This window comes from Pongo pygmaeus, chromosome 18 (assembly GCF_028885625.2).
Source record: "Pongo pygmaeus isolate AG05252 chromosome 18, NHGRI_mPonPyg2-v2.0_pri, whole genome shotgun sequence".
Lineage (NCBI taxonomy): Eukaryota > Metazoa > Chordata > Mammalia > Primates > Hominidae > Pongo > Pongo pygmaeus.
In genome coordinates, this window is record NC_072391.2 from 56,226,623 (window position 1) to 56,298,711 (window position 72,089).

General features: G+C 37.7%; 1 pseudogene; it reads left to right on the forward strand.

The window, feature by feature from the left end:
• Window positions 1–35,280: 35,280 nt before the first annotated feature.
• Window positions 35,281–35,534, forward strand: LOC129015269 (small ribosomal subunit protein eS27-like; annotated as a pseudogene).
• Window positions 35,535–72,089: the final 36,555 nt, after the last annotated feature.

Consider the following 72,089-nt stretch of genomic DNA (forward strand, 5'->3'; position numbering starts at 1 on the left):
AAAAAAAAAAAAGTCAAATCTAGGTTTGTTGCTGGTGTGAATGTTTTAACCAGTAGGCTGAACTCTGGACTGCCTCTGTATCTATGATATGTATTTTTTGAAGGTGCATTTCTAAGATACGGCCTTCATAATGCAGAGTCACTTGAAAAATGTAACATGGAAATAGCACTGAAGTAAGACAACCATAGTTCGATTTCTGGTTTTGTCAGAAGAATGAGGTACACTTTGGAGAGTCACTAGTCATTTTACTTCCTGAGACTCCTTTTTAAACTCTGTAATGGAGAAATTAAGCTAGATTCAAACAATTTATTTACATTACAGTCATGCAGGTAATTTATGGATTATATGGTAGTTATGGACTGGGATTTTGGCTGTATACTTCTTTCTCTTGCTGAAAGGCATCTTTTATTCACCTTACTCTTTCATCCCGCCCTTCTTTGCAAGGCAAACAATTTTATCTCTAATCTCATCCCACTTTTTCATTCTTCTCTGCTACCACATTTCCTGTTTATGAGTCCATTCTAATTGTTTGTATGCAAGAGGCACAGCGTGGCACAGCATGGAATCATTGCAGTTTGAAAATATTTTTTTGAAAATTGACCCACCACATGTGCAATTTCTTGGGTCAACTGCCAAATCTTGCTATACCTTTGGTATGCTGTCAGTTTAACAGAGTTGTAACTTAAGTAAAATGACAGTCTTAGCCCTGTGAAGCTGAACTTAGAATATGTTTTATCCAAATAAATGATCTGAATTAAATAATTTGAGCTGCTGTTTAACTTAATTGTAGGTAGCAGGTTTAGAGGAAACCTGGCTGGTCCGGATTAAACACAAATTCTACTACTGGGCTCTTGGCTGACGCTAATAAACCCTTAGACAACATCATTACTCACTTCATGCTATTACACTGCAACAAATAGAGATCTGTTTATAACAAAGGCCACCTGGTTTTTCTGCTTTGAAAGCAGTGTGAAAAGTTAATCGTAGCTCCAAATTCTAACTTGGGTGTCCCTTCTTATTTGGATGCCATCATTGATTTCACCTTTTGCTTAGATTTTGTGAAAATCTGTAGCCTCTGTAATGGTGACGGCTGAATAGATCAGGCCAAGCTCTGATAGCCAATGAACTTTTCATTAGTGAGCAGATGAATACACAAAACCTTTAGAAAAACTCATAACCCTCCCTACAATTTAATGCACACCTATAATGTTCCAAGAACTGTGCTAAATGCATGGGATATATTTCTCATTTAACTCTCAGAACAACTCTCAATTGACAAATGGAAAGTTGAAGCACAAAGCTGGTTTTCCAGTGCCATTTTCCCCAAGGTATTATAGTAACAGCAAAGCTGGAATTTAACTTCATGCCTGTATAATTTCAAAGCTCATGCTCTTTGCCTCTGTGTCATGAATGCGTGACAGTCCTATGGGTTCAATTTTAATGAAAATAAAACAAAACAAAACCAAACCAAACCATGAGGTGTCCTTTAGCAAGAGATTCTCTTTGATGAAGAACTCAAGAGTTAAATATTACAAAAACATTACAAACTGCAAAAATACTGCAGTGTGATTGCTCTTCCTCATCTAGGTTTTTCCTTCTATACATGAGTTTTCAATTATATTTAAATTTTAATAAATTCACTTATTTTCTTGTGAGCCTCTTGTACTTCTATCACCTATTCTATATTTATTAATGCTCCAAAATTCTTAGAAGTTGTCATCACAATTTAATGTAAATGCTTGAGATAAAAATGCTGTTATATGCTGGTCTCCATAAATATGTTTCCTCATATTTTCCATCTTGCCATTGTTTCTTTAAGGCCTAGCGTGAAGCTCTGCAGAAGGTAACACTTGCTCATTGCTCACTGTGCTGTTCTGACCCACTTGCTTTATTCTAGTCCTTCAATGCTTTCTGACTTTTTCTCAAAGTCTCTTGATCTTGTTATTAGTTCTCATATTTCTTGTTTATTCTCACCCTTGGACTTGACACTGTCTCCTTGGATATTGACTTTCTTCCCTCTAAACCATAATTCATATTCACTCTCAACGACATTTTCTCATACTGTCTTGGAAAAATAATCTTGGTAGCACATTAGTGGATAACATTCCTAACCAAGCTTTTGTTTTGGCCCCTCAAAGAAAAGACAGTCAACATTCATTCTGAATTTCTCTTAAAGCTTTAAAAGGGTATCTTCTTGTTATAATAGCCTGTATTTTAAAAACCATTAAACTTGGAAGTCAATTGGAATGTCACATGAAAGAGCTTTCTACCAATATCTTGACTTCCCTTCTTAATGTATCTTTTTAATGATTATTATTTATATACCTGACTATTCCAGTGGGTTACTGCTTTCTGAAGCAGCCAATCCATTTTGTATTCCACTCTTTTGGAATGCGTTTTCTTATATTAAAATTATATTTCACTGGTCTAAATTCTAAGCCATGCAACCACACAGAACAAGTCAATTTCCTCTTACACAAGACAACATTTTAACATTTGTCAATAACTTTCACTATTTTAAATATTTTCGTTTATTTTTATCATTCCTCATAGGAGCTGGTTTGGAAACCTTTATGTCTTTGTCTCTTGTCTTGTGGGGTGGAAGGACTCTACTCTTTAAATATTTATTTTAAATGAACTACCTTGAATTTCAACGTGATCTGCTCGGAATAGAGTGAACCTATGTGATAGTTAATTTTTCTCTCCCTGCCTGTACCTATGACCTCATGGGAAGTTTCCCACAATCAGTTGACAAAGGAAGAGAAAACGGGGGCCTGGTTTACACATGGCCTAGTTTACGCTTATCTGCATGATTGCAGGCACCACACAACAGTGGACAGCTGCTGCATTACAGCTCCTCTCTGAAATAACGCTGAAGCACAGTGGTGAAGGAAAGTCTTCTCAGTGGGCAGAACTTTGAGAAGTGCAATGGTTTCTCATGTTGCTTAGAAGAGGAAGTGGCCAGATGTGTGATTATATACTGATTCATGGACTGTGGCCAATGTTTTTGCTGGACAATCAGGGACCTGGAAGGAACATGAGTGGAAAATTGGTGACCAAGAGATTTGGGTAAGAGATACATTGATAGACCTCTCTGAATGGGCAAACAATGTGAAGATATTTGTGTATCATGTGAATGCTTACCAAAGAGTGACTGCAGCAGAGGAGGATTTTAATAAAGTGGATAAGATGATCTGTTCTGTGGTTGCTGGTCGGCCTCTTTCTTTAGCCATCCATTTCATCACTCAGTGGGCTCATGAACAAGGTGACCATGGTGGCAGGGATGGTGGCTTTGTGTGGGCCCAGCAACATGGACTCACCAAGGCCAACCTGGCTCCAGCCACTGGTGATACCCTATCTGCCAGCAGCAGAGACCAACACTGAGACCACCAATATGGCCCCATTCCCTGGGGTGACCAGCCAGCTGCCTGGTGGCAGGTTGACTACACTGGATCCATTTCATTATGAAAAGGGCAATGTTTTGTCTTTACTGGAATAGGTAATTAGGATATGGATTTGTCTTCCATGCTTGCAATGCTTTTGCCAAAATGACCATCTGTGGCTTAGAATGTCTTATCTGTCATCATGGTATTCCACCCGGCATTGTTTAAGATCAAGGAACTCACTTCACAGCAAAAGTTCAGCGATGGGCCCATGGCTGTGGAGTTCACTAGTCTTACCATATTTTCTACCATCCAGAAGCAACTGGCTTGATAGAATGGTGGAATGGTCTTTTGAAGACTCGTGTTAGCCAAGTGACCATGTCTTGGCTGGCATTGTAATTGGCCAGGGGTGAGGTCCTCCAGGAGACTGTGTATGCTCTGAATCAGTGTCTAGTATATGATGCTGTTACTCTTATAGACAGGGTTCATCATCTAGAAATTAAAGGATGGAAATGGAGTGACACCACTCACTAGTACCCCTAGTGACCCACTAGCACAATTTTTGCTTCCTGTTTCTGTGACTTTATGCTCTGCTGGCCTAGCCGATTTAGTTCCAGAGGGAGAAATTCTTCCTCCAATAAATACAACAATGATTCAATTGAACTAGAAGTTAAGACTGTGAACCAGCCACTTTGGGCTCTTCATGCCTCCGAGTCAACAGACAAAGGAGGAGTTAAGGGATTGGCTGGGCTGATTGATCCTAGTTGCCAAGGAGGAAATAGGGCTACTAGTCTACAATGGAGGTAAAAAAGAGTATGGTTTGAAATACAAGAGAGCCTTTAGGGCATCTTTTATTAGTATCATGCTATGTGATTAAGGTAAATGGAACACTACAACAACCCAATCCAGGCAAGACAACAAATGGCCCAGACCCTTCAGGAATGAAGATTTGGGCTACCCCAGCAGATAAAGAACCAAAACTACCTGAAGTGCTTGCTGAAGGCAAGGAAAATACATGATGGGTAGTGGAAGAAGGTAGATATAAAGATCAGCTATGATCATGTGACTAGTTGCAGAAAGAAGGACTATAATTGTCATGAATTTTCCTCCTTATTTTGATATGAACATCTGGTGTGTGTGTATTTGTTCTTTTTCTTCTCACTCTTATTCTCTTATCATGTAACATAAGACATATTGACTTTATATCATAGTGTTATAGTATTGTTAATTTGACACCATGGTATTTAAGTTACAGGATGGAAAGAAGAGTAATTATCACTTAAGGACTTTACCTTTTCTTTTGGGAAATGAGTTAGTACATTCTGGTAAGCAGGATAGTTGTATCATGTTAGGTGGAATTATGACCTTATTATTGTCTTTATCTGGAGATTAATTGTGGCTTAAGGGAATTTGTGTGAATGCCGAGTTGATGAGGTGAACTTGAGAAAGCTGATTTTATATTTCAACTTGAATGAATCATGGAATGCCCAGATATCTGGTTAAGCATTCTTTCTGGCTATGTTCATGAGGATATATCTGGATGAGATGAGTGTTTGAACCAGTGGACTCAGTAAAGTAGATTACCCTCCCCAGTGTGAGTTGTCACCATCTAACCTGTTGAGGGCCTGAATAGACAAAAAGGTGGAGGAAGAAGGAGCTTGCCTCTTTTTTTTGCCTCACTGCTTGAGCTGGAACATCTCATCTCATCTTTTCCTCCTCTTAGAACTGGATCTTTGCTCATTTTTTTGTTTTTATTTTTTCTTTTTCACATAATTTTTCTTTTTTCTTTCACTATGTTTCATTAGTTGGTTGTATCACAATTAGTCTAATATCTCCGGTATTTTGGCGGGCACATACTTTTCTGAGATTCTTCCTATGAAACCGGAAGGCATCTACAAATGGTAACACTGTGAACTGTTTCCTTTCATTTTCTTTTTAAAGTTTCTGCTTTTATTTTAGATTTAGGAGGTGCAGGTGCAGGTTTATTACAAGGGTATATTGCATGATGCTGAGGTTTGGACTTCTATTGATCCTGTTGTCCAAATAGTGAATACAGTACCCCAGAGGTAGTTTCTCAACTCTTACACCCTTCCTTCCCTTCCTCCTTTGGAATCCCCACTCAGAGTGGGATTTATACCATTGGCTCACCTGGTTCTCAGGCCTTCAGATTCAGATTGAATTTCACCACTGGACTTTTCTGGGTCTCCAGCTTGCAGATGGCAGATCTGGGACTTTTCTGTCTCCATAATTACATGAGCCAATTCCTCATAATACATTTTCTTATATATATTTATATATGATATTTATTATATTATTTATATATGACAGGATATATGTGTGTGTGTATGTGTGTGTGTGTATATAGATTCAGGTTTTCTATTGGTTCTGTTTCTCTGAGAACCCTGACTAATAAAAATCTGTTATCATCTTTGTTATAGACACTAAGTATTTTGTTAATTTGGGCCTCTTTGGTCATAAGGTACAAAGCAATCTAACAAAAATATATTGCCCCTCAGAAAAGAATTTATATTAGGAGTTTACTGAGGTGTGCACCAGTTTAGCTGGCCTCAGGAAGACCTGGAGCCCAGGACACAAACAGCCGGATGTTTTGAACCTAGCTCTTTTAAATTTTGGCTAGAATAATAGAGTAAATGATAGGGCAGAGTACTGTGTATCTGGCTGACGTTTTCTTCTCAATACCTCTCTATGCTATCCCCAGCCCTTCATCTCCTGCTAACACACTTTTTTGTTCCAACATTTAGATTTCAATTGGGTTACAGCAATAACCTTGAAAGGCAGGCAGTGACCATAGCAGTTCACAGTGTTACCATTTGTAAATGCATTCTGGTTTCATAGGAGGTAAGAATCTCAGTAAATTACATGCCCCCCAAAATACCAGAGAGGTTAGACTAATTATGGTACAACCAAATAATGAAACATAATGGGCCCTTCAAAATCATGGATGGAGAATTCAAAATGACATAGGAAAACATTGATGATATAATTTCAGCAAAAATTGAAGGGCAAGAAACTGCATAACCTGTATGATTCCAATTACATTAAAAATGAAGACATCCACCTGAAAAATGAATATAAGCTTAATCATGATTATATGTAGACTGTAGATTATAGATAATTCATAGTTCCCTCTGAATATCTTTCCAAGATTTCTGTGGGGGAACATCTATTAATTTTTATACAAATAAAATCTAAAAGCAAAAAGTATAAATATGAATCTATTAAATAAGTGTAAATTTTGATTATGAGGACTACAAAACTTAACATATGTGAAACTCTTAAAAGAGTGACTAGCCCACAGTAGGTGCTCAGTAAATTCCCTTTTCTTTTAAAATTTTTTCTGTTCTGTACTGAGCCTTTATATGAAAGAATCCATCTAGGATACTGCATACAAAGGCCAAATTGATATGGAATAAAATTTAAGCCAATAAAATAAGAATGAAATGTGTCATAGAGAGGAAAAAACATTTTATGGGTTGGAGTAGCCTCTGAGGTGACTATTAAACTCCAGGTTTTCTTTGATTCCATAATCTACTCCAGTATGGTTCCATTAAATGTAGCATAATAAAGGGAATAAAACTTACAATTTACATCTAAATTCACAATAGTGTATGTGTTTACATGTTCTCCAGGCTAATTGCCATTTCTGAACATCATTTAATGTGGCAGTATTCTTTAAAGCAGACTTATAACTTCACATGTAAACTTTTCCCATGAGGTTAAGGCCAAAGTATTAGAGTCTCCCCTGGTCTTAACTTATAGATGTCTAGATTTGAGAGTAAGTAAATGTTCTTCAATGTAAAATACAATTGAAGCCGTGTAGTGGAAATAGTTCCTCTTCAGTTTTCTTTTTTTCTGAAGTTGGAAACTCTGTAGTTCGTTGTTCTGTCAGGAGTTTCTTTCTTTTCTTTTTGCTTTTAATTATCCTTGGCTTTTGTTTAACAGGTCTCATGTATGTATTGGATCTATGCCCCCTCTCCTCCACACACCACTTTGCTTTCTTAGCTGTGAATTTGATGCAGTTAAAGTCTGCCTCAATGTACCAATTACCAGCATTTAAGATAAAACCAAGCCACAGATTATACAAATGAAAGGAGAAAAAAAATAACAGCACTTTGTATAAACAAGGGCAGAGAGACAATTTGTTCTAGTCAAGGATAAATAAAGTTAAACTCTACCCAAATTACCACGTGTCAAGCTAATCAAGGAAATGTTGTTCCTTCAATGCTATTGTGCAAAAATAATTGAAATGACATTTTATAAAATCTGGCAGAGGTGAATGTTTTTTAAAGCAGGGCTGCAAACTTTCAGATATTTCAGCTCACCCTAAGAGCTATTTGTATTGTGTGCTCGACTGAAATAATTGGAGAGCATAGCTTCAAGATGTGTTTTTTCTGCTTGAGAGAATCAGGGCCATCTCTTGGGGTTCGAAAGTAAACCCAGGTATGTTAAAGGGACCTCCCAAATCCCTGAGGGTATCCTCATGAGAATCACTCAGTTACATGTTTTTGTTTTTTGGTTGTTTGTTTCTATCCCTTCATATTATCCGCCAATGTGCTCTTTGTGAAACCCATTTACCTGTTGTGTTTTCTTGCATATTGTACATGAAATCTTGGTAATAAATCAACTTTCTTAAAAGAGTTTGTTCAAGTCTTATTCAGAAATTAATTTTGACTTTTATTGGGGCAGTTATCAAGTAGAAAGACAGAACAAAGGTGAATAACATATTCATTCTTTTTGTTCCTCATTCTATTTTTTGAGGTCAATATTGCTTAACGTTATAAAATGAAAGTTCTACAAATCACAATCGCATAACTGTCAGGCACCTTATTAAATTTCATTCAATCCCATACCAATTCTTAAGGGACCATCTCTATCTTCCAATTTACACAAAAATTGAATAAAAACTGATCAAAAATTTATGGGAATGAAAAGTCATCCTAAATTTGATCTACTATTGCTGGAGAGAAAACTAGGCCAAGAAGTTTAGCCTATTAGGCAGAAGGGAGCCATGAACGGCTTGTGAACAGAGGAGTGACATGATTAAATCTGGCAGTGACACACAAAATTGATTCTTTGATCATTGCTTACACTTTTTTTTCTTTATTATAAGGTCATAAAATGTATTGTAACAAGCCAAAGCATTCAGACTTGGGAAGTTAAATCCCGCTGTGGACATTGTTCTCAAAATATTCACGGAGTCTTTTATATTTTCTAGGCATCCTCGGAGTTGAGTAACTAGTTCTGGCTGCTGGTCTCCAGGTGACATGTGTCATGTTTGAGCTAAGGTAGGAAAGAGCTAATGTGTCTCCTCCATCACTTTCTCCCACTCACTGGTAGCATTGGAGGCCAATGGTTAAGTTACAGGGTCAGGAGATTGAAGCTGCTGGTAGCAACCACAAGAAGTAGAGTTTTCCCGGAACAATGTCCAACAAGAAAGATACAGCCATTCTGGAGATCAATTTGGCAGTTAGTAGTGAAATTAAGAATGACATGATTATGGATTAGTAATCCCCACTTCTGGTTATTTGCCTTGTTAAAAAATATCATACAGGTCTATTAAAAAGAAGTGTCCAGGATCATCAGATTTCCCCTTCTTCCCCTGCTGACATGCTTTTTGTGCTGAACTTTAGATTTCAATTGCGGTACAGTGTATTTATGGTAATGAACAATTTGAGGTGATCTATGTGTTCATTTCTGGAAAAATAAGTAATATATCACAATCAATAAGCTAGATACATATAGAAAAATGGATAGATTTTAAATATATCATATAGCATGGATTTTATTATTTGTATAAATTTAGGGGGGACAAGAGAAGTTTTGTTACATGGATATATTGCATAGTGGTGAAGTCTGGACTTGAGTGTAACCATCATCTGAATAATGTATATCGTACCCACTAAGTACTTTCTCATCCAACACCCCCACGCTTCTGAGTCTCCAGTGTGTATCATTCCACACTGTATGCCCATAAATGCATAGTTTTGAATTATCAATTAAGAAACAGCCAAGAACTGTAGAATAGCATCATTTATGTAAACTGAAAACACAAACACACACATGTACAATAACATGATATGTTTTACAAGGTTACATATATGACCAAGATGAAGAGGAAGAAAGGGAAAGGAAATGGACACTAAAAATTAAGCAAAAAATATAAATAAAAAGTAAAACAAGAGAAGGGCTTGTCATAGAACAATTGAGAAATATGTTTAACTCAGCTTTGTAAATCTGAGGTGACAACAAAATTAGAAGGAAGAAATAATTACCTGTCCACTTCAAATTCCATCTTGTGATATATCCACGTTAATACAATGGTGAGCTTCCTCCTATGCTGTGTTCACAACAACACCTTAGATTCACCTTTGCATAAGCCTATATTATCTCAATTGTTGGGATATATCTCATTATCAACATGACCTTGGTCAGAGATTCATGAAACATCAGCTGAAAACTTTCTTAGCACCTAGTCTCAATAACCTCATTTTACCTAATGCTGACTCAAATAACTGAAATTACTTTTTCAAACCAAAAGAAAAATTCAAGGATCAGGGTCAGCATTGAAGGTCAGATCTCCCATATCCCTAATCAGCACTATTTCCATTATGCACTGTTACACATAAGAATATGGGGAGTGTCTGAAAAGATAAAAATAAACATGATCAATCTAAATACTAGACTAATTCATGTTATACCAATTATGCCTGCCACTTGAAAAATATATTTTAAGATGATTTTTCAAGTACTCAGGCAATATTTACAGAGAAAACTGTGATGGTATTAGAGGCTAAGCTGTTGATTACAAACAGGTGAGTTTTCGGCTTTATGTAATTTGCTTAGAGGCAGCAAAATGAGTTGAAGTGGAAACAGTCCACTCTCTGGCCCTATTCATCCTTATGGAATTTGATCCCTACATTCAAGTAAAAGAGAGCTCTTTAGCTCTTATTCAGCCTTGTCATTATATTGGTTCAAACATAGGAAGTGTAAATAATTAAGAAACTTTAAAAGTGTCCAATTATAAGTGCATTCAAAAACTTTTCTCTCCCTAAAAGTTATATCTACTGGAATTTTAATCAGAGAAGACAGACATTTTAATTCTTTTTTTTAAGACTTTTTTTCCCCATAGTATTCAGTCTCTGGAATATCTCCAAGAAAAATTGCGTACTATGTAGAGATGAGATAGATTAAAAGAGTGGGGAGCATTAACTCCTGAAACTGCTACTCCCCTAAGTCTTTCATTGAAGGTGACTTTGATGATGGCCAGCATATGTGTAAGATAAACCATAATGTGTATTGCCTTGGTAAGCCAAATTGAAAATGTATATGCTCTTTAAGGATTTTATATAGGTGTAATCTCCATATTCCCATATAAATTTGCAAATATAGATTATTTTGAGTAACACTAAAGTCTTTATAAACTCATGTCAAAGAATAAAAGAGAAATAATAACAGATAATGAAATCATATGAAAACAGATGATTTCGACCTCATAATACTGTTGTCTGTATTCTGTATTTCAGTCTAACCTTTGATCTTGACTTCTGTGGTCATATAAGTACCATACATTTTAACTTTTTTATCTGAAATAAATCTTTTTGCTAGGAAGTCCAGAAGTAGAATACAATCACTTAATATCTTGCTTGATCAAATAATGTTATTTAAATGACAGTTTTTAATGTTGGTACCAGAGTGCGACGTTGATATTTTTTGTGGGATTGTAAATTGATATAATTCTTATGATCAATTATGTATGTGAGTTAAAAGGTAATTTTTAAAAATCAATTTTATGTCTACCAGCTGTGTGACCTTGAACATATATTGGTCTTTGTGAGTTGACTCAATTATACAATACCACTACCCCGAGAGCTAACATATATTGTGCAATTACTGGGTTAAAATTATACTGAGAGGCTTACACATCACACTAGAACTGTGCAAGGTAGATGTGATTAGCTGCTTTGAGTTTCAGTTTATCTGTAATGTAGGGAAAATTAAGTTATCCACAGTCTCATGAGTAGCCAATGGCAAAACCATGAATTGAAGCCAAGTCTTGTTGTGCTATACTTTTGGGCACTTTTCACCGCATACTATACTGCCTAAGGTTTGTCCTTTTCCTCAGCCTTCCATGGCAAGGACATCCCAACCTTGTGTGCTCGTCCTGTGGGCTGACATTGGTGCATCTTCTTCCTTCCCATATGTGTTTGAGCTTCCTTCTAATGTTACCGAAATGCCAGGGTTTCAGTCTAGATCTTGTTGCTTGCCTCACAGAAAGCCAATTACTGAGACAATGAGTATTGCCAGGAAAGGAGACTTTATTTGGGTGCTGCAGCTGAGGAGAACAGGAGATCAGTCTCACAGCTACCTCCCTGATCAACTACAGTTGTGGGGTTACATAGAGGGTAAGGAATGTAACTAAGTGTGGAAAAACAGGAAGTAGAGAGGGGTAAGGAAGATGAGTTGGCCAACAGGAAGCAGGTGGTCAGTTAGGCAATCATGACAGGCAAGATGTCTGCTGTCTCATTGTCCAGATGCAATGATCTGGTGAGTTTCAGTTCCTTGATACTCTCTGGAAGGCCTCATGGTTGGTTTCCTGGGAAAAAGGTCAAGTAAGATAAATGCAAGTTTCAAGCTTTAAGACTAGAAGGGTCAACTCCTATGTTTATCAAGAAAACAGTAAACATCAGTTCTGTGGGACAATTGGGTTGGTTTCACTAATATACTAATTTAGGTCAAGGACAACTAGATTTTCATCTATTTTTTTCTCTTTCCTTTTGAGTTTTTGGGAGAAACAACAACAAGAACAACAAACCCAACATAGCCTTTTCAAAACACAAATCTGATTATGTTACTATCCCATGGTAAAAGTCATTAAGTGGTTTGTGATTGCTCTCAAATAGTCTAAAATAGTTAGCAAGGTTTTCAAACTTTGCTTGATCAGACTCCCTGCCATCTGCCTGGGCCCTCCTGCCCCACATGGTACTCTGAGCTCTGATGCTCCACACGTCTTCCGCTACAAGTCTTTTACAAGCACTCTCTCTTTCCTTGGAGAGGTTTCTCTTACTCTTCACCTATTCACTTTCTTAAGCAATTTCTCTTATATAGCCAGTCAGTTTGCATGGTTAAATGTTTGAAATTAAAAGCACTGCATTACTTCCTTGCACTGATCTCAGTTCATAACGTTTTCTGTGCATTTGTTGACTATCACACAAAAAATCCACACCACCATTGTATTAATCAGGGTTTTCCAGAGAAACAGAAACAATGGGAACTATATGTATCTTTAAAAAACAATTTTATGTCTACCAGTTGTGTGACCTTGAACATATATCACATATAATATATAGAGAGGGTTTTTTATTTATTTATAACATTTCAGCTTCTATTTTAAATGCATAGGATGGTTACATAAGTATATTGGACCCAGGCAGTGAGCACAGTATCCAGTAGGTAGTTTTTCAGCCTATGCTCCCTCCTTCCCTCCCACCTCTGGTAGTTCCCATGTTTATTGTCCCCATGTTTATGTCCATGTGTGCTCAATGTTTAGCTCCCACTTAGAAGTGAAAACATGTGGTATTTGGTTTTCTGTTTCTATTTTAGTTTGCTTAGGATAGTGGCCTTCAGCTCCATCCATGTTGTTGCAAAGCATATGATCCTGTTTTTTTTTAAGGCTGCATAGTATTCTATGGTGTACATGGACCACATTTTCTTTATCTAGTCTACCATCGATGGACATCTAGGTTGATTCCATGTCTTTGCTATTGTGAATAGTGCTGCAATGAACATACACATGCGTGTGTCTTTTTGGTAGAACAATTTATTTTCCTTTGGGTATATACCTAGTGTTGGGATTGTTGGGTGAAATAATGGCTTTAAGTTCTTTGATAAATCTCCAAACTGCTTTTCACAGTAGCTGGAATAATTTACACTCCCACCAATAGTGTATAAGCATTCCCTTTTCTCTGCAACCTTGCCAGTATCTGTTGTTTATTGGCTTTTGTATAGTAGCCATTCTGACTGGTATGAGATAGTATCTCATTGTGCTTTTGATTTGCATTTCTATGAGGGCCTTTACTAGGGAAATTGGCTCAGGTGATTATGGAGGCTAAGAAGTTTCATGTGGTCTACCACAGAGAGACCCAGGGAATCATGGTCCAGTCTGAGTCCAAAGTCCTGAGAACCAGGGGCCACTGGTGCAAGTCCCAGAGTCCAAAGTTTGGAGAAACTGTAGTCCTTATGTCCAAGGGCAGGAGAAGGTGAGCATCCCAGCTCTAGAAGAGAGGTCAAATTTACCTTTCTTCTGCATTTTGTTTCATTGGGGCACTCAGTCGATTGGATAGTGCACACCCACTTGGATGATGGCAGGTCTTCCTTACTCAGTCCACTGATTTAAATGTCAGTGTCTTCCAGAAACCCCTCACAGACATACCTAGAAATAATGCTTTACTAGCTATCTGGGTATCTCTTAATTCAGTGAAATTGACACCTAACATTAACTATGACAACCATTTTTGAGAGATGGAGAAGACGTCTGCTTCTGGTCAAGATAGAATGGCAAGGAGCAGATTTACCTACCTTTTCATCTGCAATAACCAAAAAACTGGCAAATATATGAAAAATGGCTTTGAAGATATTGAACATCAGGCAATAAAAGAGAGTGATTCCTGAGAGGTGGTAAACAAATGAGATGAGCCCCATCTCATAGAACAACCAAAGCCGCAAGAGATCACAAAACAAAGTACCGGAGAAGAGAAAGCTGCACAAAGAAAGCACTCCAGAGCTGGGTGCAGTGGCTCACGCCTGTAATCCCAGCACTTTTGGAGGCAGAGGTGGGCAGATCACTTGAGGCCAGGAGTTTGAGACCAACCTGGTCAACATGGGAAAACCCTTGTCTCTACTAAAAATACAAATATTAGCCGTATGTGGTGGCACATACCTGTGGTCCCAGCTACTTGGGAGGCTAAAGCGTGAGAATTGCTTGAACCCAGGAGATGGAGGTTGCAGTGAGCCGAGATTGTGCCAGGGCACTCCAGCCTGGGCAACAGAGTGAAACTCTGTCTCAAAAAAGATAGCACTCCAGAGATCTGCAGAGGGTTCTGCTCAAGTATTCAGCTGAGTACCGATTAGTGCATGCATGTGAGAAAACTATGTGATATTAGAGAAAGAACTACCTGAAAAGAAGAGAGGTAATAGCACTTGCTGATCACACAGGGTCAGGAATAGTGTCTGTTTCTACTACCAGACTAGAAAAGCATATGATGCATGAAGTATTTAGTAGAGTGCACAAAAGATTCTTGCATCAGTGGTGGATAATAATTATCCCTGGACTGAGCAATTGCTTCAGTGTCATCTAATGATTATCAATGGCAAGATCCCAAAAGATCAAACTCCTTTGCAAATAACTTAACTGCATTCAAGAACAAAGCTCAAGAATACTTGTAGGGAACACAAAAATATCCAGCACCCGAGGTAAACTCTCAATGTCTGGTATTTGACAAATACTTATGAGGCTAGCAAAGAATCACAAAAATACTATTTATAATGAGGAGAGAATCAATCAATAAAAAGCAACTCAAAACTGATATTATATATATCAGAATTATCAGACAAGAACATTAAAACAATTATTATAATTGTATTATATATGTCCTCAAGTTAATTAGACATACAGAAGACATGAAACAGACCCAGTTGAACATCTGGGGAGAAAACTGTGATGACTGAGATGAAAAATACACTGGAAGGGATTAACAGCATATTAGACATTGTAGAAGAAAAGATTAGTAAACATGAAGACATAACAGTAGAAACTAAAAAAATAAAAAATGAAACAGATAAAACAGAATGAAAAATGAACAGGACATCAGTGATCTATAGGAAAACTTCAAGTAGCCTAATATGTGAATACGTGTATGACTAGAGTCCCTGAAGGGAGAAGAGGAGGTTGTTAGAACAAATAATGGACAATTTTTTCCCCAAATTTGTTGAAAATTATAAGCTTACACTAAAGGGACTTCAAACAAGCATAAGAACTATTAAGAATACTACGGCTGGGCATGGTGGCTCACACCTGTAATCCCAGCACTTTGGGAGGCCGAGGCGGGTGGATCACGAGGTCAGGAGATCGAGACCATCCTGGCTAACACGGTGAAACCCCGTCTCTACTAAAAAAATTAGCTGGGCTAGGTGGCAGGCGCCTGTAGTCCCAGCTACTCGGGAGGCTGAGGCAGGAGAATGGCATGAACCCGGGAGGCGGAGCTTGCAGTGAGCCGAGATCATGCCACTGCACTCCAGCCTGGGTGACAGAGCGAGACTCTGTCTCAAAAAAAAAAAAAAAAAAAAAAAAAGAATACTACACCATTATATGTTTTATTCAAATTACTCAACACCAGTAATAAAGAGAAAATCTTTATTACCAGAGGAATGATGAGGGTGGAAAGCACGTTTCTTTTTTTTTTTTTTAATTTTTATTTTAAGTTCTGGGGTACATGTGCAGGATGTACAGGTTTGTTACACAGGTAAACATGTGCCAGGGTGGTTTGCTGCACCTGTCAACCCATCACCTAGGTATTGAGCCCAGCATTCATTAGCTATTTTTCCTAATGCAAGCACATTTCTTATCTGAAACAATGAAAGTGAGGAAATGGTGAAGCAACATCTTTAAAATACTGAAAGAAAAGAAGTCAACCTAGAATTTTATATTCAGTAAGAATATTTAAAATGAAGGCACCTAGCCTTTTTTGAGACATCCAAAAATGGAAAGAATTGATCACTAACAGACTTTCACTACAGAAATGTTAAAGGAATTCCTTCAGGCTAAAGAAAAATGATACCGGATGGGAATATGGCCCTAGACAAAAGAAGGAAGAGTACTGAAAATTATGACTACATAAATAAATATAGAATTTAAAACTTGATTTTTAAATATCTTTAAAAGATCATTGACCATTCAAACAAAAACAGCCACATAGTGTGGGTTTATAACATATGTAAAAGATATGACAACATTAGCACAAGAGGGAAGCAGATAACTCAGAGTATGATATCATAAAAATATTATACTGTATAGGAGGTGCTATAGGATCACTTGAGGGTAGACTGTAATAAATTAAAAATGAATACTATAAACCTTTTTTTAAAAAATTTATCTATTTTATTTTAGATTTGGGAGGACATATGTAGGTTGGTTATATTGATACATTGCATAATGGTGAAGTTTGGGCTCCTAGCGAATCCATCACCCAAATAGTAAGCTTTGTACCTAATAGGTACATTTTTAAACTCTCACTCCCTTCCCATCCTACCCCTTTGTTGAGACCCCAGTGTCTATTATTTCCATTTTTATGTTCATGTACCCATTGTTTAACTTCCACTTGTAAGTGAGAACATGTGGTAATTGGTTTTCTGTTTTTGAGTTATTTCACTAAGGATAATGCCCTCCAGTTCCATCCATGTTGCTGCAGACAACATGATTTCATTCTTTCTTAGTATAGTATTCCATGGTATATACATACCACATTTTCTTTCTTTTTTTTAAAAATTTTATTATTATTATACTTTAAGTTTGAGGGTACATGTGCACAATGTGCAGGTTTGTTACATATGTATACATGTGCCATGTTGGTGTGCTGCACCCATTAACTCATCATTTAGCATTAGGTATATCTCCTAATGCTATCCCTCCCCCCACCCCCCACCCCACAACAGTCCCTGGTGTGTGATGTTCCCCTTCCTGTGTCCATGTGTTCTCATTGTTCAATTCCCACCTATGAGTGAGAACATGCAGTGTTTGGTTTTTTGTCCTTACGATAGTTTGCTGAGATTGATGGTTTCCAGCTTCATCCATGTCCCTACAAAGGACACGAACTCATCATTTTTTATGGCTGCATAGTATTCCATGGTGTATATGTGCCACATTTTCTTAATCCAGTCTATCATTGTTGGACATTTAGGTTGGTTCCAAGTTTTTGCTATTGTGACTAGTGCCGCAATAAACATACGTGTGCATGTGTCTTTATAGCAGCATGATTTATAGTTCTTTGGGTATATACCCAGTAATGGGATGGCTGGGTCAAATGGTATTTCTAGTTCTAGATCCCTGAGGAATCGCCACACCGACTTCCACAATGGCTGAACTAGTTTACAGTCCCACCAACAGTGTAAAAGTGTTCCTATTTCTCCACATCCTCTCCAGCACCTGTTGTTTCCTGACTTTTTAATGATCACCATTCTAACTGGTGTGAGATGGTATCTCATTGTGGTTTTGATTTGCATTTCTCTGATGACCGGTGATGGTGAGCATTTTTTCATGTGTTTTTTGGCTGCATAAATGTCTTCTTTTGAGAAGTGTCTGTTATATCCTTCGCCCACTTTTTGATGGGGTTGTTTGTTTTTTTCTTGTAAATTTGTTTGAGTTCATTGTAGATTCTGGATATTAGCCCTTTGTCAGATGAGTAGGTTGCGAAATTTTTCTCCCATTCTGTAGGTTGCCTGTTCACTCTGATGGTAGTTTCTTTGGCTGTGCAGAAGCTCTTTAGTTTAATTAGATCCCATTTGTCAATTTTGACTTTTGTTGCCATTGCTTTTGGTGTTTTAGACATGAAGTCCTTGCCCATGCCTATGTCCTGAATGGTATTGCCTAGATTTTCTTCTAGGGTTTTTATGGTTTTAGGTCTAACATTTAAGTCTTTAATCCATCTTGAATTAATTTTTGTATAAGGTGTAAGGAAGGGATCCAGTTTCAGCTGTCTACATATGGCTAGCCAGTTTTCCCAGCACCATTTATTAAATAGGGAATCCTTTCCCCATTTCTTGTTTTTGTCAGGTTTGTCAAAGATCAGATAGTTGCAGATATGTGGCATTGTTTTTGAGGGCTCTGTTCTGTTCCATTGGTCTCTATCTCTGTTTTGGTACCAGTACCATGCTGTTTTGGTTACTGTAGCCTTGTAGTATAGTTTGAAGTCAGGTAGCGTGATGCCTCCAGCTTTGTTCTTTTGGCTTAGGATTGACTTGGTGATGCAGGCTCTTTTTTGGTTCCATATGAATTTTAAAGTAGTTTTTTCCAATTCTGTGAAGAAAGTCATTGGTAGCTTGATGGGGATGGCATTGAATCTATAAATGAAAGCAACCACTAAAACTACTAAAATAAAAAGGCAAAGAATTATGGGCAGTAAACCAACAAAGGAGATAAAACGGACTTATAAAAATACTCAATTTATCCAAAAGAAGGTAGAAGAAAAGGAAAAAAAGAAACATGAAAGATAAAAGTAATGGAAAACAGGGTGGAGCCAAGATGGCCGAATAGGAACAGCTCCAGTCTACAGCTCCCAGTGTGAGCAACGCAGAAGACGGGTGATTTCTGCATTTCCAACTGAGGTACTGGGTTCATCTCACAGGGGAGTGCCGGACAGTGGGTGCAGGACAATGGGTACAGCGCATGGTGCGTGAGCCGAAGCAGGGCGAGGCATCGCCTCACCCGGGAAGCGCAAGGGGTCAGGGAATTCCATTTCCTAGTCAAAGAAAGGGGTGACAGACGGCACCTGGAAAATCGGGTCACTCCCACCCTAATACTGCGCTTTTCCAGTGGGCTTCACAAACGGTACACCAGATTATATCCCGCACCTGGATCAGAGGGTCCTACACCCATGGAGCCTTGCTCATTGCTAGCACAGCAGTCTGAGATCAAACTGCAAGGTGGCAGCGAGGCTTGGGGAGGGGCGCATGCCATTGCTCAGGCTTGAGTAGGTAATCAAAGCTGCTGGGAAGCTCGAACTGGGTGGAGCCCACCACAACTCAAGGAGGCCTGCCTGCCTCTGTAGGCTCCACCTCTGGGGGCAGGGCACAGGACAAACAAAAGACAGCAGTAACCTCTGCAGTCTTAAATGTCCCTGTCTGACAGCTTTGAAGAGAGTACTGGTTCTCCCAGCACGCAGCTTGAGATCTGAGAACAGGCAGACTGCCTCCTCAAGTGGGTCCCTGACCCCCGAGTAGCCTAACTGGGAGGCACTCCCCAGTAGGGGTGGACTGACACCTCACACGGTCCGGTACTCCTCTAAGACAAAACTTCCAGGTGAAGGATCAGGCAGCAGCATTTGCAGTTAACCAATATCTGCTGTTCGACAGCCACCACTGCTGATACCCAGGCAAACAGGGTCTAGAGTGGACCTCCAGTAAACTCCAACAGATCTGCAGCTGAGGGTCCTGACTATTAGAAGGAAAACTAACAGAAAGGACATCCACAGCAAAAACCCATCTGTACGTCACCATCATCAAAGACCAAAGATAGATAAAACCACAAAGATGGGGAAAAAACAAAGCAGAAAAACCGGAAACTCTAAAAATCAGAGTGCCTCACCTCCTCCAAAGGAATGCAGCTCCTCACCAGCAATGGAACAAAGCTGGACAGAGAATGACTTTGACGAATTGAGAGAGGAAGGCTTCAGAAGATCAAACTACTCGGAGCTAAAGGAGGAAGTTCAAACCAATGGCAAAGAAGTTAAAAACTTTGAAAAAAAATTAGATGAATGGATAACTAGAATAATTGATGCAGAGAAGTCCTTAAAGGACCTGATGGAGCTGAAAACCATGGCACGAGAACTACATGACAAATGCACAAGCCTCAGTAACCAATGCAATCAACTGGAAAAAAGGGTATCAGCGATGGAAGATGAAATGAATGAAATGAAGCGAGAAGGGAAGTTTAGAGAAAAAAGAATAAAAAGAAACGAACAAAGCCTCCAAGAAATATGGGACTATGTGAAAAGACCAAATCTACGTCTGATTGGTGTACCTGAAAGTGATGGGGAGAATGGAACCAAGTTGGAAAACACTCTGCAGGATATTATCCAGGAGAACTTCCCCAATCTAGCAAGGCAGGCCAACATTCAGATTCAGGAAATACAGAAAACGCCACAAAGATACTCCTCGAGAAGAGCAACTCCAAGACACATAATTGTCAGATTCACCAAAGTTGAAATGAAGGAAAAAATGCTAACGACAGCCAGAGAGAAAGGTCGGGTTACCCAAAAGGGAAGCCCATCAGACTAACAGCTGATCTCTCGGCAGAAACTCTACAAGCCAGAAGAGAGTGGGGGCCAATGTTCAACATTCTTAAAGAAAAGCATTTTCAACCCAGAATTTCATATCCAGCCAAACTAAGCTTCATAAGTGAAGGAGAAATAAAATCCTTTACAGACAAGCAAATGCTGAGAGATTTTGTCACCACCAGGCCTGCCCTAGAAGAGCTCCTGAAGGAAGCGCTAAACGTGGAAAGGAACAACCGGTACCAGCCACTGCAAAAACATGCCAAATTGTAAAGACCATCAAGGCTAGGAAGAAACTGCATCAACTAACGAGCAAAATAACCAGCTAACATCATAATGACAGGATGAAATTCACACATAACAATACTAACCTTAAATGTAAATGGGCTAAATACTCCAATTAAAAGGCACAGACTGGCAAATTGGATAAAGAGTCAAGACCCATCAGTGTGCTGTATTCAGGAAACCCATCTCACGTGCAGAGACACATATAGGCTCAAAATAAAGGGATGGAGGAAGATCTACCAAGCAAATGGAAAACAAAAAAAGGCAGGGGTTGCAATCCTAGTCTCTCATAAAACAGACTTTAAACCAACAAAGATCAAAAGAGACAAAGAAGGCCATTACATAATGGTAAAGGGATCAATTCAACAAGAAGAGCTAACTATCCTAAATAGATATGCACCCAATACAGGAGCACCCAGATTCATAAAGCAAGTCCTTAGAGACCTACAAAGAGACTTAGACTCCCACACAATAATAATGGGAGACTTTAACACCCCACTGTCAACATTAGACAGATCCACGAGACAGAAAGTTAACAAGGATATCCAGGAATTGAACTCAGCTCTGCACCAAGCGGACCTAATAGACACCTACAGAGCTCTCCACCCCAAATCAACAGAATATACATTCTTTTCAGCAACACATCACACCTATTCCAAAATTGACCACATAGTTGGAAGTAAAGCACTCCTCAGCAAATGTAAAAGAACAGAAATTATAACAAACTGTCTCTCACACCACAGTGCAATCAAACTAGAACTCAGGATTAAGAAACTCCCTCAAAACCACTCAACTACATGGAAACTGAACAACCTGCTCCTGAATGACTACTGGGTACATAATGAAATGAAGGCAGAAATAAAGATGTTCTTTGAAACCAATGAGAACAAAGGCACAACATACCAGAATCTCTGGGGCACATTCAAAACAGTGTGTAGAGGGAAATTTATAGCACTAAATGCCCACAAGAGAAAGCAGGAAAGATCTAAAATTGACACCCTAACATCACAATTAAAAGAACTAGAGAAGCAAGAGCAAACACATTCAAAAGCTAGCAGAAGGTAAGAAATAACTAAGATCAGAGCAGAACTGAAGGAAATAGAGACACAAAAATCCCTTCAAAAAATCAAGGAATCCAGGAGCTGTTTTTTTGGAAAGATCAACAAAATTGATAGACCGCTAGCAAGACTAATAAAGAAGAAAAGAGAGAAGAATAAAATAGATGCAATAAAAAATGACAAAGGGGATATCGCCACCAATCCCACAGAAATACAAACCACCATCAGAGAATACTATAAACACCTCTATGAAAATGAACTAGAAAATATAGTAGAAATGGATAAATTCCTCGACACATACACTCTCCCAAGACTAACCCAGGAAGAAGTTGAATCTCTAAATAGACCAGTAACACGCTCTGAAATTGAGGTAATAATTAATAGCTTACTAACCAAAAAAAGTCCAGGACCAGATGGATTCACAGCCGAATTCTACCAGAGGTACGAGGAGGAGCTGGTACCACTCCTTCTGAAACTATTCCAATCAATAGAAAAAGAGGGAATCCTCCTTAACTCATTTTATGAGGCCAGCATCATCTTGATACCAAAGCCTGGCAGAGACACGACAAAAGAAGAGACTTTTAGACCTATATCCTTGATGAACATTGATGCAAAAATCCTCAATAAAATACTGGCAAACCAAATCCAGCAACACATCAAAAAGCTTATCCACCATGATCAAGTGGGCTTCATCCCTGGGATGCAAGGCTGGTTCAACATATGCAAATCAATAAACGTAATCCAGCATATTACGAACCAAAGACAAAAACCACATGATTATCTCAATAGATGCAGAAAAGGCCTTTGACAAAATTCAACAACCGTTCATGCTAAAAACTCTCAATAAATTTGGTATTGATGGGACGTATCTCAAAATAGCAAGAGCTATCTATGACAAACCCACAGCCAATATCATACTGAATGGGCAAAAACTGGAAGCATTCCCTTTGAAAACTGGCACAAGAGAGGGATACCCTCTCCCACCACTCCTATTCAACATAGTGTTGGAAGTTCTGGCCAGGGCAATTAGGCAGGAGAAGGGAATAAAGGGTATTCAATTAGGAAAAGAGGAAGTTAAATTGTCCCTGTTTGCAGATGACATGATTGTATATCTAGAAAACCCCATCATTTCAGCCCAAAATCTCCTTAAACTGATAAGCAACTCCAGCAAAGTATCAGGATACAAAATCAGTCCGCAAAAATCACAAGCATTCTTATACACCAGTAACAGACAAACAGAGAGCCAAATCATGAGTGAACTCCCATTCACAATTGCTTCAAAGAGAATAAAATACCTAGGAATCCAACTTACAAGGGATGTGAAGGACCTCTTCAAGGAGAACTACAAACCACTGCTCAATGAAATAAAAGAGGATACAAACAAAAGGAGGAACATTCTATGCTCATGGGTAGGAAGAATCAATATCGTGAAAATGGCCATACTGCCCAAGGTAATTTATAGATTCAATGCCATCCCCATCAAGCTACCAATGACTTTCTTCACAGAATTGGAAAAAACTACTTTAAAGTTCATATGGAACCAAAAAAGAGCCCACATCACCAAGTCAATCCTAAGCCAAAAGAACAAAGCTGGAGGCATCACGCTTCCTGACTTCAAGCTATACTACAAGGCTACAGTAACCAAAACAGCATGGTACTGGTACCAAAACAGAGATATAGATCAATGGAATAGAACAGAACCCTCAGAAATAATGCCGCATATCTATAACTATCTGATCTTTGACAAACCTGAGAAAAACAAGCAATGGGGAAAGGATTCCCTATTTAATAAATGATGCTGGGAAATCTGGCTAGCCATATGTAGAAAGCTAAAACTGGATCTATTCCTTACACCTTATACAAAAATTAATTCAAGATGGATTAAAGACTTAAATGTTAGACCTAAAACCATAAAAACCCTCGAAGAAAACCTAGGCAATACCATTCAGGACATAGGCATGGGCAAGGACTTCATGTCTAAAACACCAAAAGCAATGGCAACAAAAGCCAAAATTGACAAATGGGATCTAATTAAACTAAAGAGCTTCTCCACAGCAAAAGAAACTACCATCAGAGTGAACAGGCAACCTACAGAATGGGAGAAAATTTTAGCAACCTACTCATCTGACAAAGGGCTAATATCCAAAATCTACAATGAACTCAAACAAATTTACAACAAAAAAACAAACAACCCCATCAAAAAGTGGGTGAAGGATATGAACAGACACTTCTCAAAAGAAGACATTTATGCAGCCAACAGACACATGAAAAAATGCTCATCATCACTGGGCATCAGATAAATGCAAATCAAAACCACAATGAGATACCATCTCACACCAGTTAGAATGGCAATCATTAAAAAGTCAGGAAACAACAGGTGCTGGAGAGGATGTGGAGAAATAGGAATACTTTTACCCTGTTGGTGGGATTGTAAACTAGTTCAACCATTGTGGAAGTCGGTGTGGCGATTCTTCAGAGATCTAGAACTAGAAATACCATTTGACCCAGCCATCCCATTACTGGGTATATACCCAAAGGATTATAAATCATGCTGCTATAAAGACACATGCACACATATGTTTATTGCGGCACTATTCACAATAGCAAAGACTTGGAACCAACCCACATGTCCAACAGTGATAGACTGGATTAAGAAAATGTGGCACATATACACCATGGAATACTATGCAGCCATAAAAAAGGATGAGTTCATGTCCTTTGTAGGGACATGGATGAAGCTGGAAACCATCATTCTCAGCATACTACCATAAGGACAAAAAACCAAACACTGCATGTTCTCACTCATAGGTGGGAATTGAACAATGAGAACACATGTACACAGGAAGGGGAACATCACACACCGGGGCCTGTCATGGGGTGAGGGGAGGGGGGAGGGATAGCATTAGGAGATATACGTAATGCTAAATGACGAGTTAATGGGTGCAGTACACCAACATGGCACATGTATACATATGTAACAAACCTGCACATTGTGCACATGTACCCTAAAACTTAAAGTATAAAAAAAGAATACTAATGGAAAACAAATAGTAATACTGAAAGCTTAACATATAAATAATTACATTAAATGTAAATACTTTAAATATCTCAAGTGAAAATGGAGGATTCAAAAAACTTTTATTTTAGGTTCAGGGGTACATGTGCTGGTTTGTTACGTAGATAAAGTTGTGTCACAGGAGTTTGTTGTACAGATTATTTAATTACCCAGGTATTAAGTTCACTAACAAACAGTCATTTTTTCTGCTCCTCTGTCTCTTCCCACCCTCCGCCCTCAAGTAGACCCCACTGTCTGTTGTTTCCTTCTTTGTGTTCATAAGTTCTCAATATTTAGCTCTCACTTATAAGTGAGAACATGCAGTATTTGGTTTTCTGTTCCTGCATTAGTTTGCTAAGGATAATGGCCTCCATCTCCATTCCATGTACCTGCAAAGGACATGATCTTGTTCTTTTTTACAGACAAGCAGGGATTCTTTGATTAAACAGCAGGACAGTGTGTATGCTGCCTACGAGAAATGCACTTTAGGCTGGGTGCGGTGGCTCATGCCTGTAATCCTAGCACTTATGGGAGGCCGAGGTGGGTGGATCCCCTGAGGTCACGAGTTCAAGACCAGCCTGGCCAACATGGTGAAACCCCATCTCTACTAAAAATACAAAAAATATTAGCCAGGCATGGTGGCATGTGCCTCCCAGCTACTTGGGAGGCTGAGGCAGGAGAATCACTGGAATCTGGGAGACGGAGTTTACAGTAAGCTGAGATTGGACCACTGCAGCCTGGGCACAGAGTGAGATTCTGTCTCCAAAAAAAAAAAAAAACAAACAAAAATAAAAAACAGAAAAAGAAATGCATTTTAAATATAAAGAAGTGAATAGGTTAAAAGTAAAAGAATGAAAAAATATATCTTGCTTATACTAACCATAAAAATCAGGAGTGATTATATATAATCAGACAAAGCAGCTTTCAGAGAAAAGATTCTTACTAGGGAAAAAGATCGTTTCATAATGATAAATGGATCTGTTTATCAAGAAGACAACAATTCTAAGTCTTCATGCACCCTATAATAGATCTTCAACATGCATAGCAGAAGAAATGGATAGAACTGCAAGTATAGACAGACAAATACACAATTTTAGTCATAGATGCTAATACCTCTCTAATAGTTGATAGGATAATAGAAATTTGGTAAAGAAGACTATAAAATATTAAGATTAAAATTTTACACAAATGTATTTATAGATTCAATGTGTTCTCAATAGAAGTTCCAGCAGACTTTGTGTGTATGTGTGTGTGTGTGTGTGTGTGTGTGTATGTGTATAAATAGACAAATTGATTCTAAAATTCATGTGGAAATGTAAAGGACCTGGAATAGCCCAGACTTCTTTGAAAAAAAAATAAAGTTGGAGGATTTGCATGACCTAATTTAAGACAATATAATGCTGTATCATCAAGATAACATGGAGATTGTGGTTATGGTTTCCTGGGTGTATACTTATGTCAAAACTAATCACATTGTGTACTTTAAATGTGTGCAGTCTATTGTATATCAATTATACCTCAATCAAACTGTTAAAAATGATTATTGCTAAGAAATAATGAATTTCAAGTAATATCAATAATTCAAGGAAAAAAAAACACGAGAAAATGACAGAGCTACACGTCTACTCTTAGCACAAGCAAGGTTAAAAACAACAAGCTAATAAAGTCAAACACTAAGTAGGCTGAAAAAAAATAAATTGATATGTGGATTGAAGACAGTTATTTTTTTGAAGACACAGTTATTAATATATCACATTCTGCTTGTTTTGCCTTGATATATTGATTAAAGCTTGTATGAAATGACCACCTGTTGCAAGATATTTAAAAATTATACATCCAAAACACCAAGTGAATCCTATGCAATTGATAAATGAGTGTCAAGACTTATTTTGCAAGATAATCAGGCTCTCCTCCAGCCCACACCCCATTTAAAGATTTTTTGCTTTGAGGGATAGCTTGTTTAGCTATGTTGGCCACTAAAACCTAGTCTTGAAGTGAGCTGGACTAAGAATTAGACTTAGATTAAAATCACAGTGATATTATCTTTAGTGATAGTAACAAGGATACTTGTTTTATCAATTCATAAAATGTTTTAAAAATATGGCTTATTTCATCCTTATTTTTGAAAATCTCTTAATGTGTTTATGATGTATATTATGTGCGTAGAGTTGTATATACATGAAATTTATGAACGAGTATGCATATTCTAAGGAAGAATCCAAAGTAAAAACAAGTCTCTTGGGAACATTCATGAAGCATGCAAACTGTCCAAGTGAATGCTGCTGAATTCAGAGAATTTATGAGTGTGTTTCTTGCAATTCACCCTGCAGGGCTAGTTCAAGTTTGAGCTTAATAATATAGGAACTTAATAGCCCTGAAAAATATAGCATTTGGACATGTTCTATTTTGTGTTTTATAGAAATGTTGTTGAGATGCTTGACCTACAATACAACTATTTATACTAAACCCAAAAAGACTTCAAAGTGAGAAAAATACTGGAAATTTTATCTAGTCCTACTGAATGGTGATGGTCATGCAGAATGTGGAGTTAAGATCGTGCCTGTATCTTTCCAATTAATATGATTTATTAAGAGAAGCAAAAGCTTGAAAAGAGTCAAAGAACAATAGCCACACACCCAGAGCTTACTAAAACCTCCCTAAATCAGTTAAATAGCAAATTTATTGCACTTCTTGTTGTGATTGAGGAAATATTTTGATTCATTATTAAAAATCAAAATACACAACTGTATGATAATTATGTTTTCAAGTGTGTGTGCTAAATATTTTGATATCTGCCTTTCTAGTTTTAGTTTTAAACAAACAGCAGTTGCCTTTGACATATGGAATTATATATTATTATGATTATGCTTTTAAAATCTGTATACTTTATGAAAATTTTATGTGATCATGTGTTTTCTTAAATATCAGAAAAATGTTCACAGATAAACATATAAGGGAAACTACATATCATTTCATATTTTCACTTTTTATAAAATCATTTGAATATATTTTATTCAATATGATTTTAATTTTATAACTTTTCTGAGTTTTTTAATATAAAAATTCAGAAATTAGAAAGTCTTTTGCTAACTTTATATACTTGATCTTTGATTTCAAATACAGAAACCAATATCATACGACATTGATAGCGAGATGTATAAAATACTCTTTGCATCTCTACAGGTAAGTTGTTTCAATTGCCATATTTTCCTCATTATAAAACATTATCATATGTAATATAGAAGGAATAACTTGTACTCTCTTTTCTGTCCTTTACTCTCTTTTAAAAATTGTTATATTAGTATGACCAGACATTTCTCAAAAGAAGACAAACAAGCAGCCAACAAATATATGAAAAAATGATTAATATCACTAATTGTCAGAGAGATGAAAATCAAACCCTCAGTGAGATTCTGTCTCACACCACTCAGAATGACTATTACTAAAACCTCAGAAAATAACATGTGTTGGCGAGGTTGTGGATAAAAGAGAAAACATACATTGTTGGTGGGAATATAAATTAGTTTTGCCCCTGTGGAAAATAACTTGGAGATTTCTCAAAAAACTAAAGATAGAATTACCATTCAACCCAGCAGTCCCCTTCCTGGGTATATACCCAAAGAAAAACAAATCATTCTACCAAAAAGATACCTCCACTCATATGTTTATTGCAGCACTATTCACATTAGCAAAGACATGGAATCAGCCCAGGTGTCCATCAACAGTGAACTGGTAAACTGGATAAAGAAAATGTGGTACATATACACCATGAAATACTACACAGCCATAAAAAGAAAGAAATCATGTCCTTTGCAGTAACATGGATGGAGCTGAAGGCCATTATCATAAGCAAATTAAAGCAGAGGCAGAAAACCAAATACCACATGTTGTTAGTTATAAATGGGAGCTAAACGTTGGGTACACATGGACACAAAGGTGAGAACAGTGAACACTGTAGATTCCAAAAGGCAGGAGGGAAGAGGAAGCCAAGGGTTGCAAAAACTACCTATAGGGTACTATGTTCACTATTTGGGCGATGGCATTATGAGAAGCCCAAACCTCAGCATCATGCACTATATCCATGCAATAAATCTGCACATGTACATATCCCCTGAATCTAAAATTTAAAAATAGACAAATAAAGTTGTCATATTAGGGATGCATGTTTTTTTTTTGATAATAGCCTTATTGAGGAGAGATGACATATGACAAACTACACATTCCTAAGGTATACAAGTTTGGGTATATGATGCACCCATGAAATCATGACCACAATCAAGATAGGGTGCATATCTAGTACCCCCAAAAGTCTTCTCATGCTTTTTTGTCATCCCTCCCTTTCAGGCTGCACAAGCCTCCTCCTCACCTCCACTGTGTCCTTAGGCAACCACGGATCTACTTTCTATCACTATAGGTTAATTTACATTTTCTATAATTTGGCATACCTGGAATTACACAGTAAGTACTAGTTTTTGTCTGATTTCTTTCACCCAGCATAATGATTTTGAAATCCTTCCATGGTTGTAGTATATACTAATAATTCTCTTCTTTTTATTGCTCAGTAGTATTCCATTACAGGATATACCACAATTTGTTCATTCATTTACTTGTTGATGGAGTTTTAGACTGTTTACAGTGTTTGGCTATTACAAATATATTTCTTATAAATATTTATGTACAATACTTTGTGGTATGTACATCTTTAACTTTTTTTTCTTTGAGATAGAGTCTTGCTCTGTCACCCAGGCTGGAGTGCAATGGCCCAATCTCGGCTCACTGCAGCCTGCGCCTCCCGGGTTCAAGTGGTTCTCCTGCCTCAGCCTCCTGAGTAGCTGGGATTACAGGCGTGTGCCACCACGCGAGGCTGATTTTTGTGTTTTTAGTAGAGACAGGGTTTCACCATTTTGGTCAGGGTGGTCTTGAACTCCTGACATCGTGATCCACCAGCCTCGGCCTCGCAAAGTGCTGGGGTTACAGGCATGAGCCACCATGCCCGGCCACATCTTCAACTTTTACAGAAACTTCCAAACAGTTTCCAGAGCAGTTCTACCATTTTCCATTCTCATTAGCAGGGTACAGGAGTTGTAGTTCTGCCATATTCTTGCCAATACTTCATATGCTTACTTACTTTTTTTTTTTTTAGCTACTTTAATGGGTGCATAGTGGTATATGGTTGTGGTTTAATTTGCATTTTCCTAATGACTAATATTGAATATTGTTTCATATGCTTTCTTTCCACTCATATTTTTTTTAAGTATCTATTTAAATCTTTTATCCTCCATCTTTTTAAAAACTGAGTTGTTTCATTTCTTATTGCTGTATTTTGAGGGTTCTTTATGTATTCTGAAAACAAGTCGTTTTTCAAATATATGCTTTGCAAACGTTTTCTACACGTCTGTTGCTTGTCTTTTCATTGTCTTAAGGATGTCTTTCAAGGAGAAGTTTTAAATTTTGATGAGGTCCAATTTATCAATTTGTTCTTTTGTAAATCATGATTTTGGTGACATATCTAAGAAGTAATTGCCTAACCGAAGTCACAAAGGCTTTCTGCTATGGTTTTCTTCTGAAAGTTTTTTTAGTTTTTACATTTAGGTCTGTGACCCATTTTGAGTTAACATATGTGGTGTGAGCTGTGGATCAAAGTTCTGTTTTTCATCATTGCAGCACCATTTGTTTAAAACATTTTCCTTGCTCCCCTGAATTGTCTTTGTGTCTTTATTGAAAATCAAGTGTCCATATATGTTTGGGCCTCTTTCTAGACTCTCTATATTCTATTACAGTGATCTTCTTGTTTATCTTTATGGCAATATCTTACGTTCTTGATTACCGAAGCTTTTAATGAATCTTTAAATCAGGTAGTATTCATCCTTCAATTTTGGTCTTCTTTTTCAAAGTTCATTTGGATATTCCAGGTACTCTGCCTTTCCATATGAGTTGTTAGAATCAGTTTGATAATTTCTACAAAAAAAGCCTGCTTGGATTTTGATCGTGATTTGATTGAATTTATAGATCAGTTTGGGAAAAATGGACAGTTTTACAATATTACATTTTCTGATTCATAAGCATGGTACATCTTTTCATTTATTTAGGATTTTCTCAGTTTCTGTTAACACTATTTTTTAGTTTTATGTGTTTATGTCTTGCATATATTTTATCCTATTTATTCCTAGTAATTTCATACTTTTGGTGCTATTGTAAATGACGTATTAAAAAATTTCAACTTCTAATTTTTCTTTTTCTGGAAAGTTGAAATATAATTTATTTTTGTGTGTTAATTTTGTATTCTGCAACTTTTCTAAATTCATGTATTAGTTCTAGTTGCTTTATTGTACATTCCATTGTGTTTTGTGTTTTTTACAGACAATCATGTCATCTGTGAATACTGACATCTTTACTCCTTTTTTTTCCAAACTGAATGCCCTTTAGTTATTTTTCTTACCTTATTGCCCTTGTCAGAATCTCCAGTATAATGTTGAATGTAACTGGTCAGAATGGACATCCTTGCTTTGTTTCTGTTCTCAGGGAAAACATTCTGTCTTTTATCAATACTTTTGATGTTAGGTGTTTGTTTTATGTAGCTGCCTTTTATTGAGTTGAGGAAGTTTTCTTCTACTTGTAGTTTGCTGAGTTTTTATCAGGAATAATGTTGGATTTTGTCAAAGGTACTTTCTGTATCTACTGAGATGATAATATAGTTTGTTTTCAATGTTAGAACAAACTACATGAAGGTGAATTACATTAATGTTTGAGTGCTGAACCAACTGTGCATTCCTGAGATACACTCAAGTTGATCATGATGTATTATCATGATTGTAAAATGTTGAAATCATTTTGCTAAAAATTTTCTTAGAATTTTTATATCCATGATCATAAGAGTTATTCATCTGTAGTTTTCTTTTCTTACAACGTCTTTGATTTTTTGTACCAGAATAATTCTTGTGTCATGAATGGGTTGGAAACTATTTCTTCAGGTTTCACATTTCTCCAAGAGTTTGTTAGAATACTATTTATTTGTTAAATGTTTGGCAGACTTCAACAGTGAAGTCATCTTGGCTTGGAATTTTGTTTTTGGAAAAGCTTTTAACTCTTAAAAACAATTTATTTAATTGATATAGGTCTATATAGGTTGTCGATTTCTTCTTGAGTGAGCTTTGGTAGTTTGTGTCTTTCAAAGAATTTGTCCATTTCATCTAAGTTATTACATTTATTAGCAAAAAGTTGTTTATAATATTCCCTTATCTGTAGAATCTGTAGTGATTTAACTTCTCTCACTCCTGAGACTGGTAATATTGATAATTTGTTCTCTCTCTCTCTCTCTCGCTCTCTCTCTCTCTCTCATGCATACATGCGTGTGTGTGTGAGTGTGTGTGTGTGTGTGTGTGTGTGTGTGTAAAATGTCTGGCTAGAGGTTTATCAATATTTTTGGAAAATAAAAAGAACCAGATTTTGGTCTCATTGTTTTTCTCTTATTTTTCTGTTTCTATTTCATTTACTTCCACTTTCATCTTCATTATTTCTTCTTCTACTTTTGAGTTTAATTTGCTGTTCTAATTTCTCAAAATAGATGCTAAGATAATTCATTTGAGGCTTCCTTCTTCTACTCCTCCTGCTCTTTATTTTTGAAATAGGTCTTCAGTGCTATAAATTTTGTCCCAATTACTGCTTTAGAAGCATTCCTCAAAGTTTGATATGTTGTGTTTTTATTTTCATTGAATTAAAACAATTTATAATTTTTATATTAGTTTCTTCTTTGACATGGGTTATTTATGAGGATGTTATTTTATTTCTACATATTTTTAGATTTTTCCAGAGATATTTCTATTGTTTATTTTATTTTAATTTCATTGTGTTCAGAGAACATACTTTATGTGACCTGGATTCTTTCACATTTATTGAGACTTACGTTATGACCAGAGTAGAATCTGTCTTTGTAAATGTTTCATATGCACTTGAAAAAAACGTGTATTTTGCTGTTGTTGGGAGGAGTGTCCTAAAAATGTCAATTAGGTCAAGTCATTTGTTTATAATTTTCAAGTCTTCCATCCTTAATGATATTCTGTCTACTTTTTCTGTCAATTATGGCTGGCTATATTTGTAGTTGTCTACTTCTGCTTGCAGTCCTATTTCTTTTCTTTTGCTTCATATATTCTTAACCTCTGTTATCAGGTACATAAATGTTTAGGATTTTAAAAATCTTTTGCTTGGCACATAATGGACAAAGCTTTTGCATGTATCTTAGCAAGATACATGGAAAGATACGTGCAAAAAGTAACAAAATGTAACACAGCGTAATCTACTTGGATATGTCTTCATTTCACATGCTCCATAATGCACTTCTTTTTGTTTTACAAGGTAATATGGAGATGTGATCATTCCTCTTCCTACAAGTGTTAGCCTGACTAATGTTAAACTTACGTTCTGTTTCTGGTATTATGTGTCTGTGACTTTCTAGGTGTCCAACATTTAAATTCAGTGCTCAATCATCAAAATCAAAGATATTTTATATAATCAATTTCAAGGGTATTTTATATGGCAATTAAACTCTATACATGTAGTTTGAACAGTATACAGACTCCACTGAAGAGATGACAATGTCGGTAATGATGACCAAGTTTGTGCATGTGTAGGCAATGTCAATTATGCATTGATTACTATCTAAATGATACTAAGCATAAGACATATACCTTGATGTTTAAATGTGAAAAAATTTATTTTAAGTCTATGAAATATGCTTCATGCCAGATAGGAGTATTGTATTCTATATAGTGATGGGTGAATCAGCCAAGTTACTGTCCCCATAGAGCTTACATTCTAGTGTGTATAGGCCAATATGAAATAAGCACAAAACAAATGAGACAATTCTTACCCATGGTAAATACTAAGAAGGAAAGAAAGAGCAATGCAGTAGGAGGTTAAAGGGGTAAGGTGAAGGTGCTATTAACTGGGCTGTCAATGAAGGCCTTTCTGAGGATGTCATGAATGAGATGAATGACACTGAGACCTCAATAGGAAGAGGAAGCCATTGGGGATGACATTGGGGAAGAGCATTTGAAGCAGAGGGAGCAATAAGTAGAAGGGCTCTTGTTCAGGCATGAGCTTGGTGCTGGAGAAACATAAAGAAAATCAGCATGGCTGGAGTTTAGTGAGTAAGAATGGTAGCAGGTGAAGGTGGAAAAACGGGTTGTGAGGCTGTTTTTGCTTTAGTTTCTCTAAAGTTGAACCAGAAGATTAAGTATTCTTTTAGAGAAACACATTAGACACATTACTGCACATGGATGTGTTTCATTTCAACCCTGTGTGGGGACTAAAAGCAGAAGGAAATAAGCCGAGCCTCCCAGGGTGCTTAGCATCTGTACTACATGCAATTTAGCACTTGGATATATGTTTCCATGTGTTACTTGCAAATTGTATAATCTGCTTTAGCCTTGTCACTCTGAGGGGAAAGGGCCATGTTATATTGGTTCAATTAGTATGATATGGCTTCTCAAGGGATAGTTATGGCTTGGGGGAGGCAGGGGGTAGAAGAGGGTGGCTGCAAAATCAGCATGTTTCCTGGCAATTATATTAACCGGTTAGCACTTAAAAGGAGCATAATTGGAACATCTTTCTGGAGGGCAATCTTGAAATACATATCAACCAATCTAAGTTTTTTTTAATGCTTTTATTTTGAAAAGTATGTGAAAGAAATGATCAGGGCAAAGATGCTTCAACAGGGATGTTCATTGAACTGCTTTTTTTGTAATAGCAAAAAAATTGTCAACAAGTTAATGTTGGAAAACAGAGTTACTATAAAATATTATTTAGTATTAAATTTGTGATGTAGATTTATGCTTTTTGACATAAATGATGTCTAAAATATTTTAAATGTCAAATATGGGCAGAAGCAGAGTATAATTCCACCTTTGAGAAACAATAAGTTTGTTTATGTGAGAAAAGAAAAAGAAAAAATATCTGGCCATCTACAAATATCAAAACTGCAGTTGTTTCTTTGTAGTGGGGTTATACATAGGCTTCTTTTTATCTTTACAGATGTTTATATTGTCTGAGCATTTTACAATGAATATACATTTTATATATAAGATGATTAGAAAAAAAGCCTATTTCTATGTTGAAAAAATAACAACAAGGCAAGCTGTTTGTTGAGCAGGAGTTGAGTTAAAGAGTAAAACAATTTATGAGGTAATGCCAAGAACACACTTGGGGCACATTCAGAAGAAAGTGGTTCAGGCATTACACCTGACACATAATAGAAAACAAATGGTGAGTGGTTTTTATGGGTGGAACTGTGTCCCCCACAAAATCCATATGTTGAAGTCCCAACCCATAGTATCTCAGAATGTAACCATAGTTGGAAATATTGGATGCTGAGTGCAGATCGCGTGCAGCTCGCTAGTGGTGTAGGCTGAGAGGTCTAGAAGGGCTCGACTGGATACAGGATGACTTTGGCTAGAGATATACTACCTCCGTCCTTGGAAGAGGAAAAGAAAAAAATAAAAAGAAATGGCTGGTGCAAAGTCCACATTCTTACTACAGGCATGTAAAATGTCCAGGTTGCTACAAGATTACCACGGTTTTCAGCCATGCTCAGAGAGTGGTTCTTTGTGTAGGTTGTTTAACAGTGTTGTGCCAGCCTACAGGAGGAAAGGCCTGCCTCGCAGAAGGGTATTCATTTAGAAGAAAGCAACACTAATGATCCACACAGCTTCCTGAATTAGTGTTATCTTATAGAAAGCCTTATCATAAGTTCCATAATTTGAATTAATCTACCAAGATAATGTAATTACATTTGGTTTTGTAAGGTATACAACAGTGATCTCCTGTTTTGATGTCAGGCTTTCAATAAAGTTTTGGTTATGGGCAAAAAGAAAAAAAGAAATATCATCTTTACAGAGGCAATTAAGTTAAAATGAGGCAGGTAGGGTGGGTCCTGCTTCTAGTATGGATGTACACAAAAGGAGGAAAGTCCGTGTGAGGACACAGTGAGAAGGGAGCCATCTGCAAGCCAAGCAGAGAGGCTTCAGGAGAATCCAAACCTACTGACACCTGGATCTTGGACTTGTAGCCTTCAGAACTGTAAGACAGTGAATTTCTGTTGTTTAAGCCACGCAGTTCATGGTATTCTGTATGGCAGCTTTAAGAGACTCATATAGTGGTCAAAAAATGATGGCTGCTTTTATTAAGAAGAGTTATTCAACACTAGGCATTGAACTAAGGACTTTACATACATTATCTTATTTCTTCATCACATAATCTTATGAATTAGATTCTATGATTCATGCATATTTTGCAAAAAAAGTAACTAAGGCTTAAGGGTCTTAACTAATTCATTGCATAGCTAGCAGTGTGGCAGAGCTAGGTTTTGAATGTTGGTTGTCTGATGCTGTAACTGCTGTCCTTAGGCGCTGCACTAATATTAGTATGACTTTGTGACAGTGCACAAAGTTAGGATCCAAGAAAGTTAACATGGCAACACCAATAAAATGGTACATTATTTCACTGTAGGTAATAAATGTATACAATATTTATATCTTTTTTTGTTGAATTGAAAAACCCTTCCTCTTTATTACAAGGTAAAGAGATTTCATGATATTTTGTTTGTTTGGTTTTGAACCACTAGGGGTATAATCCCATATAACTCAGTGGGAAGAGTAGTTGAGTACTAGAACTGGGACCCGGTCTCTTGGAAACTAGAGACAAAGAACAAATAAAGGAAGCTGTCATTTGGAATTTGAAACCCTTAAATATTCAGTGCCCCGTGACAGTTTGCTTGGCTGTTAACTTGGAGATGCTCTGTCATAAACTCTTCAAGTCAGTCTTCCAAGGAAGGTCTTACCATCAGTGAATAAACTTAGGTTCTGAGAGATGAAGCAGCTTTTCTGAACTCACAGGTCTGGTCAGTGTTCTTTATCTCCAAAGTCAGACTGGGGGTGCGGACATACATCTTCTTGCTCCCTGGCCATGCGTGAAGAGGACGGCCATGCTTATCTAGGGAATTAACCCTTTCTCTGTTACCATTCATTTATACTTATTTCATGTTCACTCTTTAGAAGATATTCTGCATTTGACTGTATAGAGGAAAGTCTGAGTCCCTGGCCCCTCAAAACTTTGAACTTCAGATAATTGAAACTTGAAAACTTTACTTTCCAGAAATAACTTATGGGAGACTAATTTGGAGAAAATAGGAAATCCCTCTTGTAATTCAAGAGCTTAATAACACCAAGATTTAATCATTTAGTGAATGCTTGCAATGTGCCAGGAACCATGAAATGCACTTTCCCATTAAACATGAGGCACGTATTTCTCCAGCTTCTGGGAGGGTTGGCTGCTAACAGCTCAGAGCTGAGCCTCTCTCTAGGAATTTTCTTTAACCAAATGGGTGGCCCTTATCCAATGACTAGTTGATTAGGGTACAAAAGAAACAGTATAGCTCTAGAGGAGCCATGCAGAGATCCCCGTAGAGTTGGCTGGGGCTTCTCTATGGGTTATCTTCTCCCTCTGTCCAGTCCTTGTTCCTCTAACTGCTTTCTAATACACCTCCTGCACTTGAATCTCCACCTTAAAGTCTAGTTCCTAGCCAACCTGATGTAAGTCAGAAGCCAAATAAAATTTCATCCATCCATTCATCCATCCATCCATCCATCCATCCATCCATCCATCCATCCATCCATCCATCTGTCCATCCCTCCCTTGACTTATTTACCAGATACTATTAAACACCTGTGATTTGCCAGGCAATATTCAAGGTCTTGAGGGTATAGTGGAATTCCTGCAATTCCTGAAAGCAAGATCTCTGTTCTCATAGAGTTTCTTACCGTTTCTATGTTTAAAAAGTGCTTTAGGCTAGGAGAAAGGCTTAGCACCATATCATTATTAAATGTTCTATAGTTGTTATCTTCTGATTAAATGATAAAAAAATTACCCCAGTCAATATAAATCCCGATTTGGGTTACATCATCTCCCACCCTGAATTACTAAATAGGATCTTCCCAGGTGTTTCCTAACTAAAATCCCTCCATCTCAGTCTGCCTTGACTTTTCTCTTCTTCAAAACCACGTCTGATAATTTAAAGCATTCTCCTTAGCTACCTGATACAATGCAGTTTTCACAGGGTGGCAAGCAGGCTCTTTATAAACTGGTTCCATTCAATTTTTTCAGCTTAAACTCTGATTACTGGTCTACTATAACCCAACTTCTTTCCATTAGACCCCACTGATACCTCTTTTCCTTCTCTGTATAGAATAATTGCTATGATCGTATTATTTCCTGTTCTTGAGACTTTCTAAATTATTTTCTCTTTCTGAGAGGCCACTCTGTCTCCCAGGTCATCTGCAGTGTCCCCATCAACATTTCTACTTACTAATCTTCTGGCTTGAATATCACCTTTTAAGTTTTTATCGTTAACTATCCCCCAAATATCAACTGAACATGGTAGGACCATTTCTTTCTCTTCCATTCTCCCATGATATTTTGTGTAGCCATCCTTTGTACATGTTACCACTTTGCATTGCAGCTGCTTGTTTGTGTCCTTCTCCCTTCATCAACTGTTACATCCTTGAGTGCAGTGACTATGCCTTGTTAATTTTTTTTTTTTTTTCCAGGCGGAGTCTTGCTCTGTCGCCCAGGCTGGAGTGCAGTGGTGCCATCTCAGCTCGCTGCAACCTCCGCCTCCCAGGTTCAAGCGATTCTCCTGCCTCAACCTCCTGAGTAGCTGGGATTACAGGCATGTGCCACCATGCCTAGCTAATTTTTGTATTCTTAGTAGAGATGGGGTTTCACCATGTTGGCCAGACTGGTCTCGAATTCTTGACCTCATGATCCACCCGTCGTGACCTCCCAAAGTGCTGAGATTACAGGCGTGAGCCACCGCGCCCAGCGTTAATTTTTATATCTGTAGAACTTTACAATGTGTATACAGCAAAAACTGGATATATTGCAGTTGAATGCATTTCTCATTCATCCAATTCACTATTGGAGATACAAAATTAGCATTTCATTCCACTGGATTTCTTTTAAACAATGAAAGTAATATTTTCATATTAGTTCCTCTAGGGTAAATTTCAACTGAGGAGAAATGGATACCCGTTGGTGTTAGCTCTTTTTCTTTATTTAAATGATCTATTTCTTTGTTTTGGCTGCTATTTACCATTGTCTTGTCGCAGTGACTTAGTTCATAATGCAAATCTCTTCAGTCAATAGATACGCTTGAAATAGTTAGCTTGTGGTATGCTGTTTGAATAATTTTTCATCACATTCAGCCTTCCATCTGCATACCAAGCACTGTGGAAGGGATGTTGGGGCTTCTGTTGGGAGAGGGGAATGACAGGAGAAGAAAAATTATAATGAAGATAAGGAGAAGGAAAATCTGGAAATCTTTTCCAGTTTGGCAGTGGCAATCATGGGTACCATAAGTAGTAACAGTTTAATTTTAATTTTTAAGGATGGTGGTTTTCCCTGAAGACCTGCAGATATGCAATAGGTACTGACTGGTAGGTAAAAGTAGAAATGGCATTAGCTTTATTCCTTGACTCCTCCCCTTCTACTTTCCCTTTCACTCATAATTAGGCGCCTTGTGGATCATTAAATCTACCGTGATCCACCTGTCTCCCCACATTGCATCTGCCTCTCCATGTCCTCCCCTACATCATGCCCCTGAAATGCTCCTATTTAGTGTCCAAATGTCACCTCTTCCATCAGCCTTCCCAGACTCCCCACAAAGCAGAACCATTTTTTTTTTATTTTGTAATCTCATGTTAGTTTGTCTGTCCCAATATTTTTATTCAGGTAACAACATTTAATTATTTGTTTGTATGCCTGTCTCTCCTTTACAATCATTGGCTACAAAGAGAGGATGTCTTACCTTGGCATTCTTAGCAGTTCCATAGGAATGGAATAAAACGGTTGCTCGGTATATATGCACTGAATAAATGATTAAATGATTCAGAAGAAATACTTACTGAGGGGTTTTTTTTTGCATATTACCTAACACAACTCTTCTAAAATGTCCAACCATTTCAATGATAATTAGTCTCGTTGAAGAATATTATGAAATGGTTAGTATGAAAAAGCACATTATAATTAGAAATACCATATATGTTTTTCTGTTTGTTTCTCTTCTGCCAAGAAATAAAAGAATTTTTATAATTTAAGCCAGAAAACTTTATTTTTGGATGTAAGTGGATATCATTAGATGTGGCATAAACCTTTTCATATGTTGAGCATTTCGGAAACTAGAGCTTATATGTAACTTAAAATGTCAATGATGAAAACTTTATGGAATCTAATTCTTCACAGAAATAAATGGTCCAAGTGTGCACAGTAGTCAGAATGTGAGGATTGCATCAGATAGTATGTGTTATGTGATACGTATTATATTTTGTATATATTTAATGAGTTTTGTGATTGATCATTATTGTTCCACCATGTCCATTACTTCTTTAAAAATATTGGCCAATGGCTAGTTTAACCTTGTGTATACCTGTTCATTCTAAAATCTTTCTCTTTTTAATTTTCAGTATTATGAGTTTGTTATTTTGATGAGGAAAGAACGTGTTGGTCAAACTTTTAAATAATTTACTTTTCAGTATTATGAGTTTTTTATTTTGAGGAGGAAAGAACATGTTGATCAAACTTCTAAATAATCTCCTCCCCTGAACCATTTGCAAAATATAAAATGTATGTCAGTGGCCCATATCAGCTATAAATGTTGAATGATACGGGTGAATTAGCTTTCCCTTAAACAAAAGTTCTGTACTCACCAATTGTACTATTTAAAATTCAGTTTCCAGACTAGCTTACAAAAGTTCTGTACTCACCAATTGTACTATTTACAATTCAGTTTCCAGACTAGCTTCTGCTAAAGTGGAAAACCATTTCTGTCTAATCTCTTTCATTGAGTTAAAAAACAAACAGAATTTTCTGAATATTTTAAATGGTGGCTTTGAAGAATAGGGTCTGGTTGTTGAAACAGAAATCCCCTAGAACTCACCAGAACATAGGGCACTGAAACTGGAAGAAATGTAATTCTGATGTATGGTTGTACTTGAGGCAAGCTGAACTCAAGAGGTGTTCGGGGAATTGTAAACCAAAACGTTCCGTCTTTAGTACTCAGTCAGGGTTAATGGAAGGAAAAGTGTCAGAGTCCCAGCTAAGGCAGCTGGTCCCTAAGGTCTGCTCTAGGTTACAGTGTCATCTGCTCGGGTCTCTTAGGAGGTATGCAATTGACAGGGTGATAAGAAGCAAACTGGAGAGAGAAACAAGCTGTAGACTAAGAAACAGCACCAACAAGCTGATTCAGCTCAAATGCAATACTCTATCTTGAAAATATCACGATACTATCACTGGTGTGTGTGTGTATGTGTGTGAGTGAGAGAGTGAGATTATGTATTTACAATTTTGTTTTCCCAATAGACAGTGAATTCTTGGAGGGTCAACTTTTGTATCTTTAGTGACAAGGACAATGGGACACCTCCCTGACACCTCCCAAACGTGCAAATATGTAGGAAAAGAATTAGTTTCTTGCCTTTAATCCTACATTGATTTGACAGGCACTCAACTAATTATTGCAGAAGAAACAAAAGGAGGGAGGAAGGAAGGAAACTTTATTCTGAATATTGACTTTTCCATTAATCTTGACTTAATCTTGCCTTTTTGTTGGGCAAGTCAATTCTTGTATCTCAGATTCTTCCCCTGCAAAATGGTTAGGCAAGGCTAGATCCATTTCATAAGCATTTTCCAGAATTAATATTTTATGGTTCCATTGAAATCTACAAGTATGAAAAGAAATAAAATTATAAAATGAATTTGCTGGGGAAGTACTTTATCCAATCCAATGTTGAGGAAGTAAGTGGTACTAATATCTGCTGCCATTTTCAAGCTTACTTATTATCAGTCTTTAGTGAAACACATGGGCTGCCCTGAAGCTCATGTCACTGCGCTGTCAGAGGGGAGTGAAACTGAGGAGGACAATTCAGAGAAAGTTACTTCTTCAGTTTCAAAGAAAACTCAAATGATATCCAGCCTAGGTACCTTCCTTTTCAACAATGCCAGCACTTTTTAGGGGATAAAGAACTGCTTATGGAGGGCTTTCAGAATCACAGAGAATAGTCATGTGACACAGGGCAAATTTTTAAGAACAGGGCCTGGTTTTAATATTTCTGAAAAAAATGTGTAAATTTGTATAAGCTGTAAGAACTGTACAGAAGCTGAGAATATTGATAATGATGATGATGATTATTATTATAGATGTTCTTTATTATTATAATTACTTCATCTTTTAAGTGGAGATGCCCAACCCATTATCATTATTCTCTGACAGAGCTCATAAAAAATTTTACTAATGCATTATTAATACATTTTAAAATCTTGTGATAAACTCAATTTCATGTAGGAAGAGATGATGCTAAAGTAGATGGCACAGGAATTTTGGGACCATATATACATATGAAATAAACACCAACTCAATCTTTTAGTGTATATGAAATGTTGGCAAATCAATAAACATCTCTGTCCCTATGTGTTTGTTAATACAAATAAAAAAAACACACACAGAAAATAAATGTCTCTGAACCTCAGTTTACTCTGTGTAAGTTGGTCTTCATATTTCAATATGAGTGCATCTTGGAGGATTAACCAAGAAAACACGTGGTCACCTTCTAGTAGAGTGTTGAGAACAAAGCAGACATTTGGTTTTGTACCCCAAATTTATTGAAATACCCATTATTTCCCAACAATAAAATAAGAAAACACAATCTCTGTCTTTATGAATATTACTGTTTAGTTAATTCCTTTAAACTTCCCACGTTTCTGAATTAACAGAGAACATATACTCAAGGGAATATGTATTAGGATGGAGAATATTGACAAGGGTAGCATGGACTTGCCAGTCAAGAATAATGGTCTCTGTTCTAGGGTACAGGCAAAAAAAAAAAAAAAAAAAAAAATCCAATGGCAAAAAAGAACCGAATGCCAAAAGGGGCTGACATGATTGAAGAGGAGCCTAAGTCAATCTTCATACTTGGGTGGCAATAATTATATTTGCAAATAACAAAGTTAATTCTTTGAATATAACCTGTTACTAGACTCAGTTATTTAAAGATCACGGGGGGTGGAGCCAAGATGACCAAATAGGAACAGCTCCAATCTACAGCTCCCAGCGTCAGCGACACAGAAGACTGGTGATTTCTGCATTTCTAACTGAGGTACTGGGTTCGTCTCACTGGGGAGTGTTGGACAGTGGGTGCAGGACAGTGGGTACAGCACACTGAGTGTGAGCTGAAGCAGGATGAGGCATCACCTCACCTGAGAAGCACAAGGGGTCAGGGAATTCCCTTTCCTAGTCAAAGAAAGGGGTGACAGACGGCACCTGGAAAATTGGGTCACTCCCACCCTAATACTGCGCTTTTCCAATGGTCTTAGCAAATGACACACCAGGAGATTATATCCCATGCCTGGCTCGGAGGGTCCTACGCCCATGGAGCCTCGCTCATTGCTAGCACAGCAGCCTGAGATCAAACTGCAAGGAGGCAGCAAAGCTGGAGGAGGGGTGCCTGCCATTGCCAAGGCTTGAGTAGGTAAACAAAGTGGCCAGGAAGCTCGAACTGGGTGGAGCCCACTGCAGCTCAAGGAGGCCTGCCTGCCTCTGTAGACTCCACCTCTTGGGGCAGGGCATAGCCAAATAAAAGGCAGCAGAAACCTCTGCAGACTTAAATGTCCCTGTCTGACAGCTTTGAAGAGAGTACTGGTTCTCCCAGCATGCAGCTTGAGATCGGAGAATGGACAGACTTCCTCCTCAAGTGGGTCCCTGACCCTCAAGTAGCCTAACTGGGAGGCATCCCCCAGTAGGGGCAGTCTGACACCTCACACGGCTGGATACTCCTTTGAGACAATACTTCCAGAGGAACGATCAGGCAGCAACATTTGCTGTTCACCACTATCTGCTGTTCCGCAGCCTCCGCTGCTGATACCCAGGCAAACGGTCTGGAGTGGACCTCCAGCAAACTCCAACAGACCTGCAGCTGAGGGTCCTGTCTGTTAGAAGGAAAACTAACAAACAGAAAGGACATCCACACCAAAACCCCATCTGTACGTCACCATCATCAAAGACCAAAGGTAGATAAAACCACAAAGATAGGAAAAAAACAGAGCAGAAAAACTGGAAACTAAAAATCAGAGCACCTCTCCTCCTCCAAAGGAACACAGCTCCTCACCAGCAACAGAACAAAGCTGGATGGAGAATGACTTTGACGAGTTGAGAGAAGAAGGCTTTAGACGATCAAACTACTCCAAGCTAAAGGAGGAGGTTCAAACCCATGGCAAAGAAGTTAAAAACCTTGAAAAAAAATTAGATGAATGGCGAACTAGAATAACCAATGCAGAGAAGTCCTTAAAGGACCTGATGGAGCAGAAAACCATGGCATGAGAACTACCTGACGAACGCACAAGCCTCAGTAGCCGATTCAATCAACTGGAAGAAAGGGTATCAGTGATGGAAGATCAAATGAATGAAATGAAGCGAGAAGAGTTTAGAGAAAAAAGAATAAAAAGAAATGAACAAAGCCTCCAAGAAATATGGGACTATGTGAAAAGACCAAATCTACATCTGATTGGTGTTCCTAAAAGTGACGGGGAGAATGGAACCAAGTTGGAAAACACTCTGCAGGATATTATCCAGGAGAACTTCCCCAGTCTAGCAAGGCAGGCCAACATTCAGATTCAGGAAATACAGAGAATGCCACAAAGATACTCCTTGAGAAGAGCAACTCCAAGACACATAATTGTCAGATTCATCAAAGTTGAAATGAAGGAAAAAATGTTAAGGGCAGCCAGAGAGAAAGGTCGGGTTACCCACAAGGGGAAGCCTGTCAAAATAACAGCAGATGTCTCAGCAGAAACTCTACAAGCCAGAAGAGAGTGGGGGCCAATATTCAACATTCTTAAAGAAAAGCATTTTCAACCCAGAAATTCATATCCAGCCAAACTAAGCTTCCTAAGTGAAGGAGAAATAAAATACTTTACAGACAAGCAAATGCTGAGAGATTTTGTCACCACCAGGCCTGCCCTAGAAGAGCTCCTGAAGGAAGCACTAAACATGGAAAGGAACAACCGGTACCAGCCACTGCAAAAACATGCCAAATTGTAAAGACCATCAAGGCTAGGAAGAAACTGCATCAACTAACGAGCAAAATAACCAGCTAACATCCTAATGACAGGATCAAATTCACAAATAACAATATTAACCTTAAATGTAAATGGGCTAAATGCTCCAATTAAAAGACACAGACTGGCAAATTGGATAAAGAGTCAAGACCCATCAGTGTGCTGTATTCAGGAAACGCATCTCACGTGCAGAGACACACATAGGCTCAAAATAAAGGGATGGAGGAAGATCTACCAAGCAAATGGAAAACAAAAAAAAGGCAGGGGTTGCAATCCTAGTCTCTCATAAAACAGACTTTAAACCAACAAAGATCAAAAGAGACAAAGAAGGCCATTACATAATGGTAAAGGGATCGATTCAACAAGAACAGCTAACTATCCTAAATAGATATGCACCCAATACAGGAGCACCCAGACTCATAAAGCAAGTCCTTAGAGACCTACAAAGAGACTTAGACTCCCATACAATAATAATGGGAGACTTTAACACCCCACTGTCAACATTAGACAGATCCACAAGACAGAAAGTTAACAAAGATATCCAGGAATTGAACTCAGCTCTGCACCAAGTGGACCTAATAGACATCTACAGAACTCTCCACCCCAAATCAACAGAATATACAGTCTTTTCAGCACCACACCACACCTATTCCAAAATTGACCACATAGTTGGAAGTAAAGCATTCCTCAGCAAATGTAAAAGAACAGAAATTATAACCAACTGTCTCTCAGACCACAGTGCAATCAAACTAGAACTCAGGATTAAGAAACTCCCTCAAAACCACTCAACTACATGGAAACTGAACAACCTGCTCCTGAATGACTACTGGGTACATAACGAAATGAAGGCAGAAATAAAGATGTTCTTTGAAACCAATGAGAACAAAGACACAACATACCAGAATCTCTGGGACACATTCAAAGCAGTGTGTAGAGGGAAATTTATAGCACTAAATGCCCACAAGAGAAAGCAGGAAAGATCCAAAATTGACACCCTAACATCACAATTAAAAGAACTAGAGAAGCAAGAGCAAACACATTCAAAAGCTAGCAGAAGGCAACAAATAACTAAGATCAGAGCAGAACTGAAGGAAATAGAGCCACAAAAACCCTTCAAAAAATCAATGAATCCAGGAGCTGTTTTTTGAAAAGATCAACAAAATTGATAGACTGCTAGCAAGACTAATAAAGAAGAAAAGAGAGAAGAATCAAATAGACACAATAAAAAATGATAAAGGTGATATCACCACTGATCCTACAGAAATACAAACTACCATCAGAGAATACTATAAACACCTCTATGAAAATAGACTAGAAATATAGAAGAGATGGATAAATTCCCGGACACATAAACCCTCCCAAGACTAACGCAGGAAGAAGTTGAGTCTCTGAATAGACCAATAACAGGCTCTGAAATTGAGGCAATAAGTAATAGCTTACCAACCAAAAAAAGTCCAGGACCAGTTGGAATCACAGCCAAATTCTACCAGAGGTACAAGGAGGAGCTGGTACCATTCCTTCTGAAACTATTCCAATTAATGGAAAAAGAGGGAATCCTCCTTAACTCATTTTATGAGGCCAGCATCATCTTGATACCAAAGCCTGGCAGAGACAAAACAAAAAAAGAGAATTTTAGACCAATATCCCTGATGAACATCGATGCAAAAATCCTTAATAAAATACTGGCAAACTGAATCCAGCAGCACATCAAAAAGCTTATCCACTATGATCAAGTGGACTTAATTCCTGGGATGCAAGGCTGGTTCAACATACAACAATCAATAAACGTAATCCAGCATATAAACAGAACCAAAGACAAAAACCACATGATTATCTCAATAGATGCAGAAAAGGCCTTTGACAAAATTCAACAACCCTTCATTGCTAAAAACTCTGAATAAATTAGGTATCTATGGTACGTATCTCAAAATAATAAGAGCTATCTATGACAAACCCACAACCAATATCATACTGAATGGGCAAAAACTGGAAGCATTCCCTTTGAAAACTGGCACAAGACAGGGATGCCCTCTCTCACCACGCCCATTCAACATGGTGTTGGAAGTTCTGGCCAGTGCAATTAGGCAGGAGAAGGAAATAAAGGGTATTCAATTAGGAAAAGAGGAAGTCAAAGTATCCCTGTTTGCAGATGACATGATTGTATATCTAGAAAACCCCATCGTCTCAGCCCAAAATCTCCTTAAGCTGATAGGCAACTTCAGCAAAGTCTCAGGATACAAAATCAATGTGCAAAAATCACAAACATTCTTATACACCAGTAACAGACAGAGAGCCAAATCATGAGTGAACTCCCATTCACAACTGCTTCAAAGAGAATAAAATACCTAGGAATCCACCTTACAAGGGATGTGAAGGACCTCTTCAAGGAGAACTACAAACCACTGCTCAATGAAATAAAAGAGGATACAAACAAATGGAAGAACAATCCATGCTCGTGGATAGGAAGAATCAATATCGTGAAAATGGCCATACTGCCCAAGGTAATTTATAGATTCAATGCCATCCCCATCAAGCTACCAATGACTTTCTTCACAGAATTGGAAAAAACTACTTTAAAGTTCATATGGAACCAAAAAAGAGCCCACATTGCAAAGTCAATCCTAAGCCAAAAGAATAAAGCTGGAGGCATCACACTACCTGACTTCAAACTATACTACAAGGCTACAGTAACCAAAACAGCATGGTACTGGTACCAAAACAGAGATATAGATCAATGGAACAGAACAGAGCCCTCAGAAATAATGCCACATATCTACAAATATCTGATCTTTGACAAATCTGACAAAAACAAGCAATGGGGAAAGGATTCCCTATTTAATAAATGGTGCTGGGAAAACTGGCTAGCCATATGTAGAAAGCTGAAACTGGATCTATTCCTTACACCTTATACAAAAATTAATTCAAGATGGATTAAAGACTTAAATGTTAGACCTAAAATCATAAAAACCCTAGAAGAAAACCTAGGCAATATCACTTAGGAAATAGGCATGGGCAAGGACTTCATGTCTAAAACACCAAAAGCAATGGCAACAAAAGCCAAAATTGACAAATGGGATCTAATTAAACTAAAGAGCTTCTGCACAGCCAAAGAAACTACCATCAGAGTGAACAGGCAACCTACAGAATGGGAGAAAATTTTTGCAATCTACTACTCATCTGACAAAGGGCTAATATCCAGAATCTACAATGAACTCAAGCAAATTTACAACAAAAAAACAAACAACCTCGTCAACAAGTGGACGAAGGATATGAACAGACACTTCTCAAAAGAAGACATTTATGCAACCAAAAGACACATGAAAAAATGCTCATCATCACTGGCCATCAGAGAAATGCAAATCAAAACCACAATGAGATACCATCTCACAGCAGTTAGAATGGCGATCATTAAAAAGTCAGGAAACAAGAGGTGCTGGAGAGGATGTGGAGGAATAGGAACACTTTTACCCTGTTGGTGGGATTGTAAACTAGTTCAACCCTTGTGGAAGTCAGTGTGGCAATTCCTCAGGGATCTAGAACTAGAAATACCATTTTACCCAGCCATCTCATTAGTGGGTATATACCCAAAGGATTATAAATCATGCTGCTATAAAGACACATGCACACGTATGTTTATTGCAGCACTATTCCCAATAGCAAAGACTTGGAACCAACCCAGATGTCCAACAGTGATAGACTGGATTAAGAAAATGTGGCACATATACACCATGGAATACTGTGCAGCCATAAAAAATGATGAGTTCATGTCCTTTGTAGGGACATGGATGAAGCTGGAAACCATCAATCTCAGCAAACTATCTCAAGGACAAAAAACCAAACACCACATGTTCTCACTCATAGGTGGGAATTGAACAATGAGACAGGACACAGGAAGGGGAACATCACAAACTGGGGCCCTTTGTGGTGTGGGGGTAGGGGGGTGGGATGGCATTAGGAGATATACCTGATGTAAATGAAGAGTTAATGGGTGCGGCACACTAACATGGCACATGTATACATATGTAACAAACCTGCACGTTGTGCACATGTACCCTAAAACTTAAAGTATTATTAAAAAAAACAGAAAAAAAGATCGCAAGCATTCCCTAAAAATCTCTGTAGCTTTTTCATGCCTTATTTGAAGCCTTAATTCCAGGAGGAACCCAGCACTTATTGAGCATCTTAAGGTTGTGTTTGTTCATTTAACTGTCTCAACATATTTATTTGAAAGTAGCATTTGTAAGCATCCCCATTGTATAGATGAGGAAATTTGAGAAATTAAAAAATTTGCTCAGGGTAAAACATTTAATACATGTCTCACATGGAATTGAACTCAGATCTATTAGGTTGATGCAATTACTTTTGCACCAACCAATCTAATAGTTGGTCTAAGGAAGTTATCCCACTGCACTTTGTTAAAAAATATCAAAGAAGAAAGGAAAAAAATAAGTGGAATGAAAAATTTGAGGGATGGAGTGAAGAGCAGAGAAATTCCTTGTACCTTTAGGATGACAATATACACAATTTATCTTCTGAAATATGGTATACAAGTAATGGAGAACAAGTTGTCTGTCAAGTAATAATGAACTCCTCACAAATCCAGAATTTTTCACCAGCTGCTGAGTAAAATGATCAGTTGGTCACTGCTCATTTAAGTTGTTATATGCTTTTTTTTTACTTGAATTCATTTTTTCTCTAAATTATTTTCGGAGTTGACATTGTGTTATTTGCACAAAATATCTCAGCAGAAGATCTTTGGCATTTTCCTTAGTATTGACAATAGTTTGTGTAATTATGTGTAGGTGTTTCTGAATGCTTTGAAAACTGATTTGAATGGCTAATTTAGCCACATAAACAAAGGATGAGTAAGTTTCTGTGTCATGATTGTGTAAGTGTGAGTGTGTGTTTTCTCAACTGTTTAAATAATTCTATCATGAATAAAATGACAGGGGCCTCTCTTAAGGCCTATATATCGTCTATCAAAACAAGAGACGAGTCAAATGTAAAGAAGGTAAAGAATATAACTCAAGCGGGGAGGAGAGGGAGAGAAGCAGGACAAATAGCTAATGCATGCAGGGCTTAATACCTAGGTGACAGGTTGATAGGTACAGCAAACCACCATGGCCCATGTTTACCTAGGTAACAAACCTGCACGTTCTGCCCATGTATCCAGGAACTTAAAGTAAAATAAAATTAAAAAATATATATATAACTCAAGCCTGCTCTCTTCATTCAGGAAAGGAAGGAAGGGAATATATTCTAGGAATTCTGTCTTCTTGGAGATAGGAAATTGTCTGGAGATATAGTGGTAGAAATCTCTAGGAATACAGCTTCCTAGAAATTCTTCCTTCCTTGCAGATTTCTGGCACAAGTAAGGCATACAAATATACTATTACTGGTTGGAAATTTAGTCCCAATCACACATTTCAACTTCCCTTGGAGGACTCTTTTTACCTGGACAAATTATACCTCCATATCGCACTATAGCTAAACACATACCACAGCTCTTATCACTCAAGTATGAGCAGGCCCAAGAGAGGAAAGGGGAAAAGCAGTTCAAAATGTAGTGGTTTAAACATGACTTAGGTGGCTGTCAGTATCCCAATTGTAATTAGCCACATGTGTTAAAAGAGAGTGCTCAGTGGGTATGCTTGATATTTTCACTGCTGTGAGATCTCCAGCCTCTTAATCTGTGACATGTTAAATTGTTCTAGAGTTTGACCAGTTCAGATCAGCATCCTTTAAAATGTAGGAAAGAGGAATGGGATCAAGAAGAGCCTAGAGCTTCTTTTAAAGATTTTATATCTTACAGGATTTTTGTTAGAAGAAAATATGGTAGGTGAACGAGTGCATATTAAACAGCCCACTGTATGGCATTTGTGACACCTTGTATATAAATTGTTATTAAAACTCCTAGCCTATTATTAGCCTAATTATAATTATTCCTTAAATATAAAGTACATAATACGGGACTAACAGAATAAATAAGCCAGCCAGAATTTTAATTAGTTTCATGATGTTGCTACATTATAGGAGAAATTATAGCATATAAAATTTAAAAAATAAGATGTTAAAATATATAAATAAGAATATATGGTATTAATGTTGTTCTTAATATTAAGTATTCAGTAAATATCCTAAAGCTCAATGCTATTGTTTTTTTTTTATTATACTTTAAGTTTTAGGGTACATGTGCACAACGTGCAGGTTTGTTACATAAATGCTATTGTTCTTGATTAGATACATCTGTTCACTTAGAAATCCATGGGAACTGATATAGTTTGGATATCTGCTCCACCCGAATCTCATGTTGAAATGTCATCCCCGATGTTGGAGGTGGGGTCTAGTAGGAGGTGATTGGCTCATGGGGGTGGGTTTCTCATAAATGGTTTAACACCATCCCTTTGATGCTTTCCTCCCAGTAGTGATTGAGTTCTCATGAGATTTGGCTGTTTAAAAGTGTGTGGCACCTCCCATCTCCTCTTGCTCCTGTTTCCATGTGACCTGCCTGCTCTCACTTTGCCTTCTGCCCTAATTGTAAGCTTCCTGAAGCCTCCCCAGAAGCCAAGCAGACATTGCCACTATGCTTCCTGCAAAACTTGAGGAACTGTAAGCCAATTAAATATCTTTTCTTTATAAATTACCCAGCCTCAGGTATTTCTTTATAGCAATGCATGAACAGCCAAACACAGGAACCAACTCTCCCATAACATTGCCTCAGTTAGAACATAGCTGCCTCACTTCTGTTCTCCATCAAAGCTAGACCAGGTTAGATGTAATGTTTCAGACATTGGCTCCTGTATACAAAACTACCTACAGTTGTTCCTCCATAGCCATGGGTTCCATATACATGCATTCAACAAACTATGGATCTAAAATATTTGAAGGAAAAAACTGTATCTGTGCTAAATGTGTACAGACATTTTCTCTTGTCATTATTCCCTAAACAGTACAATATAAGGCAATTTTCATAGCATTTCTATTATATTAGGTATTATAGGTAATCTACAGATGGTTAAAAGTATACAGGGGGATGTGCATGGGTTATATGCAAATACCATGTCATTTTATAGTGGAGACTTGAGCATCTGCAGATTTTGGTGTCTGCAAGGATCTTGGAACCAATCCTCCATGGACACTGTGGGATGATCACATCTATCTTTCTCTCTCTGTATTCCGTTTCCCATGAAACTGTGTTGAGAACAAAACCAATGATCAAAATCACTTTTAAATAACATTTCCTCAATTATTCAGAGATTTTTGGTAAAAACTGAGTTTTTGTCAGTCATTTAAAAAATGCTCTAAAACTACCCAAACTATATTTTTTATAACTTTTTAAAAATGGGTGCATTTAAGTCTAGTAGCTAAGGCATAATCTCTTCATTTTCTCATTATAATCAATTTAGGTGATCTATCTGCTGAAATAAATAAAAACATAAGCTAACTCAGAAATTAAAGACAGGCTTGTGTTGCTCATGCTCCATGGGCCCTGTCTTTAAATATGTTAAAGTTGTGCAAATAATCATTTTTGTCTTCATAGTCAAGTGATCCATATTTGATTAAGCATTAAATCACAAATGAATCCATTTTTTTCCTGTGCTATCCCACTCTTGCTTCAAATTTCTGTGATTTGTATTGAACTTGTATCATGTATTTTGCTTGTACAATCCTATAATTTTCCTTTTCATTTGTTCACACTTCATTGTTGGCATAAGAGAAAATTTGATCCCATCAATTTTCTTTCTATGCCTCAATTTTAATGACTATATACTTTAAAGAGTAAATTCTAAAATTTTAATGTTTTTCTCTTCTATTGCCTGAAAGCTGTCATTCAGATAGGAGCAAAACATTGCATTTTAAACAAATAAGGATGTTCCAATGTGTATATGATAGTGTAATGTGATGTGGTGTGACAACTATACCTCAATGCAGAAAATACTATCTATTATAACTCTAAATGGGAAAAATAGTCTTCATTCTGAGACTAACCATATGCAAAATGCTCAATGGGATATTCCAGAATCTTTGTGATTTGGGTAAAAATTTTGACTCTTGATCTGACACATCTTTATGTATCAGCTTTGATAGCAAGTGCATTAACAAATTCTAATTTGACAACTTCTTCCTCAGTATATTTTTGGAAAACCTTAAGACGGCTTACTCTTTTGGAGACTGCAAGGTCAAAACCATGGGAGACATCTATTCTGTACTTGTTGGGGAGGTATCCATTGAATTCTGATGCTTCTCTCCATCAGAACAAAGAAAACAGTGCTTTTAGGGCCTCACAAGTGGTGACTTATTAGGAGCTTTCTAACAATGAACAGCTGCTAATTTTCTAATAACTGGAAATGAGGATATAAAAGGTATTTTTCAGGGGTGAGATTCAAGGCCTTCAGGGGCATCATTCCAAGAATTCACACACATGCACGTGATTGTCCTCTCTCTTTACTTCTTGTTTCTCTTGCTTAGTTCTGTGGAGAACTTGCTACTAGCCTTTGGATGCAGACCTTATTTGATTGGGGCAAATCCCATTATGATACTTAAACTTGGTGTTTCTTTTGGTAAATGCTTTAGCTTTGACATCCACCAGTATTCCCCGGAGGTCCAATCACCGGTGTACTTTTTATCCTATTACTTAAGTCTTGGTGATGACCACTTATAACTAGAAGGGGTAAATGTGTTTCTCACGTATTACAGAGTTTCATGCACATGGAAGTTTGAAGCAAAAAAAAAAAAAAAAGACTGCATTAATCAAGATTCTCCAGAGAAACAGGAGCAATAAGAGATATATAGAAATATAGAGATATAGAGAGATAGAGAATATCTATCTATTCATCCATCCATTCATCCATCTATTATCCATCCATCCATTATCTATCTATCTATCTATCTATCTATCTATCTATCTATCTCTATCCATCTGTCCAGCTATCATCTGTCTATCTAATCTATTTAACTATCTTTATTATACAGAATTGCTTCACATGATTATGGAGGCTGACAAGTCCCAAGACTCACAGTTGGCAAGCTGGACACCCAAGAAAGCTGGTGCTGCACATATTACCAGTGATGTAGTTCCAGTCTGAATCTGAAGGCTTGAGAACCAGGACAGTTGATGGTGTAAATTCCAGTCCGAGGTCAGGAGAAGCCTAATGTTCTAGCCTAACATCATGCAGCCTTTTTGTTCTATGCAAGTTTTAAAGTAATTGGATGGGACCCAGCCACATTAGGGAGGCCAATCTGCTTTACTCAGTCTACCAATTCAAATCTAATCTTATCCAGAAACACCCTCGTAGACACATCCACAGTAACATTTGACCAAATATCTCAGCACTCAAAGGCTTAGGCAAGTCGACATGTAAAATTAATTATCACAAGGAGGGAGAATGGATTCAACAGGTATTTAAAAGTATTTGTAATAGAAAAGTATTTATTGTGTTTATTTATGTGGCAGGCAGTATTCTGAGTGCTTTTGTATCTCAGTTAAAACACTAGTTAGGTAAGAAAAGCGTCCTGTGAGGTGGTTACTATTATTGTCCTCATTTAGCAGACGAGAAAACAGAGGCAGAGAAAAATTTACATAATTTGCTGGCACTCATGCACTGATAAGTATCTGAACTGGGATTCGAACCCAAACTAACTCAGAGTTTAAGCTCTTAACTGCTATTCTAGAGTTCTCCTTGGGGACAGGTGATTGTAGGTAGAAAAAAAGAAATATGGGGAGAGGCATGCTGAATTGAAAAAAAAAAAGCCTCTCTAAATGAAACTGAGAACCACATCTTCTAGTACTAATTATAGGTAGAGAACTCTGCTAAATATTTTGCAAGCATTATCCAATTGAATGTTAAAAACCATACTGGACATGAGAAGCCATTATATCCATTTTATAGAAAAGAAAAATGAGCGGGGTTGGAATTGCAGCCGGGGCATTTTTGATACTGTGATCTTAGATATATTCATCTGTCAGACTCCAGCTGATTCCAAACTCCTTGTTCATTCTATTAGGTTGTGCTATAAGAAAAAATTTTGTAAGCTTTCAAAGTGGTAAGTCAACTCAAGGCACAACCAATAAGCATTTATATGATTGTACATTATTTACCTAACTCTGCAGAGGGAGCCAGATTTCCTTTAGTGCAGTAACAAAGAATGGCTCCTACATATCCCCAGCAATTCTCAGGAAAAGGTGGGTATTATATTCTCTTAGAGAGGCATTTTTTTCTCTTAGTCCTATTACTGGCAGCTTCTAAATTTAATAACAAAATGCTTACCTATAAATAAGAAGAATAAAAGCTTAACTTGCCACAGGGGGAAAAAAAGTTCTGTGATGTAACAGACCCAGGAATAAGTGATATTCATGGGAGGGTCACTGCCTGAGGCTGCTTGATAAACTCCAGCCCTTTCCTGTATCCACTGTTTAATGTTTAAGCTTTGGATGCTAAGAGTGGTTATAATAAACTGTCCAACGGTTTCTCACTTAGACTTCCCAAGAAGGTGACAAAATAAAATCAATGTAAAGCTGTCAAAAGAGAGGCTCATCACTGAAGTATATTTTGCTCAATCACCCATTTGAAACCAAGTATTTCCTTTAATCAACTCTTTTGAGAATTTAGCCAATGGAACACCAAGAGCCTCCAATGATCGTTTCCCATCTACATTCTTTTTAAGAAAAATGCAGGCAAATTCCTGAGTCGACCTTGTTCTGATAAGTCTCCTTGAGGTAAGGTCGTCATAATTCTCACCCACATTTTTCCACTGTCTTGTCAGATGAATCCGTGAAATTCACAGATTAACCCAAGTCCCTCACTCAGACATTCTAAATGCACCAAATGTTCAAGTGTAACAAAAAATTACACATCTGGTAATTCTGCATGTTATTTATAGCCTTTCTGATAGAGGCATAATTGATTCAGAAATGTAATTTACAGCTTGGCATCTCCGTTTCAAAGCCTCAATTCTATGACATCCACCAAGAGAGTAATCTCACTTTTGTGAGGAAGCAAACATAATAATTGTAAAGAATTTTTGTTTGATAGTCTCATGCTTTTGCATAAAGTTTTTCTTGCTCCTTGTTTTTCATTTGCAAAGTGGGCAATATTCATGTCAGCCACACACTTTTAATTCCACAGAATGGTTTATGAAGACATAAATGGAGCATAAAGTTGATCAACAAACCCTAGGGTGATGGCAAATGACTAAGGCAAGTTTCTTTTGCCCTCTAGTTTCAATTGCAATCCTCATAAGAAAACACTCTGTAATTTAACTAGGTAATTGTTCTCTTCAAAGAGAACATTTGTTATTTAGTGCCATTTTGAAAACTACTAAAGAATACTGGAATTTTTTTTTTTTTTTTTTTTATCCAAGAAGAGTCATAAAACCACTTTTTCTTCTTCAGTCTCTGTCTTCCACACCCTTCTTCAATATAAAATTGATGCCTTAATTATTGCCCTAGTCTCTTGTCTTGGGCATATTTTGAGGAGGATAAGCTTATGTGGGGGTATAATTTCCTCTAGCTAGTGGGGGCCCAGCATGAGTTTTATTGAAATAAGCCTAGGTATCTAACCTTCATCATCATGTCCAAAAATTAGAGTTATGTAACTGCAGAATGAGCCTAGTTTAGTTCAACTTTGCATAATAAAGCTGTGAGTTGTTTTTCAGTTGCCATGAATCCCAGGGTTGCAAGTTTTGCAACCTGGGCATGCCTGATGAACCAAGAGTGCAACCGTGGGTAGAAACAAAGTGCTTGTGTACCGGTGAAAGGTATCCGAGTTACTCGCAGTGAATCTGCATGGGTCTGCAGCAACCTCAATTCTTGCCTTCTCAGAAGAAAGAATTTGGCTGAGGAGCATTAGGCAGAAAAAGAGACCAAGGCACTTTTCAGAGAAGGAGTGGAAGTTTATTTTGAAAGGCTTTAGAACAGGAAAGAAAGGAAAGTATGCTTGGGAGAGACCCAAGTGGGCAACTTGAAGGACAAATGTGCTGTTTAACCTTGATCCTAGGACTTCATAGGCTGGCCCCTTTACCAGGATTCTTCCCTTAGGATGGGCTGCCCACATGTGCAGTGCTCTTACCCTTGGGAGGTGAACACGTGCAGTGTGTTTAGGAAGTTGTAGGCATGCTCATCTGAGGCTTTCTTCCCTTTCCTGGTGGAGTGTAACTGGGAGGTCATACTCTGCCATTTTGTCTTTTGATGCATATGCCTGGGAAGTTGCTTCTCTCTGGCACTTGCATTCAACGAACACTGTGGTGCAATAGGTGTGGACCATTAGGAAATGGCCTCTCCCTGGTGCCAGGTGCCAATTTATCACTTTTGGAGAGGCAATGTGATCATTGCTAAGCCATCACCCGACATTCCCAGTGGGTGTGGGGAGAGCCCTCTCCTGCCCCGCTCATGCCTGTCTGTAACACTTGGGACTAAATTATGAAACAAACACCTAAGGCATGTGCCATACTCCAATCAGATAGAGTCCTGGCATCACCCTATGGCATGATCCAGTCAGATCATGCCTCCCAGCAGCACCTCATTGCAAGATCCAATCAGGTCATGCCTTGTTATCCTCTGCTTATAAAACTTACCTCAGCCTCATCTTAGGGAGACAGGTTTGAGCATTGTCTCCAGTCTTATTGCCAGCCAACTTGCAATAAAGCCTTTCTTTTCTCAAAAGTAAGTGCCACACTCTTGTCTTTTTTGTGTATTGGGCAGCAAGCCCATTGCTTGCTTGGTAATAATTATCCTAATTCTGGCCATGCATATCTGATCTATATCATGTAAGTTTACTTCAGTTTCTAATTAAAAGCTCAGGTTTCTCTTTGGTCATGGAAAATAATCTGTTTAGAACTATCCCCTTAGCATTGCTGGCTCACCCTGATTCCTAGGCCAGACTGTTATTTATGACACTAGGAGCAATTCTAGGAAATTTCAACAGCCCCGTGGTCATTCATTGAGCCCTACTTTTTGGACTTGCTCTTCACTCCCTGCTTTCCATTCCTGCCTTGATACTTGTGTCTGACACTAACACTGCTGTTCAAGCATTGCCTCTGTCCTAAGACTCCAGCTGTGATGCTCCATACCTGCAGATGTGATTTCTTTGTTTACAGAGATGGCCAAGATAAAGTCAGAATTCACTGTGACCTTTTGCATTTCTATTTTTTTTTTACTTGACTCATCACAGAAAGTCAGAAATATACTTCAAACTATAATATCCAAACAAAAGTACACATAAGACAAATATAAATGCTGTTATTGTATTTGTATGTTTTCTCCATATGTCATCTCTCTCTCCCTGCTCTGTCATCTATCTATCTATCTATCTGTCATCTTATATCATCTACAAGCTTGACATCATATTGTTAATGCAAATTTTATCTGTGATTTTCACTCAGTATTTCATCATTTTTATGCTCCTATTTATAAAAAAAATTTAAAACCTTTTTTGTTTTGAGAAAGAAATGTTTTCTGCATTATAAATGTGTCAAAATTTACTTACCCATTTCCATATTTAGGCATTTTGATTAATTATCAAGTTTTTATTTTTCATAATCAAACCTTGATGAATATCTTTGTACTCATTAAAACTCTCTATTGAGGACTTATGTGTGAGGCCCTATTTTATGCACTGGAAATTCAACAATCACAATAGATGAACTTAAGCACATCGAAAAAAGAAGTCTAGGGTAAAATGGGAAAAAAAGGCAATTATATTACTGTTTGAAAAGTGTTAAGGGCATATAAAAAGTACTGGATACAATTGGAAGTCAGAGAATACTTCAAGGGAGAGGTAGTCTCTAGACACAAATGTGAAGGATGAATAAGAGTTAACCAGATAAATGAAAATATTGGGAAAGAAGTCACTTTTGTAAACGTAATGAAGAGTAAGTGCAAAGTCCTATGAGCAAGAAAAAGCATAAGTTTGAAAAAGTACAAATAACTTAGAACATTTGGAACACTGAATGTGGGGACTTATAAGACTGCTTAAGAATATAGTTTAGGGCCAGATCATAAAAGGACTTCCACAAGATTTTAAGGAATTTATTTCCTATTCTGAAGACAGTGAAAGTCTTTAAAATGTTTTAAGCAGAGAGAAGCATAATTGAAAATGCATTGTAGAAAGATTATTGGTAGCTTTGTAAAGATTGCACTGGGGAGGAGCAAAGTAGACAGAGGTGCTAGTTAGGAGATTACTCCCATAATGCAAACATAGATGATGATAGCTGGACCAAAGGTGGTAGGAGAGTGGGAATTAGGATGAAGAAAAAGAATTTAAAAAATTGCCTTGATATGACACGATGATTTTACTTAGTAGGTATGGGAGAAGAGGCAGCCAAGGATGATGTCCCCTGGGGAAATTGTGATGCCATGTGCATGGAAAAGCAACAGGGAGAAGAAGCCAGTTTGTGGAGATGCGTTGATTTAAAAGTTGTGAGCTATTTCTGAAGAATAGGCAATTTCCTATGTGAAGTTTAAAAGAGAGATCTGAGTGGGAACAGAATAGAGATTTGAGTGAGAGATATATCAACTGTGATAATTTTATTGGGAGATAATTCTAGGAATAAAATTATTCATCAAAGATTGTTGATGCATTTGACACGGTGATATCTAGAAAGGTCACAGATGTTGGCCTGTTGGCACAATAATTTAGACTTCGGATCAGCCTATCACAGTATTCTTAGGAACCTTTTGTCTTCTGGGTCTGTGCTTGAGCCCCATCATATTTCTTTCTCTCCATTCTACCGTTGCAGGACCAGCATTGTCTGAACCGTACTATATAATGATGACTCATTCCTCATGGGATGGGTGTGGGGGGTGGGGGGTGAGGTTTAAACACATGACATCTTTGAAGTATTGTTTTAGCATTCTGAGCAGTGGCTGGAATATTTATATCAACAATAAATAACACAACAGAAGAAATACCTTTTTCAATATCTGGCTTCTACTCAAACTGTAGGCTCAGCTGTGATTCCTAAATGTTTTAATTAATGTCTCTCAAAGGGAGGTTTTACTAAAGCAAATGAGAGGCACCTTGATACATATCCATTTATGTATCAAGGCTTATGAGCCGGGGGTGCTGACGCTCCCTGAAGATCTTACCTCTCCTCTTGAAATGGATGATGCTTCCCACGCTGATGATGGGGCCTGCATTCTTTTCATTATATCACTGCATTCTCAAAGAAACAGAAAGCAATTAATTAATTAATCAGATGGTAAGTCATTGAGTGTTGGATAATTGGCTTTATATTAGGATACATTTGGAATTTTAGAGATGTCTATTTATATAGTTAGGTAGTTTATCAATGTTCTGAAAGGGCAGAGTGACTGGGAAGAAACACTGTATATGAACCCACCCCAGACCCATGATAAGAAGATTTGATACTGTCTACCTAAGGAGAGTGTATGCTGTTTTGTTTTATGTAATAAGTACTATTAAATATTGAGTATTTATAAAGTACCAAGGAGTTATGTTAAACACTTGACATGTATGATCTCTTCTAAGTTCTAATCACAGCCTGTGGTGTACATGCTATCAATATCATCTTGTTACAGAAGAGGAAACCAGCTTAAAGATTAAATAACTTGTTCAAGACTATACAAATGGTAAGTAGGGGAACCCATATTCAAACCCAGGCAACCTGATTCTGGATGAACTGGAGGTTATCCACAATTCAGAGTAAAATAGTTCAAGAGTGTCTAGAAAAAATCATTCTTTGTCCTCATTCTGGAGCTCACAGTAATAGTTTCACAAAGGAAGACAAGTTAAAGTATGGTAATGGTATCAGTGTGTATGAAAGACAAGAATTTCTAAATGTCTTGTAAAACGCTTCAGAGGATATCAGCCTCCTTGTATGATTTCCAGTAAGAAATAAGCAGATTGACCTTCTGGTTCTTATCCTCAATTATCTATTCTTATCTTTAATTAGCAAATATTTGTCTTCTGTGAGCAGAAACTGAACAGTCACTGGGGTTAAACAAGTCATAATCCACATGAAAAGAAAATAGTAATTTTTTTTAGAAGCATATGGGATTTCATTATTTTTTGGGTTCTTAAGGTCTCCACCTAGTCAATGGATATTCACCAGATCCACAGTGGATATTGGCTCTAGCCAAAGGCCAGACCCCTCTCTTTGATTAGTAAAGAGGTACTTCAGACAGAGTCAATATGAACTCTGAATGTGGCTGGCTAGTTGAGAAGGGCCGTAGACAATCTCCTGTACCACTGAACTCTTCCTAGCCAGCTCTCCATTTACTTTTCATCCTTGATTGACCTTTAAAAAGTTAGTCATTTTCATATTCATAGACATATATATTTTAAAATTCTTAATCATCACTTTTAATAGCATTTCTGTAGTGGTTGGTGCTGTCTCTCATATAACAAGCTGGCATTAATCTCTTGATGTTTAATAATACTGATTAATTTTCCTGTAATATTTCAATATTCATCAGTAATGAATTTTTATAAGGGCTGATCTTTGAGTCTCTCTTCTGCCATCTAGGACAAACCACAGTCGACCTGGTATGTCTGTGTATGGAAGATGATATTTGGCATTTAAAGACTTCTAAAGTCAAACAAAGGAAGTTACCCATTGTGTTGATATATGGATATACTGTCAATAGTTGACACACCTTGCTAAGATCACTCATGAACCTAAAGGATAAAATCCAGAAATGCTAGCAAACTAGCTAACAAAAGGCAGTACCCACATTACAATTTAGTCTATTTGTCAGTATTTATTGGGGGGTCAAGTGCTCTGTTTACCTAGAAGTACTGATTCAGATGCCTTTTTTCCAATAATCACCAATGATAACTTTTTGAGGAAATGAAAGTTTTGCAGGTAAGATTTCTTTATGCAGGGCTCTAGGTTAAGTGGCAGAATTGCAAGAATAGTTCGGGGTTCTTAAGTTTAAACCAAGGTTGAGCTTCTGTGAATGCCAATGCTAGTCTTGGTCTTTTTCCAGCCTGGCATATCAAAGGCTAAGTAGTCCACTGGAGAATGACATTGGTGAGACTGGAATATTTATTTTCTGATAGCTGAATTCTTCACTTGCAATGCTAGTATTTTATGCAGCACTCATGACAATCTTATGATATTCATAGACATATTCATGCTGGAACTTAAAACTGAGTGTGTGGTTGGGGATGTTGTTATGTAATAATAAGAAAAGAAAAATAATAAAAGTAACCTTTGAGGTCAGAAAAACTCAGAATTACAACCCTACCATTAGCTACCCGTGCAACTTAGACAAGTCATTTATCTCTGTGTTAAATAATTCTAGTTGCTTACCCAATATCTAGTGCCAATTCTTTCATTCTTTCATTACTTTATTCCTTCATCTATTCTTTATTCTTTGCCAACGGCATAGCACTTACTTTGTGTTAGATCTGATTCTAAGAACTACACAGATATAAAGTCATTACTAACCCTGATTTTATTCAGGGCTGCACTGGAGTTCGGAATAATTAATTCATTGGCTTTCCTTACAGATATAGGTGGTTATGTGATGTAGTTTTGGACAACAGAGATTAAACTTTGAGTGGGGCCTTTTGAAAATATTTTGTCCTTCTTATAAAAAGGGACAGGCTTGGCTGGCACACAACCCTTTCCTGTTCACTCTCTGCTTATTTATATTCCTTTATCTTCCTACCCAGAGCACATTTACAATGCCCAAAGGCTGGCAGCCATCTTGAAAGACTAAGGATAAAAGCCATGTGCTGGGCATGGCACACCAAGGAGCCTGAGTCCCTAATGGGAATGTTGACCCTCTGCATAGCATCTCCAGCCCACCCAGACTTTCTGTTCAAGAGAAATGATGCTTCATTTGTCTGAGCCACTGTTAGTCAAGTTTTCTGTAGCTTGTACCTGAACAATTCTAATTGTTAAGCATTCTTTGGGCTTCAGTTTGCTCATCTGTAAAATGGGATGTAAATGTAAAATCCATGTAAAATGTAAAATCTCTGACAGGATTGTTAGGATTAAACAAGATAGAACATGTAAAACACAAAGGACAGAGTATTGTCCAATAAACCCTAGTTCTCCTTGACATATGCATATAAACCTTTCTCTATTCCAACACATGGGGGTAGGAAGAAGTGTAGGACATTAGATAATCTTGATGGTCATTAGTGTTTTATACTCATTTGTTTAGCTTTTCTTTTCTTTTTTGCAACTGCTTTTGCAAAAATTATAAGTGGGAAAATTATGGCAGTGAGAAATCTGATTTAAACATCCCCAACCCCTTTTCCTTGTCTCTTAATTGTTACTGGGCTTTTGGGCCAAGCTAATCTTGAGAGACATTTGATTTATAGTTGAAATGATAATAGGCCTTCCCAAAACTCAACTGCCTTTGTAAAGCTAATGAAAGGACATCAGGCTAGGGGGAGGAGAGGAACCTGAAGATATGCAACACCACTATTGTAGATTGGTGGCCATCGCTATTGTAGATGGGTCTTTTGAGATATCTTTCCAGGTTTTTTGCATGTCTGACACCCATGGTTTCACCTGGATCTGTTGACCCCCCTCAACCAACCAGTCTTGTGAAGAAGTGACTCAGCTGGAGGACAGCTTCCACCCCCTGTGATTTTATCTCCACCCCAACCAATCAACAGCAAGTACCCATTACCTGGCAACCCCCACCCCTTCCTCCAAACTGCCTTTGAAAAACCCCTAACCTATGAGCTTCAGATGACTTTGATTTGAGTACTAACTTCATCTCCCAAGTGACATGACTGGCCCCGTGTCTATTAAACTCTTTCTTTACTGCAATGCTGTGGTCTTTCTTTGTGCAGTGAGCCGGAAGAACCCCTCAGGTGGTTACATTCTTTTCTCTTTTTGTTCTGTGTTGTCCCTACAGCCATTGCTATGAGGTATGACATCTGCACACTCAATGCATAATCTTACCAAATTTGCCTTTTAAAATTCCTTCTTGGCCAGGCACCGTGGCTCACGCCTGTAATCCCAACACTTTGGAAGGCTGAGGCAGCCAGATCATGAGGTCAAGAGCTTGAGACCATCCTGGCCAACATGGTGAAACCCCGTCTCTACTAAAAATACAAAAAATTAACTGAGCTTTGTGGTGCATGCCTGTAATCCCAGCTGCTCGGGAGGCTGAGGCAGGAGAATCACTTGAACCTGGGAGGCGGATGTTGCAGTGAGCCGAGATCATTCCACTGCACTCCAGCCTTGCGACAGAGTGAGACTCCGTCTAAAAAAAAAAAAAAAAAAAATTTCTTCTTATACACAAAGGCAAGTTGGGGGAGAAATAATATTGAGGTAAGACTAGAGAATGGGGCATTGCTATGCTTCTGAAAAATATGTGCTTTAATGATAGAATAATCTGCTTTTGAATCCCATCTCTTCAATATATGAACTGTGTGACCACACTGGCAAGTTGTTTAACCTTTCTGAGTCTCGGTTTCCCACCTGGAAACAATGAGGATAAAGCCCATCTCTCAGGCTCCTTGTAAATGTTAAGTCAGTGAATGCCCTTGGATGCATAGTGCCTGGACTTCAGAGGGGTTCTGGAAGCATTCTCTTTCTTTGTCTACTTCTCAATTTTTTTCTCATTCAGTATAGTTAGGCGCTTTTTGTTGCTGTCAGTGTTTGCAGCAAATTCCAAGAATTCACTTAGAGCACACCCTCTCAAGTGGCCAGAGAGAAGGTCTTTGCATTGGGCAATTTCTATAAGCATGGAGCTCCGTTATGATACAGCTGAAATATTGTTTTAATGTCTCTCTCAAAAGGATTTGCTCTAAGTCATGCTTTGCACTGTGGGAAGGTGGATTTTATTTGTAAAACAGAAAATAAAAAGCTTTGAACAACAAAATTTCTTTTAGAAACAGAATCCTAATAAACATTGCATTCTGAAGAGATCAAAGTTTAGAAAATAAAGTGGAAATGCAGGCAAAAATAAGACAAAGACAAATCTGAACCTCTCTCCTTATAGGTCATCCCTCATTGGCTTAAATACAATGGAGATTTGCTCTGTGTGAAATAACCATTGACATCAAAATCTTTGCAAGTGAGTAACCCAAACAGATATGGGAGAATTACACAAATCTTCAAGCTATTTTCCTTGTCTGCAATGGGTGGGTGGGGCATAAAGCAAATGGGAGAAAAAAGTGGTTGAAATCATATCAAGTGATGAAATTTCCAGAAGCTCAAAAGATTACAGATTTTTGGTCACTTATTAAAATTCTGAGTGGCAGCAGATATCATCTGTGTTACCTTACAAGACAGTGGCCTCATATGGTTCCCAAAATACCCAGAGATGGAGAGAAATATTTAGAACTGTCCCCAGATGGAAAGGCTGCTTCTGAAGAAAGTGTTTTCTTTTGCACCAGAAGAATTGCAGAGGGCATATCTGTCATATTAATTTAGACTATTCCTTTGGTCTTCTTGGCAGATGGGGTCTGATCAGTGGGAGGTTTCTCTAAGGCTGAGACCAGGGCAGCCATTTTGTGCCAGGCAATCCTCCCTCCTTGGGAAGAGATGATTGGACTAAGAGTTAGACGTCCAGTCCAAGTTGGATCAACCACATTCTTTGACAATTTACAATGAGAAAAACAGAGACTGGAATGTGGGAGCAGAGCCAGAGTAATGGTGGATTTCTAAATGGGAGGTCTGTTGACCTCTAAAACTGAGGTCTTGGGGGTTTCTCATTCTTCTCATTTATGCTTCAAATTTTCACAGGAAAAATACCTATACAACTACTCAGAACTGAATAATAAATGAAAACAAATTTCTACAGTGATCATAGTATACTTTGCTATTGTCTTGTATTCCGTGGTACTCCTATCTCTGACATCAATATTATATTACTAATTGACATGGACATATAAAACACCAGAGATAAGTAATAGCTATTGGTTAGCAGATAGAGAATGTGCCAATAGATACTCATTAGTAAAAATTAAGCATGAGTCTCATGAGGAAAATAAGGCTGCTTTGGACTGAAAGTTAATAGCATGAGCCAAGATGTCATGTAACAAATTGGAGATCTGCAAGGAACATTCTTGTGATCACCACAGTCCACCCACTTGCCCCACACAGATCTACTTTTCCACACATGTTCAGGAAACAACTCCTTCATGGTTTCTGGAGGTCTTTCTTCTTGAGGAGAATTTCAAAAAGAAAGAGGTACATGGAATGAACTACAGCTTCTACCACTCCCATTGATCCTGGGGCTGCCCCTGGTACTCATCCTCTCCTTCATTATCCATTCTAAATTCTTCTCACCTCTAGCCTTCACCTTCTCAGGACTGGGTAGCTTATCTGGTGGTGTGACCAAATCTTCATACCTGAAGCATCTGAACTGAACTTGATTGATAATCATGCCCTTCTCAATGCAGGGTTGTTACATATGTGTGTTTACAGTTGTGCCTGGGCACAAGAGGACCAGGAGACACTCAGGGAATCACCTGGATTCCACACGTATTTCTCCCTGCCCCTATTGTGTCAAAACAGCCCTACCTTCTCTTGCTGATCAGGATAAATTACTCCTACAAGTATGCCGACTCCTCTTTTTAGCTACTGGCCCCAATAGAACAAATCCTGCTCAATAGAACAAACTCTAGTCATGTCTGCCCATAATAGTGTGCCTTTTTTGGGACCAGGACCTCCAGCCTTGCATACAGGGGCAGGAAATACAAAGTCCTCCTCTGGATCATTGGGTGGGAGGGTAAGTGGCCACTTCTGCTTTCACTCTTTGGTTCTCAAACCCATGTGTATTAGTCAGGGTTCTCTAGAGGGACAGAACTAATAGGATAGATGTATATATAAAGGGGAATTTATTAAGGAGTATTAACTCACATGATCACAAGGTCTCACAATAGGCCACCTGCTAGCCGAGGAGCAAGGAAACCAGTCTGAGTCCCAAAGCTGAAGAACTTGGAGTCCGATGTTCAAGGGCAGGAAGCATCCAGCATGGGAGAAAGATGTGGGCTGGGAGGCTAAGCCAGTCTAGTATTCTCATGTTCTTTTGCCTGCTTTTTATTCCAGCCACTCTGGCAGCTGATTAGATATTCCCCCACCCCCCCAGATTGAGGGTGGGTCTGCCTTTCCCAGTCCACTGACTCAAATGTTAATCTCCTTTGGCAACACCCTCACAGACACACCCAGGAACAATACTTTGCATCCTTTGATCCAATCAAGTTGACACTCAGTATTAACCAGCACACCATGTATCCTTCCTGTTGGGAAGCAAGCATCCTATAAAGGTCTGTAATTTAATGGGTATATTATATCCTGAAGAATGACACCCCATCTTTTCAGAGTGTTTCTTCTAAGCTGGCACTTTAGTTATACCTTTAGGAGCTGTTTCAATGTTGTATGAATTCAGATGCCTCTGGAGAATATAGTATGTGTGATATGACCAGTAAATTCCATAGTCATGGGTCCACTCCTAGGCCTCTTGCTATAAAGTGGGTCCTCTGGTTGCGTGCTGTGCTAGGTGGGACTTCATGCTTGTGGACCAGGAATTTCCTAAGTCCCCAAATAGTGAGGAATAAACTCTCCATGAATGAAAGGTAAATTCATAGCTAGAATAGTTGTTATCCCTGTAGGTGTGTGAGGCATCTTCTTATGGTTGCCATAATTTCTTAACCTAGATTTTGAAGCTCCCAATGATTCATCCTAACCTTATTTTTTTGAGGGTTATTTTTCTACTACTGTATTTCATGAAGGCTGTATTCTGGTTAGGACATGAACTTTCCTACTTGGTGCCTCAACAACAGTTTGATAGGAGAAAGGGAAGAACTAACTCACACCTATAGGACCCCTTGTAAATTAGAATTTAGTCTTGCTATCCTTTTTGCTTATTTGCTTTCTTTTTTGTGTGTTTGCTTTATTGATACAGGAACTGAAATTGGAAAGAAATTTCATGCCATAGACTCATTTGCATGTTGGAAAAAGGCATAGAGTTATTCAGGATGAGACAAGTAACTAAAGTATTCCAGTAATCCTCATAATCTTGACTTTTTAAAAATAATCTTATTGCCAAAGCAAGCTTGAAGATTTTTTTTTCTAGAGAACATGGATCTTTTCCTAGACTAGAACTGTGAAGATTTTTGACTTGCTGTTTGCAGAGTATTCGAACACTGATGAACCGAGATGAGACTACAAAATCCCTATGAGTCATAGAAAATGTTAACATAGGCCTGTATGGAAATAAATGCACATTTTTTGCCAGAGTTCAAAGGATTTAACATCTGGTTCAATCTGCTGAACTAAACTTGAATAAGATCTTCTCTTCCTCCATTCCCTTTTTCCTCAACAATTTTGCTACATGAAATCAAGCCCTGAGTTTTGTTTTGATTTAGCTCTAATTGGAGCTATGCTTTCACTGAATCTAATTTCAGTTGGAACTAATTACAGGGGAAAAGGTCATAGCTGTACCGAGAGTAGTACTCTGTTCAAAATTTATTGGCACCATATAATAATAACTCTACTTCTGCAGAGATATAAATGAAGACAAAAATAAATTGCCAAAACATTCTGGATCTTCTTTTTGTTTAAATCAGTAGGGAAAAATCCATGCATAGTTATTGACAAGAAAATCTTTCTTAGGTATGAATAAATATAAGCTTTTCAGTTGATTTATGTCTATTTCCTGACAACAATCGGGGAATTGCCAAGAAAGAGACATATTTTGTGCCTTTTGAGCTTGAGATGATGATACAATTGTGTTTCAATTGGTGTACCATGCTTACCTATATAAAATGCTCTTTTATAATAATCTGGCAGTCTGTAGGGGAAAAAGAAAAAGTAAAACACTCTCCATTTTTTTTTTTTGAGGATAAAAAGAAATTTAAGTGCATGTACAAGAGAAACATTTGTCCAAACTGAAAGTAAGTCTTTGACTTCCAAATTGTTGCATGACATCTTGGCTAATGCTATTACCTTTCAGTGCAAAGCAGCCTCATTTTCCTCTCGAGGTTCATGTTTGATTTTTAGTAATGAGCATCTATTGGTGCATTCTCTGTATCTGCTAACCATTAGCTATTACTCATCTCTGGTGTTTTATGTGTCAATGTCAATTAGTAATATAATATCGATGTCAGAGATAGAGAACCATGGAATAAAAGACAATAGCAAAGTATACCATAATCTCTGTAGAAATTTGTTTTCATTTATTATTCAGTTCTAAGTAGTTGTATACATGTTTTTCCCATGAAAATTTCAAGTATGAATGTCTGACAACATGTGTCAATTTCTCTACTGTGAGGGGAACTGATGCTGTGTGAAGAAACACAGATTAGGTTAAACTTGAGGTTTCCTAGCCTGCCTTCTCAGTGTGAGCCTCTGCTCACATTGCCTTTCTTGCTCTCTTTCGGTGGTCATGGTGTGTTGAGAGCATTATTTACTTATCACAAAGGAGTAAGAGGTTGGTAACTGACTATCAAGTACCAAATGCTAATAAATTTTTTAAAAAATCAGTGACTTCCATTAACCTACCAGGGTTGGGGACTATTTGTCCTGGAATGCAATATATAATTTTTTTTCTTTTTTTTTTGAGATGGAGTCTTGCTTTATCTGGAGTGCTCTAGCTGGAGTGCAAGGGTGTGATCTTGGCTCACTGCAACCTCCACCTCCCGGGTTCAAGCAATTCTCCTGCTTCAGTCTCCCAATGTAACTGGGATTACAGGCTCACGCTGGCATGCCCAGCTAATTTTTTTGTATTTTAGTAGAGACGGGGTTTCACCATGTTTCCCAGGCTGGTCTTGAATTCCTGAGCTCAGGCAATCCACCTGCCTCAGCCTCCCAAAGTGCTAGGGTTACAAGTGTGAGCCACCGCTCCCAGCCTGCGATATATAATTTTAAGGCAGAGTATTAATACTAGAGGCCACATGCAGGCCCTGGAATATCCATTAAAATAATTGCTTTGATCCTAATATAAGTGATAAAATATTTTATTTTAAATGAAGACTTCATTGTTTTGAAAATATATGTGTCATTCCGATGCTGGGTGTATTCAGACTTGAAGTACCTAGATAGTGAACACTAAAATGTGTGCAGTGGTGAAAGGAACAAAAGACACATCAGAGTCAAATATTGTTATGCATTTGTATAAAATTATTGACAGAAAGGCCCCCTTTTATTTATTTATATGCTTATTTGTTTAAATCTTTTTGTCTGGTACTCAACACTGCAGGCCTAAGGAAGGGAGTTACATAGGAGTGATTAATGGACCCAGAGCTGCCAGGCAGGCTCACTATTTGAACATAAGCAATCAATCAGTTAGTGGAGCAGCACAGGTCTCTTTGGGGGACCTGCAGTTGCCTTGGTCCTATACAGAGCTTGTTTATTCCAAAGCAGTCAGTCCCATATAGAATGCCCCAAGGAGCAATCATGCCCCACTATAATTCAATAATTTTGCAGCTTATCCTATGAGGTTTCTCCTTGAGTCTTCTGGTCCATATAAAACTGTGAATTATGGCCTTACGTATTATTTCAAATGAGCTAATTGCCATCTCCTGGTAATAATGAAACCATTAATCAGGGTAACTAAACACAGTTCTAGTACTTTCACTGGAGAGGGGAAACTTCTAAAAGAGTTGTACTTCACCAGGGTCCTATAACCCTATTTTCCTCTCCCACTCAACACACTGACATTTTGTAATGCTAACATGAGTAAAGAATAATCATAATACTTAGCATTTATATAGCTCTTAACAAACATTCACTAATTAATCCTCATGCCAGCTCTACTCGGCAAGCACCGTGTCTATTGTTATCCATGCTTTTCAAAGCCTGGAACTGCAGAAATGTTAAGAGATTCTCAGAAAGGTTAAGAGACTTGTCAAAGGTCACAAAACAACATAATAATGGAAGTTAATTCCAGCTGAGACATCATGTCATGCAAACGTGGTCTCTTGGAGGCTTTAAGGCCCATTAGTAATATGAGGCCTGGGCTATGGGAAAAACCCAGTTGTGTTGTGCAGAAAGCATAATTCAATAGCTGGAAACAGGTGACATGCATTTGTCAATATATGGTCAGAAGAAAGAAGCAGTCTGAGCCTCAATTTCTCAGTCTATCCTTGGTAGGAGAATGTGTACCCTGCAAAGCAGCTTTCTTCTCTGTTCTGCTCTTCTAAGATTATGCAATGAAACATGCAAAGCTCTTAAAAATTAATAAAAAGTCGAGTTGATTTCAAAAATATACTGCTCTTCTCTGGGGTAGTGTCAGACTACTAGACTCCCCCATTGAGAAATAATGTGAGAAGTGGTGGCAAATTTCACATTTGCAGACCCAAGAAAACTCAAGAGGAGTGATAATTAACAATTAATCAAAAACACCTCCTAAAGTCTACCTATTCAAATGTGGGAAAATGTCTTGATTTAAATTAAAAGCATATTCTTTTGAATAGTCAATTTACATGAGCTGGTAATACAGAATAAAATGCATTTTAAACTACAAAACTGCATTTCAGAGGTTAAAAAAGTGAGATCAGGGACTGAGCTCATAGGAGGAATGAGAAAATGGGAATATTTGAGATGTTTTCCCAAATGAAATACTAAAACTCAAATTTTATTTTCTCACAAATCATTTTCCCCCTACCATTCTTTTTTTTTTTTGAGACGGAGTCTTGCTCTATCACCCAGGCTGGAGTACAATGGCATGATCTCGGCTACCTACAAGCTCCACCTCCCGGGTTCAAGCCATTCTCCTGCCTCAGCCTCCCTAGTAGCTGGGACTACAGGCACCCGCCACCACACCTGGCTAATTTTTTTGTATTTTTATTAGAGACGGGGTTCACCATGGTAGCCAGGATGTACCATTCCTTACCATTACAATAATTAACAATAATAACATAAAAATTTTGTTTGATGTTCTGAAAAAGAAAACTTGCCTCCCTTAATAATTTAGTATCTGGAGCAGCTCAAAAAAAATATCTTCAGATAGAGAAAATCAGATGGGAAAGATAGCTCTAATTAGGTTATGAGATGTCATCAACACACTAGTTGCCAGAGAATTCTAAATACCTGCCATGCTGCCCATCCCCTTAAAACACTCAGTGCTGATGTGATAAAATCCCTTGATTTGTAGAGTAAAAATGACATAACCTGAGACTTTCAAAAAAATTTTATGAAAGAGAAAAGGAAA